The sequence below is a fragment of the Theobroma cacao genome, chromosome 6, assembly GCF_053813885.1.
Source record: "Theobroma cacao isolate CCN51 chromosome 6, ASM5381388v1, whole genome shotgun sequence".
Lineage (NCBI taxonomy): Eukaryota > Viridiplantae > Streptophyta > Magnoliopsida > Malvales > Malvaceae > Theobroma > Theobroma cacao.
The window spans coordinates 17,134,077-17,206,165 of NC_142644.1; the positions used below are offsets into that span (position 1 = coordinate 17,134,077).

A 72,089-nucleotide genomic window follows, 5' to 3' on the forward strand; every position below is an offset into this window, starting at 1 on the left:
AGGCAATGCACCAAGCTATTATCATCTCCAAGATATATGATAAGGGAATGAATTACATATATAAACTGTACACTGAAAGGTTGTCAAAGAATCCTTTAACTCCCCTAACAATTGGGTGGCCATGATGCATTACTAGATGCCAAACTTGGTCTATGAAATTTAATTAGTTAATTTTAAATTGAAAATGATTCATTTAAATTAATTAAGTAATAAAATTATAATTCAATTTCATTGTGAACATATTAGGAGCCTAATGGATCACATACAAAGATTGCAATTTGCATTAAATTAAGAGTGTAATGATTTAAATTAGACTTAAATCAAATTCTAGGTTTTAACTACTAAGGAACTAATTAAATGAGTTTAATTAGGTATTAGTTAAATTTTATAATTGTTATAATATTAGGGACTTATTTTATAAAATTTAATAAGTCTAATAATAAAATTAAGCTTAAATATAAATATCACATTATAGCCACTCTTTTCTAAGGTAAAAAAAATAGTTTTTTTTTCTCTTGAGTGTCGCCACTCTTGAAAGGGTTCTTTTTAGAAAACTTCTCCATTGATTCTTTGTTGGAAATCAAAGAAGAAAAAAAGACAAATCATTGTCCACTTGCTAGCACAAGCCCGTGGCATAAAACTCTCTCCTTGTAAAGGATCCGTTGCAATTGTGTGTGCAACATTGGAGGCCAAGCATTTGAGTGGCGGAGATTCTTTCACACAAAAAGCTGTTCACATTTTTCAGTACCAAAAGGAATCTATTTGATTATGATAACATTTGGAAAGGTAAAGACCTTTTTTTTATTTTCTATGGTATTTAGCTTTGCATTAAACAACCAAAGTGATCCAAAAGTAGGAGGCATGGTTTTATTTTGTTTCAATTTTTTTTATTCCACTATGTTGATACTCTAATCATGGTGTTCCTAGCAGTCACAGGGATATCGAACTCCACTCCTCCTTAAGTCAGATCAACATCTGAAACTCATTCCTTGAACGAAAGACATTTTTCACAATGAAACCATCATGTCTCTACATATCCATATGTCCACAACATAGTGACAATCACATATATCGGTCCTCATTATCAACAGACCTCTTTAAAGTTTTACATGTCTCAATAATCAAGGTTCATTGGCTATGTATTCGTCAACCATTTTCTTTTCAAGGTAACCATGGCCTCTTAGTCATATATATATATGCGTAATGTCACATTAAATCATGCATCAATCTCCCGTCAACCAATGGGCAATCAATTCCCCAATTCCTAATATCACTATCTCATTATTTAATCACACAATATCCAGTAGCCATCTTAATCACGCATCACCTAGATGTCTATCAACTCATGCTTCTCAATGGCATTCACAAGCAAACATATATATATTAATATATATATATATATAAACCATATATTAGCCTAGGTACATCCATCTCAGCAATCACATTCACATACATACATACATACATACATACATATATACATAGTTCTCTAGCCTAGGCATGCTCATCTAGGCCTATAATAATAATATAGTATTAGTCCAGCACATATTCCTATTGGTCCCAATACTATGAGCTAGATGGGGGGTGAATAGCACAATTTGGCTCTTTCAAATATTGTCTCAAAGTCTAGATAAGGGTGAAACAAATGAAGGAAAGAAAATGAAACAAAACAGAGTAAATAAAAGAAACCAGAATTTATAGTGGTTCAGTCCAAGACCTACATCCACTACCTTGATTATTCAACCAAGGATTTTCCCAACAAATCCACTAAGAACCGGTGAAATTCACAAGCTTTCACCAAGCTTTACAATGGCTTTTACCAGGCTCAGCCAAAACCTTTTACACTAGTTTTTCATGGGCTAAACTAAAACCCAACACCTAACTTTTCAAGGCTAAGTTAGAACCTTAACACATTCAAGCAAACCTTGCTTGAAACAAACACTTAGAGTGACTTCCTCACTCTAAGAATACAAGAAGAGAAGTAAAAGAAAGTACCTATGATCACAAGTTGATCTAAATAGTACAAGGTTGAGTGCATAATACAAATACAAAGAATGGGCGTTTAAGTGCAGTAAGGTGCAAGAGAGATTTTCTGGTTTTTCAACTCTTAATAACTCAAATCTCTTCCAAAACCTCCAAAAACTAGTTTCTAACTGTTGGAAGACCCTTTTATACTTGGAGAAACATCTCTTATGGGAGTTTGACAGTTTTCTAGCCGTTGGAGATAGTTGGGAGTCGGTTATAGTCGTTACTCTGTCTTTTAATGCAAATTTCAAACTTACAGGTAGAATGCTCTTAGTCGACTAACCGATATCTTGGTCAACTAAGTCATCTCTGTTTTCTACTCCCTGTGTCTGGTAGTCCTGGCAGTGCACACTTAGTCGACTAACCCATTTCTTGGTTGACTAAATTGGTTCTGTTTCTCAATATTCTTCAGCCCACCATTTCTCCAATTTAAATTTTAGTCAACCAACATTTTTCAATATTTAACCAAAGACTTTCTTTTTAGTTGATCAATCATTTTTCTTCATTGTCATGATTTTTGATATATACATTCAAAAGGTTGATTCATTATTTCCATATGACTTTTTGTCCTGCACACTTAGATAGAAATGTTAGACACAAATGAAATGGAAATGTTTTATTATCATCAAAAACTAATGGAACCAATAATTCCATGCGTTATGCATCACATGCAGTAAATGAATCCCACTCACAGTGACAAATTGGAGGTGTTTCTCAACATAGCTTCAATCCTTAGCCTCCAATTGTGTTTGAACTCGCAAACGTGCTCAATTAACTCAATATTCCCTTAAGCACATTAAAACAATACAAAACCCATTAAGTCCTAGCTTTGAAAAAATGCCAACTTTTCTAAAAATAATCAATTCTTTAGTAAATCTACATATTAGCTCAAATCCCTCAACAATGAACTAAACCTAAACCTTAGAAGTTGGGTTGCATAATTATTTATCCCAAATCTCCAATCAACTCAAGGGAGCTATTTTTTTACCAAAACTGCATTAATTTGAATCTAAGTTATCAACTGTTTACATTGGAAACCAACCAACAAAAACACTTAATCTTTGTAACACCCCGTACCCTTGTATAAAAGCCAATAAGACCTTATCGATAAGACGAAGGGTCAATTGATGTAAATTTAAGTACCAAAGAAAGGTGATGGGTGAGAAGAATACTTTGAAATAAAATATTATTTTATTAATAAAATAATATTAAAATATTAATATTTTATTTATTGTTGAAATTAGTCATGAAGGAGGACTATATGACTACTCTAAGTGAGGGAGAAGAAGTAAGAAAGAATTTTGAAGAAAAACGGTATTAGTGGGGCTCGCGTGCTTTTATTAAATAGAGCAAGAGCGAGTAAGTATATATTTAAATATTATGGTGACACCTCAGTGAAGTGAAAATTTTATATTTTATATGTACAAGTGAAAAGGAAGCAAAATACAAGGAAATTGAGATTAAAGAAATGTTGGAAGGACCAAATTGCAAAGGATGAAAAGTTAGAGGGTCGAATGGTAAATAAGGAAAAATTTGAGGACTTATGTGCAATTTCAACATTTGAAGTTAAATGAAAAATAACTAACCAATGAAAGTTAGATTATGTGCGATAATGAGATGTGCATGTGAATTTACTATTACATGCAAATCATAGCAAGCAAAAAAGAGAAAGTGGGGAACATGTGGGACCCCCACCATGTGAAGAAAAAGGAAGAATAAGACTAAGTTTACTTGCATGTAATGAGATTGTGGCCAAATGAGGAAAGCAAAATGTGGGATGCATGTGACTTGAATAGATTAATGAATGACCAAATAAAATACAAGATAAAGGTTATGCATGAAATGTGATTGGAGAAATAAGGTGGTGCATGAAAGGAAATGCATGTGAAATGAAATGCAAATGAAATAAACCAAAAAGCATACCATGTGAATCAATGCATGGGCAAGATAATTCAACCAAAGGATAAAGGAATGGACAAGGAAACCTTGCATGCATAAGCCACCAATGGAAAATGGCGTTAATAACAAAGTGAGGAATTGAATGGCATGACATGTAGAGAAAAGAAAAATGCCAAAAGTTACCAAGCCTTGGGCAATCTGCCCATGAAAGAAAAGGAAAGGAAAAGAATACTTTCACAAGGCCATTTCAAGTTCATTTCTTGTTATATCCGCCCACACCAGGTAATAGCAAACAAGTGACTTTGCCTTGAGAGATTTGCACCTTTGAGAGAAAAGAAAGAGAATCGACCTTAAAAGCAAAAGGAGGGAAAGAAAGAGAAAGAAGAAAAGAGAAAGGAGAAAGAAGAAAAAGGCTTTGAGGAGGCTTGGTTTTGAAGATGATTGGAGGAAAACTGAAAGGTTTTCTCTTGCATGCCATTGTTAGAGCTTGAAGGAGAAAGTGGAGGTTCGACTTGGTTATTCTAAGGTAAGAAAGGTGAAAGTTATCATTTTGTTTGAATGCATACTTTGTAAATGGAATGTAATGTGAGATTGTGCTTGTGGTAGTAAGGATCTACAAAGATTCAAAGAATCGAGTGCATGCATGTGGCTTGTCCTTAAAAGTATGGTGTAAAACCCGACCCTATAAATACATGTCATGACATACATGCATTGAGTAGCATGTTATTACGCTAGAAAAGCACCTAAGAATAGACGAAACCTGATATTGTACCTAACGGTACACTTAAATTGATTTAACCTCGAACTAGTTCAAATAGGAATTGTAGGATGAAATTTAATATTTTATAGTCCAGGAATGACTAAAAATGATTGTTCGGAGTTCGAGGGTTCATTTGGGGTAAAATTAGAAATTTTGATATTCAAGGGCAAAATCGTCATTTTGCCACCTAAGATAATAATTTGATCATGGAGTGAAATTTTTGACCAAGATTAACTATTTGGAGTATAATTTAATGATAGAAAGTGAAAAAGTTTAATTCTAGTATTTTTGGAGTGTACGGGCAAAATTGTAATTTTGCCACCCACAGACAAAATTTGAGATTTTGAGAGAATTTAGATCAAATTTGACAAATTGGAGAATGGTATGAGTATAAGGGATGAAAAATATATCTATGGGCAATTTTTCAATTTTTGGGGCAAAAATGTAATTTTTGACTTTTATGGGGGTAAAAGTGTAAATTTCAAAAATCACTCCACCGAGACTTTGGATGAGTCTGAGAATTTTATCTAAGCTATGAATATATGAGACAAGTGTATGGTGAAAATTTGGAAACAAATGGATGAAATTTTAAAAATGGGCCAATGGGAAAGTGACACGTGGTATTTTTTAATAAAATAATATTATTTTAATGAAAAGTCAGCCCATTTAAACCCAAATTTTGAGTGCTGGCCGGCCATAAGGAAGAACAAGAGAGGAAATAGAGAGGAAAGGAAGAAAAAAAGAAAAACCAAAGAGAAACAAGAAAATTCAAAGGGAAATTCGCGATTTTCGACCGTTTACGCGTCTAACGGTAAGATTTTTCGATTTTAGCTTTATTTCTACCTTTCCTATGCCTTTATTTCCATTTAGCATGCTTGAGGAGAGAGATCAAAAAGTGATATCAAGAGCTGGACGAAATTCTAGGGGAGAGAAATTGAAATTTTTAGGTTTTGATTTTAGTTAAATTGATAGTTTTAGTTAGTTAAATGTGTTTAGAAATTAAATTGGGCACGAAATCATTAAATTTTCACAATACCCACTCTTGGCTGGATGCTCAATGCTGTACAATGATGATGAATTGATTTTATTCTAAGGAAAATGAAGAGAAATGATGAAAAACGATTAAACGTGATAGAAAAACAAAGTAGAAAATTAACCGAGTTAATGTCCAATTTTTGCCCGAATTTTCCAAGGAAGGGAGTGAGCTGATTTTGTTGTTTTTAGAAGGTTATTGGCTGATATTTAATGGTTAGAAATGTTGGAGAGAGAATGGGATGATTTAGAGCTAAAATGGAGCGCGTTAGCAATTTATCGGGCAAAGTGCCAAAAATAGGTTAATACCGCGTTTAAGCCGGTTTAGGCTATTGCATTTCATACCATGCATTAGTATAGGATTTAAGTTAATTATATAGTGATTTAGCATCAATGTGATGAATTGTGTAAATTTTTATAATGTGTCTAGGAGGAGAGCCTTCCGGAAAAGGCAAAGAAGTCGTACCCGACGAGTAGTGATCGGGGTGCTTAGAAAGCTTTTAGTTTGTACAAACGGTGAGTAAACTTATTATTATTGTAAATTATCTAGAGTTTATTTTAAATGCCCTTTATGTATTTTATGAAATGAGAACGAGATTAAAACGGGATTTTTGATGTTTTAGGACTAAATGTGACAAATAAAAATATATTGTATTGATTATGAAATTGAGTAATTGGAGGCTACAAATTGACTTGAAAAATATATATTTTCCTAGGAATGGCTTATGAGAAATGAGTATATGTGGCTATATTTTGTGAATGCATTGGGAAATTTATGTAAGTTGTTTTACTATGCAGGCTGGATAAATAAATAAAAGCCACGTTATACTGTCGAAATTTTATTAAAATTGGTGGGTTAGTCACTGCAATGACGGGTTTCCGTGGACTGCCTATTAGAGGGGCACGGTAAACCCAGTTATATAGTTACTCCGGTTGTAGAGGCGAGGAGGGTAACTCCCGGAGTAGTATTAGAGCTCACTTCACGTCGAACCCCCACGTGAATGTGTAACTCGGCCAACGCCAAGGAACGGCTGGTTTTAAAAAAAAAATGTGTTTCACGTGTGAATATTTTAACACCCTTGGCAAACTCGGTTAGATACCTCGGCCAAGGTATCCCCGAGGATTAGTTTTGGCTTGAGCCTTGTTTTAATAAAAGACATAAGCCTTAACAATTGTTTTGGTAAAGTACAAATATTTTATGGTTTAAGAAATAAATTGAAAACATTATGAAATGGGTTAAAATTTGTTGTTTAAACTTGCCTCCATTTTACTCGCCTTTAGATATTTATGATAATGTCTGTTTACTCATTGGGATTGCAAAATCTCACCCAACTCCTTTCCACCCATTTCAGGTTCAGTATAGACTGTAGATAGCTGATCTCATCGAGGACTACCATTGGATCTGCATTTTCCAAATCGTAGGTTCACAGTCCTCTTTACTTTTGTTTATTCGGGGGCCCTCTTGTTATTGTAAATTAAATTAAATATTTTGGCTTACTGTATTTCAGTATGTATAAATTTATTTAGCTTTTACGCTATAAAAATTATTCACGTATAACTCTATAAATATTGTTTTATAAGAAAATAGAATATTTTCCTTAATATTTCTTTTATTTTTTTATTATATTCAAATAACCGTAATTTCGTTTTAAATGAAGATTTTAGACTTTTAAACTCATTTTGAATATGAATTATGTGTTTTGTACTTGTATATTACGTTTTAGCCAGTTTCGAAATTTTTGAGAAAAAAATGATCAAAATACCCTTGTGTGGCGAAAATTTTATTTTGATTGTTTTTGATCTAAAATAGTATATATTCTCTAAAAACTCGATATTTAACAATGATTGCTCACAGGAAAGGAAAGAAACTGATATGTAAGCCTTGCGGGGTTCCGGTTGGCATTCCGGATAATGAGTGTCAATCGGGACGTCGCAACGATTGTCATGGGCTCGAGGGGAGTACCGGGTCATGACATATGGTGAGTTAAAGCAAGACAACAAATGGGTAAATGCTTGAAACCTTGAGATCATGGGTGGAAAGAAAAGTAAGATGGATATTGATTACTTGTGCTTGTGGTAGCAATGGTGATCGAAGATGTGATGAATTTGTGAGATATATGTGGAATTCATGATAAAAACTAGAAGGCAAGCATGCAATGTGAGTATATTATGTTATATTGGATTTGGTTGGTTAAAAGTTCATAGATTGCATGTTAGATTATTGTGAATGATGAGGATAAAAGATATGAAATTTGATTAAGATTTGTTTATTAAGGTGCTGATCTTATATGTGTGCAATTAAGTATATTGAGTTTAATTTGTTACTAGGAAATGTATAAGTGAGGAAAGTTTACTATGGTGGAGTACTAGAGGAGTTAACAGGCGATCGGCGAGTAAGATTAGCTAGAGACGCACCTGAACCAATAGCGATATAGTGTCCTGCTATTGTGAGGTGAGTAGGGGGTGTCTATTTCAAAAAGGTTAAATAGTATCTAGAATGTCATTTCGTATACTACTATTATGTGAAAGATTTATAACATTAATTGTAGAAAGCATGAGTTGGTAGAAATCCTAAGCGGTTGTGGATGCCATGACTTTTGAAATTTCTTTCGAACATATATATAAGCTATATATGTAAAGGGTTTTAAAAATCAAGAAACAAGCTCTTTAACACGGTTTATGTCAAAATGTGCCTTATTGTTTGTGTGATGTACATTCATGAATAAATTACATATTCACCATGCTATTTTGATATTTAAACCTCATGCAAAGGTTTTATAATATAAAGTCTTACAAAAAGGGGTTTTATCATGTTACCATGATTGGCATTTTGGAAATGGTTTTGAAATAAGCTTTTGAGAACCCAACTTGATTTTTAAATGATTTTATCAAATTGGAAGATTCGAGAGTAGGTCGAATGTCACATTGGGATAGTGTGATCCTTGTGCACAAGTGAGCTCTAGCTAGAGAACCTTTGGGCCACCGACGGGCTATTAGATGTGGTTAGGCCACGGTCTGTGATATATATACGTGGCTAAGCCGCCAATTGATATACGTGATTATGACCACATGATTTCTTCGATGTCGGCCAACATCGTCGAGATTGCCATGGCTATGGAAATCCGGTGGAAGGGGGCCTCCCGGATGTTATTACGTGGAAGCAGGTCCACGAGTTCTTTATTTCTATCACCTACTCAAGAGTGATATCTCTTTGGGTTTTCAAATACGTATTCTTTCGCATGGTGAGAATTACATGTTTTTCCACAGCTCTCTTATTTATACGATGGAATTGTGTTTAATATCTTGAGGATGAGATCGTTTATAAACTTCTATATAAGCATCGATATTGCTTGATTTTACAGGAGCGCGCGTGCTTATGTTAACCTGATTTTAAGTAAAGGGCAACAAATGATTTCAACGATAGAAGTCTTTTACTTGCACTGGTTTTTTTTTATATTACTTGAAGTGATTATTTCGCAACACAACTTTTGGGTTTACATATAAGGCATAAATGCTTCATTTGATTTTAAATTATTTATATAAATTTGTATGGTTTTAATGTTCAAATTTTCTATCCTTGGCTTGTTTCCCATCTACGCCCTGCTCACGAAGCAGATGATCATTGAGTTTGTGAGACTCACCCTTTATCTTCCCTTTTTGCAGATAAGTGATCAGTTCAAGTGTATCGCCCCAACATTTTGACTCGCTGTGACGTAGGTAATGGCATCTCTTAGACTTCTACTCCGCGTCGCTCCTCTGCATAGGGGTCGTGTTATGTAAAACTATTAGATTTATAACATTATTATTAGTCTTTTGGATATGTATTTGCTAAAAACTTTGAGGTTTTGTATTGGATGCTAAGTGTGATGTTGAAACTATCCTAAAGTTGGTTAAACGTGGATATTGTATCTAGTTGCTACACTTTAATTACAGCTGTTTATTTGCTTTAAGTAAACGATAGCATTAATATTGCAAGTCGATTTTAATTATCCGGAATCTCAACTAAGGCTTGTTTGGGATTTGACGAGTTCATTCACAAGTCTCGGACACCGGTAACGATCGGGGAGAAAGTCGTTACTGTCACGACCCGAAACCTCCCTCGGGCCCATGACAACCGTCGCGACGTCCCGATTTGCACTCATTACCAGGAATGCCAATCGAAACCCCGTAAGGCTTACGTATCAGTTTCTTGCCTTTCCTGTGAGCAATCGTTGTTAAACATTCCGTTTTAAACAATTACCAATCGTTTTCGGTTCAAGTAAATCAAAAGACAAAATATTTTTTAAAAGATTTATAGACAAATATTACTATTCAAAATATTGATTAAAATATAGTATTTTTATATAAAACAATATTTATAGAAACATGTGTAAGTAAAATAAATTAAGACATACAATAATTTATAAAGTTATAATGTACAATAATAATTACAATGACAAGTGGCCCATAAATGCATCAAGTGTTGGTGATAATAACATACTGTCTGTGAGATAGAGGGGTCAACTGGAATCCTCGACAAAATCGGTATCTACAAGCTACCACAGGCCTGAAATATTTGGAAATGAGGTGGGTGAGATTTTGCAATCCCAATGAGTAAACAGACATTATCATAAATATCTAAAGGCGAGTAAAATGGAGGCAAGTTTAAACAACAAATTACAAACCATTTCATAAGGTTTTCAATTTATTTCTTAAACCATAAAATATTTGTAATTTGCCAAAATAGTTGTTAAGGCTTATGACTTTTATTAGAAACAGGGCTCAAGCCAAAAACTAGTCCTCGGGAATACCTTGGCTGAGGCATCTAACCGAGTCCGCCAAGGTTGTTAAGATATTTACATGATAAACACATGTTAGTTTTGAAAAACAAGTCGTTCCTTGGCGTTGGCCGAGTTACACATTCACGTGGGGGTTCGACGTGAAGTGAGCTCTAACACTACCCCGAGAGTTACCCTCATCGCCTCTACAACCGGAGTAACTATATAACCGGGTTTACCGTACCCCTCTAATAGGCAATCCACGAAAACCCGTCACTGTAGTGACTAAACCCACCAATTTTAATAAAATTTTGATAGTATAACGTGGCTTTTATTTATTTACCCAGTCTGCATAGTAAAAGACAGCTTACATAAATTCTCAATGCAATTATAAAATATAGCCACATATACTGATATATCATAAGTCATTCATAGAAAAATATATTTTTCAAGACAATTAGCAGCCTCCCATTTACTCAATTTCATAATCAAAAGTTTCTTATTTCAGATAATCAACACAATATATTTATTTGTCTCATTTATTTCTAAAACATCAAAAGTCTCATTTTAATCTCATTTTCGTTTCATAAAATACATAAAGAGCATTTAAAAATAAACTCTAGATAATTTACAATAATAATAGGTTTACTCACCATTTGTACAAATTAAATGCTTTCTAGGTGCCTCGACCACTGTTCGTCGAGTACGACTTCCTTGCTTTTACCGGAAGGCTATCCTCCTAGACACATTGCAAAAATTACACAATTCACCACATTGATGCTAAATCACTATATAACTTACTTAAATTCTATACTAATGCATGGTATGAAATGCAATAGCCTAAAACGGCTTAAACGCGGTATTAACCTATTTTTGGCACTTTACCCGATAAATTGCTAACGCGCTCCATTTTAGCTCTAAATTGTCCCATTTTCTCTCCAACATTTCTAACCATTAAATATCAGCCAATAACCTTCTAAAATCATCAAAATCAGCTCATTTTCCTCCTTGGAAAATTTGGCATAATGGGTTTCAATGGGAGAAAATTATTTCTCTAGCTTATTTTTGCTATATTACAATATAACCTAACTAAAATCACTTAATTCAATTAAAATCAACCAAAACTCAAGCTCAAAACTCATCCATGGAGGTTTGGACAGCATGGGTGTCCATACCCACTTTCTAATTTTGCATGAAAATGAGAAAAAATGCATGGGTAGTGAAAATCACAAGGAAAATCAATGAAATTTACCTTTTTAATGCTTGATTTCTTGATTTCTCTTGATTTTCCTCAAATTTTTCAGCTAGGGTTCTTATTTCTTCTCCCCCTTTTCTCTCCTGGTTTGGACGGCTTGAAGAAGATGAGAGTTCTGGAATTTTGACCTTTTTAAAGGTTAAAATAATATAATATTATTTTATTCATGTTTTTAATATTTTATTAATTCCTTAAATTCTAGCCATCCATTTGTTTCCAAATTTTCACGATACACTTGTCCCACATATCCATAGCTTAGATAAAATTGTCAGACTCATCCAAAGTCTTGGTGGAGTAATTTTTGAAATTTACACTTTTACCCCCGTAAAAGTCAAAAATTACATTTTTGCCCCAAAAATTGAAAAATTATCCATAGACATATTTTTCATCCCTTATACTCATACCATTCTCCAATTGGTCAAATTTGATCTAAATTCTCTCAAAATCTCAAATTTTGTCCGCAGGTGGTAAAATGATGATTTTGCCCTTACACTCCAGAAATCACCGAAATTAAACTTTTTCACTTCCTATCATTAAATTATACTCCAAATAGTTAATCCTGCTCAAAAATTTCACTCCATGATCAAATTATTATCTTATGTGGTAAAATGACGATTTTGCCCCTGAACATGAAAATTTTCAATTTTTCCCCAAATGAACCCTCAAACTCTAAACAATCATTTTTAGTCATTCCTGGACTATAAAATATTAAATTTCATCCTACGATTCCTATTTGAACTAGTTCGTGGTTAAATCAACTCAAGTGTACCATTAGGTAGAATATCGAGTTTCGTCTATTCTTAGAGACTTTCCTAGGGTAATAACATGCTACTCAGTGCATGTATGTCATGACATGTGTTTATAGGGTCGGATTTTATAATTTTACCCCGCTAAAAATAAAATTTTGACCTCAAAATTTCACTTACCAGATTCGACAAATAGATGCGGGTATTGGTTCCTCATCTAATGCTCTACTTCCCATGTCATTTCCTCCATTCGAGCACTTTTCCACAACACTTTGACCATTGAAATACTCTTGTTCCTCAATATTCGATCCTTTCGATCCAAGATACTCACAAGTTGCACCTCGAACTTCAAATCGTCATGCAACTCGATCAGAGGTGCTTCGAGGATGTGAGAGGGATTTGGTACATATTTCTTAAGCATGGAGACATGAAAAACGTTGTGGATCCGATCTAACTCCGGAGGTAGTTCAACCGATAAGCCACTGGTCCAATTCTCTCAATGATTCAAAATGGTCCAACATACCTCGGGTTAAGCTTTCCCCGCTTCGCAAATCGAATCACACCTTTCCACGGAGAAACCTTAAGAAAAACTCTATCATCGATCTCAAACTCAAAATCTTTTCTCCGTTTATCTACATAGCTCTTCTGCTTACCCTAGGCTACCTTTAGCCTCTCTCGTATAACCTTGATCTTATCATTAGTTAGATCAATCAATTCCACACTAACTAACTTTCTTTCACCCACTTCATCCCAACAAAGTGGAGTACGACATTTCCTTCCATATAAAGCTTCGTACGGTGCCATACCAATGCTAGACTGGAAGCTGTTGTTGTAAGCAAATTCCACTAACGGCAAGTGTCTATCCCAACTCCCAAGAAAATTCATGACACAAGCCCTCAACATTTCCTCCATAGTCTGGATAGTCTTCTTTGACTGACCATCCGTCTGTGGGTGAAAAACAGTGCTAAATTTCAATTTGGTTCCAAGAGCTTCTTGAAATTTTGGCCAAAATTGAGAAGTGAATCGAGGATCTCGGTTTGACACTATAGAAACGGGAACTCCATGTAGCCTCACAATCTCATCAATATAGAGTTGAGCCAACTTTTCAATAGAGTATGTACTATGGACAGTTAAAAAGTGAGCGGACTTAGTCAACCGATCTACGATCACCCAGATCGCATCCTTTCCCCTCTGTGTTGGCGGCAATCCCAAAACAAAATCCATAGTTACATGCTCCCATTTCCACTCGGGAACAGGTAAAGACTGAAGTGTACCTGTTGGCCTCTGATGCTCCGCCTTAACTTGTTGACATACGAGACACTTTGCTACGAATTTTGCTACGTCTCGCTTCATACCTGGCCACCAATAATTCTCCCTGATAGTCCTATACACCTTGGTGCTTCTAGGATGTAATGCATAGGCAGATGAATGGGTTTCTTCCATGATCGCCTGTCTTAGTTGGTTTCCCTCAAGAACACAAACTCGGTCTCTAAACATCAAGATGTTATCCTCTCTGAATCTGAATTCACTAACTCCCTCATCGGTCAATTTTTGAATTTCTTTTCTTAACTCATCATTAGACCTCTGAATGTCCTTGATCTGATTAAGTAATGAAGGTCGCACAATGAAGCTTGCCAATAAGGATTCATCCTCACCATTTCTCAACTGGACCCCAAGAGATTTCATCTCTAGTAATGCTGGAAAATAACAACTCTGAAGTGTTGCTAAAGACGATGAAGACTTACGACTAAAAGCATCAGCTACAACGTTCGCCTTTCCCAGATGATAGTCTATCACTAAGTCATAATCTTTTATCAACTCCAACCATCGCCTTTGCCTCAAATTAAGCTCCTTCTGAGTGAGCAAATATTTTAAACTCTTGTGATCCGTAAATACCCGACAATGCTCACCATACAAGTAATGCCTCCATATTTTTAAAGCAAACACCATTGCTACTAACTCTGAATCATGGGTAGGGTAATTTGCTTCATGCCTCTTTAGCTATCTAGAAGCATAAGCCACAACTTTTTCATCCTGTATTAGTATGCACCCCAACCCCAACTTTGAGGCATCACTATAAACTATAAATCCCTTGCCACTCATAGGAAGTGTTAAAACGAGAGCGGAGGTTAACCGGTTCTTTAGCTCCTGAAATCGATTCTCACAAACATCATCCCACTCAAACTTAACTCCCTTACGAGTTAGACAGGTCAAAGGAGCTGTTATTAAGGAAAACCCCTGAACAAACCTCCGATAATAACTAGCTAATCCGAGGAAACTACGAATCTCCGTCACTATCTTAGGTTGCTCCCATTGTAAAATTGCCTCTATCTTCTTGGGATCAACATATATTCTAGCTCCCGATACTACGTGTCCTAAGAATACCACTTCCTGTAACCAAAACTCACACTTCAAAAACTTTGCATACAACTATCTTTCCCGCAAAATCTGTAATACTATACACAAGTGGGTAGCGTGCTCATCATTATCTCTCGAGTAAACTAGGATGTCATCAATGGACACAATAATAAACTTGTCCAAGTAAGGGTGAAACACCCTGTTCATGAGGTCCATAAAAGCTACCGGTGCGTTAGTTAACCCGAAAGGCATGACTAAGAACTCATAATGACCGTACCGAGTCCTGAACACTGTCTTGGGTACATTTTGTTCTTTAATCCTCAATTGATGATACCCAGACCTCAGATCAACCTTAAAAGACACTGTAGCTCCCTGTAATTGATTGAAAAGATCATCAATCCTCGACAACGGATACTTGTTCTTAATGGTCATTCTGTTAAGCTGTCAGTAATCTATACATAACCGAAGTGTACCGTCTTTCTTTTTCATAAATAAAACCGGTGCTCCCTACGGAGATGTACTAGGGTGTATAAAACCCTTGTCCACTGACTCTTGCAACTGTACTTTCAACTCTTTCAACACTGCTGGAGCCATTCTATATGGAGAAATAGAAATAGGGGTAGTACCCGAAAGTAAGTCAATGGTGAATTCGATCTCACAATCGGGAGGAAGTCTCGGTAATTCATTAGGAAATACATTAGGGAACTCACTTACTACAGGGACATTCTTTAACTTAGGTTCCTCCCTCGATATATCAATCACGTGAGCCAAGTATGCCAGATATCCCTTTCGCACCAATTTCAAAGCTTTGAGGGTTGAGATTACACAAAACGGTAATACTTGACGCTCCCCCGTAATTACAACTTCTGCTCCCTCTAAACTCTGGAGAATCACTTCTTTCTTAAAACAATCCACCTTTGCTCGATGAGTGGACAACCAATCCATACCCAAGATCAAATCAAAGTCCCGAATCTCTAAAGGGATTAAATCACCCATAAATTCTTCTTCCCCAACTTTAATACCACAGTCTCTATAATACGTATTTCTTACTAACCGTTCGCCCATAGAAGTATGCACTATAATTTCTTCCTCTAATAGTGACAGGTTCCTATCTGAGAATGATGCAAATGATATGCTCACGTATGATCTATCGGAGCCCAAATCTATCAAAACATGTGCATCTCTATCAAACATAATCATAGTACCTATCACTATGCTAGGTCGAACCCGGGCTTCATCCTCAGTCACTAAAAAAACCCTGGTCGAAATCTGGGGCTGCGGTCTGGAAGATAGCTGCTCCGGGATATTACTCCCCATGCCTGACCGTATCACTAGGCTTTGTTTGGACTGTGATCCTGAAATGTCTCTCTGCGGTATACTAGAACGAGTTGGAGGAGTAGAAGTAGTTACTGTACCCCATCTCAACTGAGGACAATCTTTCTTGATATGCCCCTGTTGGCCTCATTGAAAACATGTTACAGGCTTTCTACAGGACCCAACATGAAATCCTCCGTAATTACTGCATTTGTCCAATCCTCCTGAAGTCCCCCCTAACTACTCATCACTGGCCGATCAAGTCTAGAAGATCTCTGCTGTGACTGCTGAGATGGAGGTCTAGTGGATGCCACAGACGCTGAGGTATTACTTCCTGCAGTAGATGTCGAATTTCTGCCTCTCTTTGAAGACTGACCTGGGAACATAAGCAGATTCTTTCTCTTTGCAAACTCAGCTCAGATTCGTCTATTCTCAATGGTGAGCTTCTCAGCCCGTAAGGCCATCTGCACAAGTTCCTTTTATGACTCCTTGTCAGTCACTATCATACGCTCCCGTATCTCATTACGGAGTCCCTCCTTAAAGTAGTTTACTTGGTCTTACTCCAATCTCACCAACTCAGGTACATAAAGCATCAGCTCGTTAAAACGAGTTTCATACTCCTCAATGGTCATGTTCCCTTATTTCAAGCTTAGAAATTCTCTCTTTTTCTCTTTTTGATGGAAATAGGTGCAGTATTGACCATCGAATTCTCTGAGGAAATCCGTCCAAGTCAGCGGTATAGGAGAGCGAGACTTCACTGAATTTCACCAGGTACGGGCTCTCTTCTCAAATAACCGTGTAGCCACCTTCAATTTCATCTCATCATCTAATCCCATATCTGTCAGTGTCTCCGATACCTGAATAACCCAATCCCTAGCTACGATCGCATCCAACTCACCAGTAAACGAAACGCAACCTAACTGTCTAGCTTTCTTCAATTTTTTAGAAATGGAGACATCCGGTGTTTGCAGTGGCATAGGAAGTGGTGGTACTAGGGCTGTTATAGGGGAAATAGGGGGTGGAGCTGGACCAGCCTGAACTTGGCCCATAAGAGTAGCGAGAAAAGTCGCTAATACCTGAGCTGCCTCGGGTGACATGGCAGGTACGCCAGGAGTAGCAACAGGTGGTGGAGGAGGTACAGGAATATCAGTAGACTCAGCAGTAGGAACTGTTTTAAAAGAAAACGCAACCGACTCCTCTTCTGTAGAATCCGATCGACTTTGTCTAGGGTGACCTTTTCCCCTACCGGTAGATCTAGTGATAGGTGGTAGCTCACGTCGAGGAGGCATAATGATCTACAAAAGAACGAAATTGGTTTAGACGACTTAAAACTCTATATGCAGCTACATGCAACTAACTAATCTTAACTGGGCCACACTAACATTGTAAATTATTTTAAAATAACTTTAAATTCAAGAACTTTAAAAATCAAAAACTTCTTTCAAAACTATAAGCTTTTAAATCGAAAGCTCTGATACCAACCGAATTATCACGACCCAAAACCTCCCTCGGACCCATGACAACCGTCGCGACGTCTCGATTTACACTCATTACCCAAGATGCCAATCGGAACCCCGCAAGGCTTACGTATCAGTTTCTTGCCTTTCTTGTGAGCAATTGGTTTTAAACATTCCGTTTTAAACAATTACTAGTCATTTTCGGCTCAAGTAAATCAAAAAACAAAATTTTTTTAAAAAGATTTATAGACAAATATTACTATTCAAAATATTGATTAAAATATAGCATTTTTATATAAAACAATATTTATAGAAACACGTGTAAGTAAAATAATTCATACATACAATAATTTACAAAGTTATAATGTACAATAATAATTACAATGACAAGTGGCCCATAAATACATCAAGTGTTGGTGATAGTAACCTACTGTTTGTGAGATAGAGGGGTCAATTGGAATCCTTGATAAAATCGGTATCTACAAGCTACCACAGGCCTAAAATATTTGGAAAGGAGGTGGGTGAGATTTTGCAATCCCAATGAGTAAACAAACATTATCATAAATATCTAAAGGTGAGTAAAATGGAGGCAAGTTTAAATAACAAATTACAAACCATTTCATAAGATTTTCAATTTATTTCTTAAACCATAAAATATTTGTAATTTACCAAAACAGTTGTTAAGGCTTATGACTTTTATTAGAAATAGGGCTCAAGCCAAAAACTAGTCCTCGAGAATACCTTGGCCAAGGCATCTAACTGAGTCCGCCAAGGTTGTTAAGATATTTACATGTTAAACACATGTTAGTTTTGAAAAACAAGTCATTCCTTAGCGTTGGTCGAGTTACACATTCACGTGGGGGTTCGACGTGAAGTGAGCTCTAACACTACCCCGAGAGTTACCCTCATCGCCTCTACAACCGGAGTAACTATATAACCAGGTTTACCGTACCCCTCTAATAGGCAGTCCACGAAAACCCATCACTGCAGTGACTAAACCCACCAATTTTAATAAATTTCGTCAGTATAATGTGGTTTTTATTTATTTACCCAACCTGTATAGTAAAAGATAGCTTACATAAATTCCCAATGCAATTATAAAATATAGCCACATATACTCATATATCATAAGCCATTCATAGGAAAATATATTTTTCAAGACAATTAGCAGTCTCCCATTTACTCAATTTCATAATCAAAAGTTTCTTATTTCAGATAATCAAGACAATATATTTATTTGTCACATTTTATTTCTAAAACATCAAAAGTCCCATTTTAATCTCATTTTCGTTTCATAAAATACATAAAGAGCATTTAAAAATAAACTCTAGATAATTTACAATAATAATAGGTTTACTCACCGTTTGTACAAATTAAATGCTTTCTAGGTGCCTCGATCACTGTTCGTCGGGTACGACTTCCTTGCTTTTACCGGAAGGCTCTCCTCCTAGACACATTGCAAAAATTACACAATTCACCACATTGATGCTAAATCACTATATAACTTACTTAAATCCTATACTAATGCATGGTATGAAATGCAATAGCCTAAAACGGCTTAAACGCGGTATTAACCTATTTTTGGCACTTTACCCGATAAATTGCTAACGCGCTCCATTTTAGCTCTAAATTGTCCCATTTTCTCTTCAACATTTCTAACCATTAAATATCAGCCAATAACCTTCTAAAATCATTAAAATCAGCTCACTTTCCTCCTTGGAAAATTCGGCATAATGGGTTTCAATGGGAGAAAATTATTTCTCTAGCTTATTTTTGCTATATTACAATATAACCTAACTAAAATCACTTAATTCAATTAAAATCAACCAAAACTCAAGCTCAAAACTCATCCATGGAGGTTTGGCCAGCATGGGTGTCCATACCCACTTTCTAATTTTGCATGGAAATGAGAAAAAATGCATGGGTAGTGAAAATCACAAGGAAAATCAATGAAATTTACCTTTTTAATGCTTGATTTCTTGATTTCTCTTGATTTTTCTCAAAATTTTCAGCTAGGGTTCTTATTTCTTTTCCTCCTTTTCTCTCCTGGTTTGGACGGCTTGAAGAAGATGAGAATTCTGGAATTTTGACCTTTTTAAAGGTTAAAATAATATAATATTATTTTATTCATGTTTTTAATGTTTTATTAATTCCTTAAATTCTAGCCTTCCATTTGTTTCCAAATTTTCACCATACACTTGTTCCACATATCCATAGCTTAGATAAAATTCTCAGACTTATCCAAAGTCTTGGTGAAGTAATTTTTAAAATTTACACTTTGCCCCCGTAAAAGTCAAAAATTACATTTTTACCCCAAAAACTGAAAAATTGTCCATAGACATATTTTTCATCCCTTATACTCATACCATTCTCCAATTGGTCAAATTTGATCTAAATTCTCTCAAAATCTCAAATTTTGTCCGTAGGTGGCAAAATTATGATTTTGCCCTTACACTCCAGAAATCACCGGTATTAAACTTTTTCACTTCCTATCATTAAATTATACTCCAAATAGTTAATCTTGATCAAAAATTTCACTCCATGATCAAATTATTATCTTATGTGGCAAAATGATGATTTTGCCCCTAAACATCAAAATTTTCAATTTTTTTCCAAATGAACCCTTGAACTTCGAACAATCATTTTTAGTCATTCCTGAACTGTAAAATATTAAATTTCATCCTACGATTCCTATTTGAACTAGTTTGAGGTTAAATCAACTCAAGTGTACCGTTAGATACAATATCGAGTTTCATTTATTCTTAGGGACTTTCCTAGCGTAATAACATGCTACTCAGTGCATGTATATCATGACATGTGTTTATAGGGTCGGGTTTTACAGTTACAATCTTGCCACTATAAGCATTTCTGAAGCTTCAAATTTACTCTAAACAACTCCAAGTGCCTTAAAAATCCACTCTCGAAAGCTAAGGTTTTAGGTTTAGAGAGACAAAGTAAAAATCACCAAACAAGGTTTTTGGAGTGAAATCTCTCACTTTTAGCACTTCAAATCCAAGATTTAGCATTAGAGTGTGAAGGTTTTAAATGGGGTGAAATTTGAGAGAAATCGGATGAGAGAATGAAGAAATAGGAGAACATGAAGGATTTTTCGATTTTGGGGCTTTTAAGCTTAATTTTTGCTGATTTGGTTCCTCAGGATTGAGTATGGGAGCTAGGTATTCAATCCTGGACTAGATTGTTTACCCCAAATCTCATTTCCTACCCTAGGATCGACTACAAGGGTTCTGTACTCGATCTTGGGCGAATGCTATTATTTACCTTTAATCTTTACTTCGCAGATTCGATCCTACATGCACTAGGATCGAATCCTTAGGTCCAAATTCATAAAAATTGATTATTATGAAGTCTAAACTCTTTCTAAATCTTCTTCACAACCTTCAATCATTCACATTTCACTTAAGATCAACATAAAAGTTCATCATGCACACCAATTTCTCATTCATGCCCTATGTCACATAGTATATCAATTAAACATAGCATAATTTACATAAATATCATACTCAATTTAGTGGCAAACATATGAACTATATCATTCATGTGCCAAGCATATGCACAACATCATTTGAGTTTTTACACACTCATACATTTCATGACCATCTCTTTCTATGGACATACGCATTCCTCAAGTTCATAAACATACACATCGAAGTTCATATCAACTATAAGTTAGTCCAGCATCATGCATGGCTAACATCAAGATCGGGGGTGTTACAACGTGGATAATATAAAATGTCATATGACCATGTTATATGTCACATCAATATACCACATCATCATTAATTATGATATATCAACATGCCATGTGATATTTTTTAATTATAAAAATTTATTTGACTCAAAGTAAAAATATAATAGCTTAATTGAATGTAATGAAAGATTGAAGAATTCTTTAAAATTTTTTAAATATTATGCCTAAACAAGTTTAATTTCAAAATTTATTTGTTATTGCCTTGAACAGAAAATTGTACAACATTCTTACAAGTGGCAGAAATGCGGAAGGCATTTTAACATTTGGAAGATTAAGGCTGTCACTGAGCCAAATGATTAAACCCCTTAAAGCCTCAAAAACCTCAGCTCTTCATTCTTTTTCTCATTTCTCCTTCTGATGTCTAAAACCCTTCTCTCTCGCATCAAACCCCTCCACATCCCAAAACGCAATCCTTCTCCACCGTTTCGCTTCCCTCCCCGCCTCAAAATCCTCATCACTGAAACCATACAAATCCTGAAAACCCACCCACAATGGCCAGATTCCCTCGAAACCCGTTTCTGCGACGAAGAAACCTGCGTTTCGGAGGTTGCCCATTACGTGTTTGATCATATACACGACGTAGAATTAGGCATAAAGTTCTTTGATTGGGTCTCTAAGCAAGAACCTCAGCATTTTCCCCTTAATGAGTTGGCTCATTCTTCTTTCTTGAAGCTCCTAGCAAGGTTTAGACTGTTTTCTGAGATCGAAACCGCATTGGAGAACATGAAAATGGAAGAAATAAAGCCTACACATGAAGCTTTAAGCTTTATTGTTCGCGTTTATGTAGATTCTGGCTTTGTTGATAAAGCTCTTGAGTTGTTTTACTCTGTGGTTAATATTTACAACTCTGTTCCTAATGTGTCTGCTTGTAATTCATTGCTTAATTCACTCGTGGAGTTAAAAAAAGTTGAGATCGCGCATCAAGTGTTTGATGAAATGGTTGAAAGAGAAGGCTGTGTTGACAATTATAGTGTCTGCATAATGGTGAAGGGTTTATGTAAAGTAGGGAAGGTTGAGGAAGGTAAAAAATTGGTTGAGGATAGATGGGGAGAAGGGTGTGTTCCGAATGTTGTTTTTTATAATACATTAATTGATGGGTGTTCCACTAAAAGGGATGTCCAAAGAGCTAAGGACCTTTTCAAGGAGTTGAAAATGAAGGGGTTTTTGCCTACATTGAAGACTTATGGAGCTATGATAAATGGGTTTTGTAAGAAAGGGGATTTCAAGGAAATTGACAAGCTTTTGAAAGAAATGAAAGAAATGGGGTTGGGTGTTAATACTCAGGTTTATAATAATATTATTGATGCTCGATTTAAGCATGGTTTTGAGGTTAAAGTGACAGAGACTATAAAGCAGATGATTGAGAGTGGATGTGAACCAGATATTGTTACGTATAACACTTTGATTATTGGTTTGTGTAAGGATGGGAAGGTTTGGGAAGCTGGTCAACTTCTGAAACAGGCAATGAAGATGGGATTGATACCGAATAAGTTTAGTTATACTCCTTTGATACAAGGATATTGCAGAGTAGGGGAATATTTTGTGGCATTGGATTTGCTCATTGAAATGACAGAGAGTGGACATAAACCTGATTTAGTTGCTTTCGGAGCTCTTGTCCATGGACTTGTTGCAAAGGGAGAGGTGGATGTAGCATTAATGATTAGACACAGGATGGTTGAAAAGGGAGTATTGCCTGATGCTGGTATATATAATGTTTTGATGAATGGACTTTGCAAGAAAGGAAGATTTTCTGCTGCTAAAGTCCTCCTTGCCAAGATGCTTGACCAAAATGTAACCCCTGATGCATTTGTTTATGCGACCCTGGTTGATGGATTCATCAGGAATGGTGATCTCCTTGAGGCAAAGAAACTATTTGAAATCATGATTAAAGAAGGCATGGATCCTGGTACTGTTGGATACAATGCCATGATTAAGGGTTTCTGCAAATTTGGACAGATGAAGGAAGCACTGTTGTGTGTCACTAGAATGATGGAAGTACAGGTCACCCTAGATGAGTACACGTACTCTACAATTATAGATGGTTACATAAAGCACCATGACATGTATGGTGCACTAAGGGTGTTTGGACAGATGGTTAAAAGAAAATGCAAGCCCAATGTGGTGACATATACCTCTCTGATCAATGGATTTTGTCGAAGTGGAGATTTTAATACAGCTGAAAATGCTTTTAAAGAGATGCGATCTTGTGGTTTGGAGCCTAATGTAGTCACATACACTATACTTATTGGGAGCTTTTGCAAGGAAGGTAAACTTGCAAAAGCAGTCTTCTATTTTGAATTGATGCTGTCTAACAAGTGCATGCCTAATGATATTACTTTCCACTATGTAGTAAATGGCTTCTCAAACAGTCCAACTGCAATTCTGGATAATCAGTCTTTGGAGAAGAAATCTCTTTTTATTGAATCCTTTAATATGATGATATCTGATGGATCTGCTCAAAGAGCTGCTGTTTATAACTCTGTCCTCCTCTGCCTTTGCCAAAATGGAATGACTGGAATTGCTTTCCAGTTAAAGGATAAGATAACGAATAAGGGCTTTGTTCCTGACCCTGTTTCTTTTGCTGCCTTTCTACATGGCATTTGCTTGGAAGGAAAATCAAAGGAGTGGAGGAAAATGATCTCCAATGATTTAAATGAACAGGAACTTCAAACTGCTTTGAAGTACTCGCAACTTTTGAACCAATATCTACCTTATGGAATAACTTCGGGGGCATCACCTATTTTGAAGACCTTGATTAAAGACTGCAGCTCCAGAGACCAAAACAATGATCTCATAGTCTCAGTAAAATAGAGGAGGAAAAGTTGAAAGTAAAAGACCTCAGGATTTACTGGAAAGACATATGGAATTAGGTGGCTTCACAGGTAAAAATGAGGTAGGGGTGAGTGATTAACTGCAACTTTCACTAGATTACTCAATGAGTATATGGAGAACTTCTTTTAGGCAGACCCTGACAATTCATTTTAGCTTCAGAACAACAAATAATGATGTGGCGTACGTTATGGTAATGTATAGTCTGCTTCAGTTTCCACTTTTGCTGGAAGCTGAGGATGGCTACAGGCAATTATGGGCTAATCTCACTAGTGGTGCTTGTGCAGGTAGGTCAACTGTAATTTTCATTCTATCAAAGCCATTATGTACAGTGAGAGATTCTGAGGCAGATTTGACTTGGAGGTATGTACCTGGATTTCATTATTGGACACTTAATATGAGTGTAATTGTGAAAGTGTCTATAATTAGTCTCTTACACTGCAGAAACAGTTAAGCAGCAGGATGCTCAATCAATCAATTGTTTAGCACATAATAAAAATCTGACTTTTGAAGTTGTTAATGAGCTCACAGGTAAGTAAAATATGAAACTAAGTTAATTCTGTATACATTCTAAATTAATATGTCGATATTTTTATACTGTGTGGAATTTTGATTGTGAGAGGTCCTGGTTTAGATTTTATATTCATGGTTAAAAATTGTTATAATTGATTTGACTATTCTATTGTAGGGGCAAAAATGTTTTTATCCTATATAGGGTAAGAAAATTCTTACCATATTATACTACTCTAAGATGCATAAATTTAGTTGGCTGCATGACATTGCAACTTGTGTCTGTCATGCAATGTATGACTACATTTTACTTTCAATACATATATATAATTGGCTCCGTATCAACCAATTGTGTTGTTGTGGTTGTTAAGATAGCTCATGTAAAGTGATTTACATGTAAACTATAACTCTGCATTAGGCAGCATGTAAGAGTATTTAACAAAGTAGGTTATGTTTTTAATAGTTTATATCTTTGGAACTGCAAGTCAAGAAGATGCCACTTTTCCACGTGTTAAAATATGAAATTGCTATCAAAGTATTAGCTTGGTTTGTTCTTGTGATAGCTCATGAAGAGATGGGTCTTGAGCAGAACTGTGAACCTAAGAAATGGTTTCATAGTGGTGTATGGAGTTTGATTTTGCTAGGTCTACCCTGGCACACCCCCTGCCCCCACCTGTTTCTTTGTTTTAAGTTATCAGATATCCAAAGATGTAAGGACTTTCGGTTTTTAGATATCAAATATCTGAAAATGTAGAATTTACTAGTATAAAAGCTATTATCAGTGTCCTAAATCAAATGCTCGCTAAAGATCAAATTTTAGGTTAAAAAATTTGAATAATGCAGCACCGATTCCTTCTTTGAACAAGTTTCCTAGAAAAATAGCCCATCATGCATCTTTAGAGTATAAAATAGTACTTGCATTACTTCTAAACAACATCAATATCCTTTTATGTAACAAAGACAACTGCATGTGGTCTCCCATGTGATTTCTGTCCTCTTATGTAACAGACTCAAATAGTTATTGCTAATGTTACTGATATTTCTGCCGATCAGTAAAAGAATTTAGGAACTTGATATTAACTTCTTTATCACACTTCTAATTTGTTCCCTGCATGTATTTTTCTTCTACACAGGCAGAAGCTGGTATTATGATCTGATTGTACTCATGCTGGCTAATTTCTCAAACCCTGCAACAAGTCATCATGGTTAAATCCAGAGACATAAATTTGATATAAGTTGTCTGTGATGTTTTCAATTGAAGGAAACGAAGAAGATAGAAGAGGAAGAATTTTACTGTATATATTCGATATTGATTTTCCTTCCATGTTGATGTGCAATAGCTGCAAAAGCATCCCTGGACAGCATCATTGTAGAGAGGCATGGTGTGACAGGGCAGAAATCCACCACTTTGACATCAATGGTTCTATGCTTACATGGTCTCTGCGGTCCGCTCAGGCATCTTAATCTGTACCGCCTCCCACAAGCAGCTCCATTGTCCCATAATCCCTCACTAACAGCAACAAACAGATTCCCAGGTGGAAACTGTTCTTCTCGATTACCATCGCATTTAGTTGCTTCAAGGGAGAATACATGATATAAAGGTGTAACAAAGATACGATTGTTTGTAATTCAAGTTTTGAATTTCTCTTCCAACAGGAGAGGCGTTTGAATAAAATTCTCAGAAGAGAAAGAGGTGAAGGAGAAAGAAAAGATACTCACGTATGTATGGAGGGTTATAAAATGATGCAGTGCCGATATCCCCATGGACAAAGTAGACTTCTTTGCTTATTGCTGCAGCAATCATAATTGCCAAGACCAGGAGTGCCATTACATGAAGGAAACAGTAACATAAACTATTTGTGGGTTAGTTTTGTTCTTTTCCCCCCCTTTTCTGCTTCTGAAAGAGAGGTTTTACTGCCATGCTAAAGTTGGGAGGGTATATATATCTACGTATCTCATTAGGAAACTTCGTCAAGAATGATAATGTGATGTTGGTATGGAACATTTCAGGTGTCCTGTAACACGGTTAAGATAACCAAACTTGTAAGCGAAAGTCACTCGATTTCGTGTACACCTTTGGTTAGCTTGCGACATGATCACATTCACTAAGCCTTTAACTTTAACACACAACTAAAGTCAATTATGAGAGTTGGTTTCCACAAGGGGTTTTTTTTTCTCTTTAGATGTGTATTCTGGTCTCGGTAAAAGTATTCCGGAAATTATTGAATTATAGCATTTTGTTTAATTTAATTTGTTTAAAAAAAATCTAATTTTAGTTGTTATATTTTGCTATTTGGTGTAATTTGATTGTTAATGAATAATTTTGTCAAAATTTGTCGTAAGAGATGTCTAACTGATTTTAATGTGTCAAAAAGTGTTGACGTAATGCTAGACATGTCAAAAATAAAAAGAAAAATTTTACAGAATTACTTAAAAAGATTAAATTATACTGGAATTAAAGTAGATAATTTATGTTTTAAAAAAGATTAAATTAAACAAAATGTTATAATATATAAAATTTCTCGATACTTTTACTGACCGGTATTGTATTAACTACAAGATCTATCTATAAAATCTTTTGGTTGAGCCTGAAGCGAGGGCTAAGGAGAATAATTTTTTGAAGTGATGTACAAGAGTCGTTTATTTGATGCTTTTTGCATATGTTTCTTGACCATCCATTCCACAATGGAAAGGCACCCATTTTGCACTTGTAAAAGTAGTACATAAACTTGTGGTTCTTGTTTGCTTTGCCTCAAAGGCATGCGAATTTATTGATTGTTTCAAGATACGCGCCACTTCATGCAAAAAGAGCTGTGGTGAAAAGGAAGTACAGTTCATTAATTTCTATCCAACACAAGAGATTGTACGACGTGGATGAATATGAAAGGGGTTTCTTTCTTGTATGGCGTAGAAGAATGCTGATTGGCAATGCTTGAAGAACATGCTACCCATGGATCGCTTGCAAAGTTAAGGCAACTGGTTTAAGCAAAAGAAGATCTCCTTGTGTAAAATGTAAAATTCGAATTTTCTTTTTTTCAAATAAAAAAAAATAAATATCTTGAGACGTAATAGTCTTCTTCCTTCTTATAAAAGTTTTCCATGTAAAGTTTCTCTTTTTATCTAAGGATTGAGCCAGAGTAGCATTATTTCTTCCTACAATTCCAATTCTTTTAGTGCATTTTAATTTCTAGTACACTATTTTCGATTCAAGCTCAAAGGTTTTGGTAGAACTACAGCTCAGAGGAGATAACTAGATCCAATGGCCCAAGCACTTAGGAGACCATGGGCATTGAAACTAGAAAAAACCAAGGGAATTATTAATAGTTTCCACTTTCCAAAGGAAATGCGAAGTGCAAACTTATCCAATCCACCAAGAAATTAGTCTGCAATGAACATGGGATATGGAACAAGACCAGTCCTATTCCCAAGAGCTGCTGAGTGGCTTTAATCAAACATCTTTGAGGATCAAAGGAAGGAACCCTTCTCTTGGAAGAAGCACCTTGAGGCTTGAGGAGCACAGCCTCTGATAAATGCACTTACTTCAGTTTTATATCCAAATTTTACTTAAAGAGCACAGTACCAAAAGAGAAACCAGGTTCTACAATATCAAGAACTGCTTCTTTCACCGGGCAAAAGTAAAAAGTCAGAAAAATATTGCATTGGAGTGGCTAATTGACCATCAAATGTTTTACATTTAAGCCAATTACACTGTACGATTAAAATTTCAAGAATACCCAGTTAAAAGGCTTACAAGTATCCCGCAGAATCATACAAAAAGAATACCTAAAAATTAACAAGGAATTGTCACAAAAAGGAGGAGAAAAAGACTGAAACTATAATTTAAATTCACAAAAGCAGTCAGGCAAAGCAGACCCTCGTCCCATGACAAAATCTTCTTTGTGAACCTTCCATAAGGCTTTCATCAACTGCTTCCCTTCCAACCCTTCAGAAGTAAACTCCGAAAAAGCTCTTCTGCTTAGGAAAAGAGTTTTGTACAATCCTTTAAAAGCTCGCATTGCTGCCACCATCTTGTCCATGTTTCCAAAGTATGTAGCCACGTAAGAATCACTGTTTATAGATACATAATAATCCAAGGCAGCTTTTGTGTTCCCATGCATGCTTTTGAAATCCTCACCACTAAGAAGGGCAGACTTGGTAACTACATTGGTATAAATAGATGTTAAGCCTTCAATCTCCATTAGTCCATCCCCAGCTGCAAGATAAATATTTGTGTTTGTGGGTACAGAAATTGCTTGAAGTATAAAGGCTGTTTCATTAGGTATGAGAGGACATTTCCCCCTTTTCCTCCAAATGCGAGCTGCTTCTCCAGTCCATGGCTTTCTATCGTCTCCACGTGCAGCTTCAATGGCTTCAATGGAGGTAGGAGAAAGGCCTGAGTACTGACATTGGCTATAAGCTACCATGTCTGGTTCAAATCGAAGGTGAAGGGCAAGGAAAGGTTTGGGTATGGCTTCCAGAAGCTCATTAGCCTTCTTCTCCAAGGATTTGGTCAGCCTTAATGCACTGTAACAGCCTTGACAAAGTGCAGCTTTTGCATACTGAGGGTACCTACAAGATGTCATAATAAAACAGAAAAGTACTCTTCATATATGCCATTAAATCTAAGAAACTGAAGTATGGTAAATTCTGAAACACAAATGCAATACCTATCCCTTCTTTGGCTCATTGCTGGTGTGATAGAGATGTAATGATGTTTCAACAAAGATGGAAGAACACTTTCAATGTAATCAAATTGACCTTTCCGCTTACTACAATCTACTCGAAAAGGTTCTTTTGATGATATCTCTGGTGGCAATTCTCTGACGACTTTGACAAAACCACTCATCTGTTTTATGAAGTAATTGACATCAAATACATCTGCAAAGCCACTGTGGTGAAAGCAAAAATCATAAAGATGTTATCTTTATAAAACATCATGACAACATAAACACATTTGGATATCATTAGGCACTCTATCATAGGACAAAATTCAGCTATACACATTTGACAATGAATTAAATGTAATACAACAAAAGAAACAGTTACCAAGCACCATAGTCATGATTGCAGTATTTATGACCAAAAATTACAGTATAATAAAAAATATGTACTGATAACTGTTCATAATTTAAATAGTTGATTGAAAAAAAAGCATATGGGACATATCCTAACAATTTAATTAGCAATCCTTAGGGTATGTGTTGGCGACCTCTATGAAGAAACAATAAAGCTCTAGTCAGCACTCAAATCATTAATCTTATGAATTTAGGACTGAACAGTTGGGAAGAGGTTCAGTTTCCCTAAAAGGAAAACTCAGCTGCTTGATCCAGAACATTTATTGTCTCAAGCTTCAATTAATAAAGCTTAACTAAATTCTTCCCCATTTTAAAAGTTCAGAACTTCAGGAGCTGAAAGTCAAGCAACATGTGAGATTCTACTAAGTTCATCCCTTGACAACCATCTGCAAATTTTCAAAGAAGAATAGCACAAGCATTTATCAACCAAACCACTAGCGTCAAATGTGATAAAAGAAAACGAAATTAAGGGTGACAACAACAATAAGATAGGGCAAGTATCAGTGTCTAGAAGACATAACTAGTACAGTATTCCCTAGACTACCATACTACAGTTAATCAAGTATTGCCTTGGTTTTCATTTACACTCCTTACTATATCTTGCGATCTTAGAACTTTAATAAGTAGATTCATAATTCCCATGGTTCATTATTTTTTGTAGGACCATGGAGTTGTATTCTCTCTTCTCTCTTCCTGTAATGAAATTCTTGATGATTGAGCAAAAAGAAAAAAAAAAAGATTCATAATTATGAGCATTACATAGAAACGGCTATTTCCACTCCAAGCATTATATAATTAGTGACAACTGACAAGTATAACATTACCTAGATCTCTACTGCCTTAACATGTTCGAAATTGTTCGACAAAGAGTCAAAAAATATAGGCCCCTCAACACAAGATAATCTAGTCAGTTCATTTCTAATCAACAACAGCAATGCCAAAAAGACCTATGTGTCAGTTGAGTTATCACAAAAAGCAAATATTGATGAAAATTCCAAGAGATGTTCAGTCATTGATAAAAAAAAGGCCTAGACTACCTTGATTCATTCCAATATGCAGCCACCTCAAACTTTGGCAACACCAGAGTAGCATTTAGCAGACGTGCAATACCAACACCATCACAAAACTGCCAATCACCACAAAAACACCTGATTTTTAGTGCAAATTAAGGTTATTTTAGAAAAGATTAATAAAATTTATAATAGTTATGCACTCACGTCTCTCCTCATCTGATTGAGGCCACCATAGCAATTGACACGAATATACCCATTACTCTTGGCTGGTAGAGCTGCAGGATTTCAATAAAAAAACCAATGCAAATGTCTGCAATGATAGCCAATTAAAAACAAAAATTGACTCAGAATATCAAATTTCAAACAAAAGCCTGTAACCTAATCCAAAAACCATTGTCCACTCTTTAAAAACTCTAATACAATGTCCAAAAGTGTATTCTTTTCCATATACTTATCCCGAATCTATATCAAACATTACCCATATAATATTAGTTTAATCCAAATATTATTTTCGGGCATCAACTAAAACAATGCTTCCTTATCTTTTACATGAAAAACTTCATAACCTCAGTCCCAAATACTAAAATTTACACCTTTTCTCCCTCCATTGGCAGCTAACTGTATTAAATTATTAAAAACAAAACTTTCACAAAAAATATTCTTACCTCTCAATATATCATTAAATTTCCCCAAAATCCAAAAAAAAGAAAAAGAAAAAGAGAAAAAAGTAGGCAATAGAGCTAATGCAAGAAAAATTACAAAAGAACAAAGGCATTTAGTAAATACTAACGAGTTAAGTGGGATTGAAGCCACCACTTGCAAGGTCTCCACTCCACAATTCTCTTTACGCTCCATATATCCGATTTGCCACTGCAATTTTTGCCAAATCGACAAGGATTGATAAAGAAATTCACCGCAACATATTAAGTGAAAAATGAGAACCCACCGAGAGAGAGAACGGATCGGTAACATGTTGAGCGAGTTGACAGATTGTGAAGGCTGCGAAAACGGCCTCGAAGGCGAGAGCAAAACGATGGCCAAGAATAAGGAAAGCGTCGAGATCAATACGAACAATGGCTTCACCGATACCATAATCATTTCATGCAGTTTCTTTTCAATTTTTTTTAGATCAGATTCAATTGGATTTGTTCTTCAAAAGAACAAATCTAATTTTAAGGAGAAAAAAGATTCGGTTTTAGAATTTTTTAGGCAAAAAGTATGATCATGGAGCGCTGGGTTAAGTGATGTGTGTACAGATAGCTTTTTAATGGTTCGGATTGGACCGGAGTTTCGCAACACCGCTCTTTCGTTCTTTTTTTAATCGATGTACCATCAGTTTGTATATTCAAAACTCAAGACTGATAATTTCTGATGAATGATGATTGCCTTTTTGATAAATATTGATAACTTTATCCTGTTGAAAGTCAAAATTAATTAATTAAAAAATAATTATATTTTTACTGATTTTTTTTTTCAATCAAACTTCTTTTCTTTGAAACTCTAAATAAAAATTTTCAGATTTACTGAATGTAGTTTTTTGTGGGCATTTTTGTTGAATTCTAGAAGTATATTGCCATTAATTCTGACAACAACATAACGAGGGCAAAATTATCCTGAAGATAGTTTTAAGGTTAGAAATATACACATCAAAGTATAAAAGTTTTTCAAATTTCATTTTTCATATCATATATAAATAAATGTCACATCTCAATTCTAGAGATATGATCGCGAGAAACTAGATAGATATGACTCAGTAGACCCAACGTAATCTCATACTGATCTTACATAAACTATTCATCTCAACATTCACACACAATTGCACACAATCACATTATATAATTTAAACATATACACGCGTCATCATACAATTGTGAAACGTCTCAACATAAGGTGTGAAAACACCTTCATTCTCATAACAATGTCTATATAAAGTAAGTCTCATGTTTCATATCATATAAACATGCTTATATACCCTCGAGTGTCCATATAGGCTTTCGAGCCATCATATAACATTAATCTGTACATTTTCATAAAATAAAATGCCATATCTTGACTACATCACCATAAAACATGTTCAATCACATATAAGTATAAAAATAAATACCGACTCAATTGTGAAACGTGACTCAACTCTCTAGTTTCAAGTTGACAACTAAATCACCTATTAAGAAAAACCAAGAGGTTATCTTCGTGACAAAAGTAGTAAGATAATTACTAATCTACAAAAAAAAAAAAATTAATGTGTGAGTCACAAAAACTCCGTTTTGTGAGTGAATATGATAAAGGGACAAGTCAAAAGGAAGAGCTTTTGCACAAATCATAATTTTATACAAACATGAATATTGAGATAAGCATAACTTTCTTGTTAAAAACTTGAAACTGATTTATTATAAACCAACTATTTTTCTTAGTTGAAATTGATATTTCATAAACTTATAATCTACGAAGAAAAATTGAATGCTTTTGAAAAATCCTTTGTGAAAAACAAGGAAGCTGTACTATATTTGAAGCATTAAGTACTTTACAAGGGATATTGATACTTAGCTCTTAGAACCAAATTGTAGGTGTTTTACTATAATTTCCATATATTACTTAAATTATTGATGTGAAAATACTCACATAATAGGAGTTTCCTCTAGAATTCAACCATATGGTAACACACAATCAACATTCAATATATGACTCAATCTATGTCTAGAACTTAGTCTGTCCATTGATCTAACGTAACTATTCATAAAATTCTAATTTGAACACCTAATAAAACAATGATACTATGAGTGCTAATCCACCCCAACTCATAGCAGATAGAGTATGATCCCTCTACCTTGGAGTACTAAGTGCACTTATGAGTGGCATCTCGCCTCACTCATACTAGGGGTTGTAGGTCGTCCCAACTCATAATAGATAAGGTATGATCCCCTTATCTTGGATTTCTTTGTAATTCTTTGTAAGTGGCATTCGGCCAACTCCTAGTTATATACATATAACTATACATGTGATACTTGCCCCCCACATTATGGCTTCCATACTTAATTGAAATCTGTTAAGTCTATAATCTATAGCATCATGGCTTGTTTTGATATTGGCTAAACACTCAAATAAGCCCTTGAACTATACCCAAAAAGTCAGTTAAGCCCTCATCTTTCTATTTCATTCAATTAAGCCCTTAAACTTTTATTTTATATCAAATAAACCCTTCTCACTAACAGTTGGTAATTTTATGCCACATCATCTACCATGTGGCATGTTGACGTGTCATTTGATGATATCAATGTCACGTGGCAGATGATGTGGCATTAAATGTTACTGATTAAAATTTGTGTGTTTACCTTTTTGCTCTGCCACATGTGCAAAATGATTGACTTAAGGATTTAAAACAAAAAAACAAAAGAAAAAAAAACCTACTTACTTTCTTCCCTAATCTAATTGAACAAATATTTTATGATTAAACAAACTAAATTATTTGATTTAAGGTTTAAACCCAAGCTTACAAAATCATCTCAAACACCAAAAATTAAATAAATATTTTCAATCGATTAAAACCGTTCTAATCCTTTATTATCCAAAAAATGATTTTACTCTTTCAAAAGAATAATGATTTTCACGTAGAAATCAAAGTCATGTATACTTTAAGTTGATTAAACTAATAACATAAAAAAAAAACCCTAATGAATACTTTTACAGTCGAAAGTTTGTAGCTTAATAACAAATGCCACTGGAAATTGATTGAAAACTCTCTCTTCGTTACCTTTTGCTTCTGTTGTATTAAAGTGATGAACAAATTTTCACCATTGAATTTTAAGGAGCATAACCGGCCGACTAGCATTTTTACTTTTTAAAAATGAACTTTGCAAGCTTTAGATTCAATGGCAGTAAAAATATTCAATTGTAAAAATATTCATTGGGCTTTTATATATTTTTAGTTTTAACCAACTTAAAATAAGGTACCTAAGTGTTCTGCTAAATGGACTTCTTAATTTTTGAAGGCAAAATGCATGTATGATAAAGGCTTCATTCCGTTCAAGGTTAGGTCTCTTTCAAGTGCACAATTCACACAATTTGTAATTTATATTTACATTTTATGTACAAACCAAAATTGAACAATGATTCTATTTCATGCTTAGTATGTTTTATAGAAAAAAACTTAAAATGTACATGAGTTTGATTTTTACCTAAAAATTGTTTTTTGGGCGATAAAGGATTAAAATGACTTTTATTAGTTAGAAAGATTTATTTGATTTTTTATCTTTAAAGTGATCTAGTTAGTTTTGGATTTAAACCCTAAATCAGATGATTTATTTTGTTTAATCTCAAAACATTTATTCTTTCAAATTAGAGAAGAAAGTAATTAGCTCTTTTTTTGTTTGAAATCCTTAAACCAATCATTTTTGGACATGTGACTAGGCAAAGAGGTAAACACATAAATCCTAATAAGTAACATTTAATACCACATCATCTGCCTCATGGCAGTGACATTAGCAAAATGACATGTCAACATGCCACATGGTAGATGACATGGCATAAAATTGTCAATTGTTAGTGAGAAGGGTTTATTTGATTCAAAATAAAAGTTTAAGGGTTCAAGTGAATGCGATAAAAGGATGTGGGCTTAATTGACTTTTTATGTATAGTTCAGTGGCTTATTTGACATGGCATAAAATTGCCAATTGTTAGTGAAAGGGATTTATATAATCAAAATAAAAATTTAGGAGTTTAATTGAATGCAATAAAAGGACGGGGGTGATAACTCTATTATATAGAGTTATTTTGAAACATTTTGAGGGCTTAAGTAACTAGACTTTTGAGATTTTATGTTCGAATTTTATCATTTTAGGTGTTTTTCTAATTTAAGTTTGATTACATATTGAGTATGTAATTTAAGTTATTTGAGTTTAATTTTATGTTATTTTGTTTTAAATTACTTTAAGAGTAGTATTACTAATTTCTCTTATTGCTTTTGTGGGAAATTTGATGAAAAAGACTTATTTGATGAAAATCCATGCAAGTATGGTGATGGCTTCATTCATATATGTTTCGTTCTGATTGGATCATGGTCAAAATATTTGTCTAAATCGGAGCATTGTAGCAGTATGCGTGGATTGAGCATGATGAAATATTTGGACCATATCTTTCAATGCAGAAGTCCAATTGATATGGTTCTTAAGCCATTGGAAAGTTAAGAAATAGGGTTACAACTTTTATGTTTACCACTTTTCCCAATTTAAGGTGAAAATCATATTTAAAGTTGATAGACTGCCACAATGCTAGGAGAACAAGGCTGCAGCGCCAGTGAAAGGAAACGCACCATACACTTTTTCTAGAGCACAACATCGCAGCACTGAAAGAATAGCACCATGGTGCTCCCAAGGCCAAAAATTCAGCGCTGTAGCACCAAGAAATCAAGGCTACGGTGCTGGACGATTTTTCAAAAATAAAAATTTGACGAGATTTTGAAAATTAGGTTATTTGGAGCCTATTTAAGTGACTTTTTTCAGAGGTTTTAAGGGGGAGGCAACAAACAACTATTTTGGAGATTTAGAGCCAAGAACAAAGCAAGAAAATAAGAGAATTTGAGAAAGAATTGAGATTGCAAAGCTTCAATAATTAGTGTCTTTCTTTACTTTTGTGTTTTTCTTATTTTCTTTGACTTGAATTCATGGCTAAATTTCTTTTGATATTATTTTTATTAGATATTACGAGTTAGACTATTTTTTTTAGGATTGTGGTGGATTTCAACTTGTAGTTTGAATACTAGTTTCTCTTTTATTTATCATGAATGGGTTTAGTTTTGCTTATCCAAATCTGTTCTTAATGCTTTTGATTGTCTAGCTAACAATTAACTGATTTGTGAATCTAATTGAGAGTTGAGAAAGAGATTTTAGATTGGACTAAGGTTTGAATAGTGCATGTTCATGTCACTTAGGTGATTTGATTCGCAATTCGGGTAGACATACTCTAATTGCCATACATAGCCATATTAGGACACTTGCTTAATGAACTTAATTTAATTGATTCCTATAGACATATAGTGAACTAATTAAGTTGGATATTTGTACAAGCAACTCGACGAAGACTTGTCCATAGTTTTGGATTCTAGGTTAGTAAAACCAACCATGAAAGATTAATAACAAGAAAAGCTGGTATTAGATGAAATGTTGAATGAACCCGTAATCCTAGCTCTTTAATATACTACTTATCTTAACTTATTTAGTTTGTTAGTTTATTCAGTGTTGATTTATTGTTTTTAATTAGTTTTTCCTCGGATTACTTAATAAGATTAATTTCTTTTATAATTTTAGTACTTAATGAAACATTAGAAACAAATCTCCATGGGAACGATACTCTATTTCATCACTATATTACTCTATTTCATCACTATATTACTTGTTTGATATGTATACTTGCGTGTACAAAATCGACAATAGGGGACTTAATTGATTTTTTAAGTATAGTTCTGTTAGTCCCAAATGGAGTGCTAGAAGGGGGTAGAGAGCACTTTAAAAATATTTTAAAGGCAACTCTTTGAGTTTAAAGACTTTTGGATGAATTAAGATGGAAAACTTGTAAACTTGTTGAGGTTAGTGAACACCAAGTAAATAGAGGATTGAGAGAAGTGGACAAAACAAAATATTTATAGTGGCTCAATCCCTTTGACCGACATCCACTACGTTGATCTTCTTAATCAAGGATTTTCAACACATCGTCATTAAAACTAGTGGAATCAGCAACTTCTACCAAGCTTTTATAATGTGAGCTTCTAACCCAAGCTCTAAACCCTTACAAAAATCCCTAAGCCTTTTAAGCTTGATCTGTCTCTTAGAGTGTTTTGCACAATCAAAGTAAACTAGAAATAAGAATAAGATAGAGTACAATTGATCACCAAGCTGATCAAAGATGTATAAGTTTCAATTCAAACAGTTTTACAAAGAATGAGAGTGTAATACACTTGAAAAGAAAAGTTTTTGACTCATCTAAGCTCAATCAAACTCTTGGGTGCTTCTCTAATGCATTTATGACCATTTAAACCCATTTTATATTTGGAGAGTGAAATTAGACTATTGGAGATAGTTTGAAGCCAATCTACCTATTATTTTATCTTCTAGCTGCTAGGAATTTGAGAATATGGTGCCTTGGAAAGCAAGTATATTCTCATGTTTATTTCTATTCATTTATTTGTTATGAAAGTACATTTTGATAATAAAACGAAGAGCTTTTTTTAAGTAAGCATTTAGTATCTAGTTATAAAGATACTATGATTCTATTTAGATATTAAAATACAATTAAATGAAGAGTCATACATCGGAGACATGTATTTTAACTGAATCTAAAACTTGTTCATAGCCACATAATAAAGTTGGTCACTTTATTGTGTAAAGGCCGTAGTGTCCGAATTACTTCCAATGTGAGGAATGTGATTCACTTCAAGGGAATGATGAATCTCAAATCATTGGAGTAGTTGACTTCAAATAATGACACTATAATTTGAACTAGAATCACATAAGAATCAAGTTTAAGTTTAACCGTTATGTAAACCTTGATCTCACACTTATGCATTCACTTATGGTAGAATCGAAATCTTAATGGATAATGGACTCATGTTTTATCTCCTTATAATCTTTGATGTACTATAGGCATGATCATCACATTACGTTGATCTAGCTCCCATATGTTGGGATTATAATTGAGGTAAGTATCCACAACATATATTCAGAAAGTGAAGTTTATAGCATTAACATCACTTTTAGTGATTTTAGGAAGATTAATGATTAATCTGGACCTAGTAGATTGATGAATTAGCTACTCATCACGTCTTAATACTTAAAAGATTAGATTTAGAGTATTGGATCACCAATTGGATGAAATTTAAGACTAAAGGACAAAATTGACATAAAGAGTAAAACAGTAATTTCACTTTTTATCATTTGATGGTTATGAGGATTTACAACATAAGGTTAGTAATTGGACAACTAATATTAAATATTAATATTGGATCATTTCTTATAATTGTAGTTAATCCAAGAGTACGACCATGAATTTATGGTGGAGTGATTTCATGGTTAATAAACTTGAATTATCTTAATGAGATTAATAGTAATTTTAAGTTCATTGGAGCTTGGAATATTTATGTCCAAATAGATTTCCCACTTAGTTTTATAGAATTTAACTTGCATAAGTTGAAATGCATATATTTTTAATTAATTACAGTAATATTCAAAAATGGCAACTTTACATATTGTCTTAATCAAGACAAAAGTTGTCTTAATTTAGACAAGGTATATATGTTATTTTATTTAAGACAAGAGTTGTCTTAAATTAGACAATAGTATATGTGTTGATTTAAGAGAAGAGCTATCTAAATTATATTATTTTATTTTTGATAAGTCAAAAATAGTCTTAAAGAATAAATATTTTTTTAAGGCAAGAGTTGTCTTAAAATGAAAAAATTTATTAAGATAATTATTGTCTTGAGATAAAATAATATTGGAACATTTTAATTATAATTAAAGAATTAAATAGTTTATTCTTTATTTATAATTAATTTTAATTTCTTGATAAATTATAAGATTCTATGTTTGCCAAGGATTTTTTTATTTTTTTATTAATTCTTTCTAATTAAAGATGGATATTATTAAAATAGAATAATTATTCAATAAGGAATCTTATTTTGACTTGGACAAATAATTATAAATAAATAAATAAATTGTTTACTATTTAATTATAATTTTAATAATTTTTGGAGGAGCATGGAACAACCATAATACTTTTTAGGTGACCAACTTGGACTTTTGATAGGAATTTAATTTTAATTAAATTCTTTAAATGAAAAAAGTCTATGATGGAAAATAATATTCAAGGGTGATCACACCTTTTGAAAAGAAGGTAGACAAACTTTTTTTACACAAGCTTTAGGCTAAACCCTAATTATAAAAATTGTCCTCCAAGAATTCCTCCATAGCCGCTCCTTTCTTAAGTATCTTCTTTCTCTCTAGTTTTGGTACTTTTTCTAGAGACCTTTCACAAGAAAAATAATCAAAATTTCAAAGAAGAAAAAGGTCGAAATTCAATAGTTACCATATTGATTTAGCATTCCAGACCTTGTTCACTCAAGGCTCAAGTTGAAGAAATTCTTGAAGAATAAGTGGTAAGTCAATTTGGTTAAGAAATCATATTTTTGGTGTGGTGGTGAATTTACTACAATTCACTAAGAGACAAGAATCAAGATTCTCATAAAGAAAAGGTATGATTTCTAATCTATTTGATTCTTGAATTTCTAGATATGATGAAATCGATTTACTTGATATATGATGTGTAATTCTGCTTGTGTATTTGGATTACTTGCTTCCATAATTAGAAAAATTTTGAAATCCATAGTTTACACAAACATATGCATGCACAAAGATCCAACTCCAACACTAATAGCATTAAATTCAAATTTGTATGGTATTTTAATCACTTAAAATGGATTTTAGTCAATTAAAGTCTTCTTGTTTGTCTTTTAGTTTCTTTAATTAATACTAGTTTTAATCAATTAAAACCATTCTATATGTCCCCATTACTTTTGTTTAATTGGTTAAACTTGTCTTTGACCAATTAAAAGCTTTCTGTTTCTTCTTTCTGAATTTTGATTGATTAAAATCTCCTTCGATTCAAACTTCTTCACTTGACACCTTTCAACGGTTAACTGAAATTTGAATCCTCAATTTTAGCACTAAAATATCTTCAATTTGACTTTTAATTGATTAAACCATATGGTTAATCAATTAACTTTGTCTGCACCATCTTTTACTACTGTTTTAATTAATTAAATTTTCTGATAATTGATTAAAATCTCTTTGCTTGTCTCAGTGTGTATTCTAGTATTGTTTTAATCGATTAAAACCTCTCTGTCCTTCTCAAAGTCCGTTCTAGTGTCATTTTAATTGATTAAATTATAGATTAATCGATTAAAATCCTTTTGTGATACTTTAAGTCTTTCTTTTTAACTGTTTTGATCGATTAAGATGGAATTATGATCAATTAAACCTCATGAGATGTCTTCCATCTTGCTCGAATCACTTTCTTTCAACTTGGGACTTATCATGGGGAATTTGGGATGTGGGATAGACATTAATATACCCATTTTAGCCCTGCACACTCAAGTAACATAGTTAAATATTAAAGAATGAGGAATTTTTTGTTATCATAAAAAACATATGAAGTAAACAACATCCTTCTTTTTTAATGATGACAAATTACACCTTGATTTAAGAGTGCAATGTCATAACTATTTTTAGCATGAATATTTTAAATTTCTATCGCAAAATAGGGATTGCTCCCTCTTAGTTAATGCATCTGTATTTTCTAAAAAATTACAATTTAATATTCAAAATATTCACAATGATGGTAGAATTTTCAATATCTATAATGACTATCTTCACAAATGTATTCAATATCCACAATTGCATTCAAACAAAATCAATTCATGATAATATTTGCAATGTCTATTGGGTAAAGGCTAGTCATGCATCAAATATAAACAAAATCATGGCAGAAGAAAATAAACAAATAAAATGACCTCACCCTCATAGGATCTCATTCATGTTGTATTGATCACCAAATCAAAATGTAAAATAAAGCCATATGATCATATCATATTACGTAAACAACAAAGGTTGGTGAATTTTTTCTTAAATCACCAAAACAGCCTTGAAAAACTTAACCACTGTTGGCTCCATTAGTTTTTGATGATAATAAAATATTCCCATTCATTTGTGTCTAATATCTCTACTTGAGTGTTCAGGACAAAAATTTTATGCTAAGAATAAATCAATCATTCAAAGGCACATATAAAAAATCATATGAATAAGAAGCCATAACTAATCAACAAAACAGAAGTCTCTTAGTTGGATAATGAAGGGTATTATTTAGCTAAAATTCAAATCAGAAGTTGGCGGGCTTAAGAGTATTGAGAAGTAGAAAAGACTTAGTCGACCAAGAAGTGGGTTAGTCCACTAAGAAGCTACTGCTAGAAATTTGGACTTCAAGACAAAACTAACTTAGTTGACCAAGAAGTAAGTTAGTCGACTAAGTGCTCACTGCCAAAAACTAGGATCAGAAGATAGAGACGACTTAATCGACTAAGAGTGCAGTTAGTCGACTAAGAGCATTCTACCAGAAAATTTGAATTATGCACTAGAAGACAGATTAACGGTCAGAACTGGAACAAAATTATTTCCAACGGTCAAAAATTGCCTAACACCTACCATAGTTGATTTTTCAAGTATTTAAAAGGCTTCCAACGGCTAGAAATGTAATGAAGGCTTCCAAGTCCAAAAGAGCTCAAAAACCAGCAAAAACTCTCTGCATTATTCTGCACTTCACGCCTATTCTTGTAAAAGATTCAAGCACTTCACTTTGTACCACTTAGATCAAGTCAGTGATCACAATTACACATTTATTTCTTTTCTCCTTATATACTTAGAGTGTTCGAGACACTCTAAGGGAATTTATTCAAGCTTGGATTGCTTGATTGGGTGTATAGGTTTTAACTTAGCCGAGAAAAGTTAATTGTTGGGTTTTGGTTGATCCTAGTAAAAACCATTGTTGTAGGTTGTGGTTGAGCCTTTGAAAAACCACTTTGGGTTTTGGTTGATGCCGTGAAAAATCATTGTTGTAGACTGTGGTTAAGCTTTTGAGAAACCAATTTACGTTTTGGTTGAGCCCATGAAAAACCATTGTGAAAGGTTGTGGTTGAGCCTTTGAAAAATCACTTTGGGTTTCGGTGATCCCAGTAAAAACCATTGTGAAAGGTTTTGGCTAAGCTTGGTAAAAGCCATTGTATAGCTTAGTGAAAGCTTGTGAATTTCACTGGTTCATAGTGGATTAATTTGGAAATTCCCTAGTTAACAATCAAGGTAGTGGATGTAGGTCTTGAACCGAACCACTTAAATTGCTACGCATGGTCTCCTCTATTTTTTTTTTAATCTTTCATTCATCCTTTAATTTTCCTTTTATCTTGAATCTATTCTCAACTAAAAGATAGTTTTATTAAGAGCCAAAAAGTGCTATTCACCCCCCTCTAGCACATTTATTTGGGACAACAAGTGGTATCAGAGCCTAACTTGTGTTATTAAGGTTTAACACCCTTGGGAAGATCCAAATCGTTCTTCAGAAATCTATAGTTGCTGAGGGACAGTCCAAAAACAGACCACCTTTGTTTGATGGCTCAAATTACCCATATTGGAGTACAAGAATGTCAACATACATTAAAGTTTTAAATTATGAGATGTGAGATGTCATAACCGATGGTCCCTTCATTCCTTCAACATTAAATGTTGTAACCAATGAGCTAATTCCTAAGCCAAGGTCCGAGTGGACAAAAGCTAAAATAAGGAGAGTACAAATCAACTTTAAGGCCATGCATACTATCATTTGTGCACTTGATTATAGAGAGTATAAGAAAGTGTTCATGTGCACAAGTGCTAAGGAAATTTGGCAAAAATTAGAAGAGTTATATGGAGAAACAAATATGGAAAAAGAATTCGAAGACAACTCTTGCGAGAATCAATGCCTAACAAGCAACATGGCAGATGAAGACAAGGAATCAAGTGAAGATGAATCCTCAAATCGAATTGAATTATGCTTCATGGCTCTTGAAGAGTTAAAGATAAAATTTGAAGACTTATTAAATGAGAAAGTGGAAGAAAGAGCAAACCTGTGTTTGATGGCCAGAGATGATGAATTTGAGGTATCTTTTGTCCACTGTGATACTTCATTTGATGAATTGCAAGAAGAGTATGAATGTCTTTATGATAAGTTTGAAAAACTTGCATCAAAATATAAAACTTTGAAAAGAAAAACTACATCTCTTGAGATTGATTTGCAAAAGGTAAGACATGATTTCACCTCTATTTTTGAGCAAAGAAATTTTCTACAAATTGAACTAGAACATTCAAAAACATATTTTGAAGTTATGAAATTGGAGCTAGACAATAGAACTGAAGCTTTGCAAAAGGCAATAAATGAAAATGTTGTTCTTAAGAATTTAAGTAAAAAATCATAAAAAAAGAGCACAAATTTCAGAAGAAATGCAAATGACTTTTCCCTTAGATGCTATGTCTGTGATAAACTTGGTCATTTATCTTACAATTGCTATAGAAGAAGAAACACACAAAAAACAAAAATGATTTGGGTTCCAAAAGGATCCTACATTGCTACTAACCTTCAAGGACCCATCAAAGTATGGGTACCTATTAAGAAAAACTGAAAATTTGTTTTGTACGTTGAGCTGCACTCAAAAGATACATGTTCAAAAGCTCAGCTAAAGAAGAAGCAGCCTTGGTATATGGACAGTGGTTGCTCAAGGCACATGATAGGAGATGAAATGCTATTTGCTCAGCTGGACAAAAGAAAGGGAGGCACCGTATCCTTTGGTGATGATTCAAAAAGTAGAATTCATGTCATAAGAACAGTTGGTAAGAATTCTCAAGCTCAAATTAGTCAAGTGTTGCTAGTTAAAGGTTTGAAACACAATTTATTGAGCATTAGTCAATTGTGTGATAAAGGTTTGAAAGTACGTTTTGATTCAAATAAGTGTGAAGTGATAGATATAAGCATTAACAAAGTCTCATTTATAGGAAAAAGAATAAAGAATATGTATGTTGTATTTCTTGAGAATCTTGAAATGGATTATGAAACATGTCTTGTAGCAAAAGTTGAAAATGATGGCAAACTATGGCATAGGAGACTTGGACATGTAAGCATGCATACCATGTCAAAGTTAATTAAGAAAAATCTGGTTATAGGATTGCCTAAGCTTAAACTTGAGGATGATCAAATTTGTGATGCATGTCAAGTAGGTAAACAAACTAGAACATCTTTTAAAACTAAGAAAGTTGTCTCCACATCTAGATGTCTTGAATTGCTACACATTGATCTATTTGGTCCAATAAGTACAACTAGTCTAGGAGGAAAATCTTATGGCTTTGTAATAGTTGATGACTACTCTATCTAGGTTCACTTGGGTCTATTTTCTTGCTCATAAGAATAAAGCTCTACCAGCATTTTTAAGTCATTGTAGAAAGGTTAAAAATGAAAAAGGACTAGCTATAGTTAGTATTAGGAGTGATCATGAAAGTGAGTTTGAAGGAGATGAATTTGAGAATTTTTGCAATGGAAAAGGGTTGAATCATAATTTTTCTACACCTAGAACACCCCAGTAAAATGGAGTTGTAGAAAGGAAAAACTGAACCTTGAAAGAAATGGCTAGAACTATGCTGTGTGAAAATAATTTACTAAAATATTTTTGGGCAGAAGTGGTTAACAAAGCAACTTGTATTCTTAATAGAGTGTCTATAAGAGCCATAATATCAAAGACTCCATATGAGCTATACAAAGGTAGAAAACCAAATATCTCTCACCTTATAAGCTTTGGCTGCAAACGCTTTGTGTTGAACAATGAAAAATAGCCTTTAGGAAAGTTTGATGCAAAGAGTGATGAAGCTATATTTCTAGGATATGCATTAAACTTAAAAACCTATAGAGTCTTCAACGAAAGATCTTTAACAGTTGAAGAATCCGTCTATGTAGTTTTTGATGAATCCAATACCTTGCAAAAGGAAATTTCTGATGATGAAAATGATATGGATGTCCTTGAAAAACAAATGGAAGAAATGAGTTTAGATGACAAGAAAAACAGTGAAGAAAACACCCTAGATAGAGACACAGAACCTTCACCCTTAGAAACCTTGCAAAGGACTGAAAATCAACATCATGATCTTTCAAAGAGTTGGAGGTACATTAAGGATCATCCATAAGAGCAAATTATAGGTGACATTTCTCATGGAGTTAAAACTAGGAGAGCAACTAGAGAGACATATGAGTTTTCAGCTTTCATATCTTAAATAGAGCCTAAGAGCTTTGAAGAAGTAGAAAAAGAAGAAAGCTGGATATTAGCCATGCAAGAGGAACTTGATCAATTCAAAAGAAACCGTGTATGGTCATTAGTTTCTAGGCCTTTAAATCATCCCATTGTAGGTACGAAATGGGTGTTTAGAAATAAGGTAAATGAGAAAGGAAATATAGTTAGAAATAAAGCTAGGTTAGTAGCACAAGGATACAACCAAAAGGAAGGAATTGACTATGATGAAACCTTTGCACCAGATGTTAGGATAGAAGCTGTCATGACCTGGAACTCCCATCGGGCCCGTGACAACCGTCGTGACGTCTCGATAGGCACTCATTACCCCGAATGACGATTGAAACCCCGCAAGGCTTAGCATCAGCTTCCGCATCTCCCCGGTGAGCGACAGTTATTAAATCTCGTATTTCAAGAAATCATAAGTCGTTTCCAAATCAAAATAATAAAATATTATTTTCTGGCTCACAAGGGCATTTTTGTCATTTTTCTTCAAAAACATCGAAATCTGCCAAAAACATGGTGTAAAAGATAAATATGTTCATACATACTTTAAATCAGATAACTGAAGTATAAAATTACTTTTATAGTGACACGTGGGCCCCCAACTGACCAAGAAGGTGTAGGGCAACGAACCCTAACTTTCTAGGATGCAACTCCGAGATTAATTCTCGTCTTAATCAACTATCAACAAACTGTCCTGAGCCTGAAAAATGGATAGGAAGAGGGGTGAGATTATGATTACATAATCCCAGTGAGTAAACAGACACCATCTAAACTATCTAAAGGCGAGTAAAGGGAGACAATTAAAAATAATTCATTTCAGCAAATTTTTCGCAACACGAATATTCGTTTCAACCAAATAATCAATATGGCTCGTGAATTTCTCAAAACTTGGCTCATGCCAAATTCTGTACTCGGGGACACCTGGACCAGGGGTATCTAATCGAGTCTGCCAAGGCTGTGAAAAATTTTATATAATCATAAAACTTGTTTTTATTTTGAAAAAAAAAGCAGCCGTTCTTTGGCGTTGACTGAGTCTCACTTCACGTGGTGGTTAACGTGAAGTGCACTCAAAAAGCCCACCTCAGGAGATACCCTATGCGCCTCTACGACCGAGGTGAGAATATAAAGGAGTTTATCATGCCCCTCTAATAGGCTGGTCTACGGAACCCCGCCACTACAGTAGCTAATCTTTATTTTATCTACCACCTGATTTATAAAATCTTTATCTACATGACATGGCAATTTATCGCAATCTAGCCTCTCAAGGCTGAATACATAGTATATATAATTTTGATACAAATACCGATTTTGCCATTCATGCTCACATATTGTTATAAGCCATATAATTTAAAACATAATTTATAACACAAGTAGGTAGTCTCCAATTACTCTATTTTCCAAACCAGTATTCAATTTTCCAGAAAATTTATAAAATCATTTTATAAAATCACAATTTCTCCTAAAACGTAGCAATTTACCATTTAAACCCATTTTCTATAAAATCACACAATTGTATAAAACTACTCTAGATAATTAAGACGATAATAAGTTTACTCATAGTATTAGGAGTAGAAACACTCCTATTTTCAGTCCGCGGGTAAAGTCCTTTACCCGTATCCAATGGCTCACCACCTAACCATAATCCATGACACATATTCCAATTAAATTGTGTATAACAATCAAGATATTTCAAGCTTGATATATATGCATGATATGAAATGAAAAATGCACAAGTAGCTATCTAGACCCAGTATTGGCCTAGGTCAATTTTTCATCTGATAAATTGGCCAATGTGTCCAATTTCACTCCAACTTGCTCCATTTCTTTTCCAATCCCTCAATTCACCAAGCACAACTAATTAACACACAATTAGGCAAAATTTATCTTCACTTTTCTTCTTGGAACTTTCAGCCAACAATGGTACACTAACTTCGTGATTTTTCCTACTTCATTTTCTCTCCATAATTCATTAATTCGTACACCAAAAACTATTATTTCTTAATCAAATCACCTAGAATAACATCCCATTCTTCCTCATTATTCACTTAGAGAATTCGGCTATTGATGGGTTCCAAACCTTTGGTGGTTTTTTTCACTTGTTTTCATGCTACACATCATTAATCAACTAAAAACACTAACATACCTAAAAATCAAACCAATCCAAGATCATTCTCTCTCCATACCCATTTTGACCAGCCATGAATTCATCATGAAAACATGTAATTTAACCATGGAAATTAAGGGAAAATGCATGGGTAAGGTAAATCACTAGCAAAATCAAAGAAATTTTACCTTTGCTTGATCAAATCCTTGAATTCTAACACTTTCTCTTTGATTTTTCCCACCTAGGGTTTGTTCTTCCTTGGTTTCTCTTCTCTTCTAGTTTGGCTGATCACTATGGGAGAAATGGGCTGATTTTTTACCTTTTTATAAAGAAATAATAAAATAATAAAAACATGACACATGGCATTTTCTTATTGGTTCAAATTTTAAATATTTGACTTTTAATTCTTTAATTCTCCACCACACATTTCTCATGTTTATCCATTTCCATGATGAATAAAATCCCTTGGTCTTGACAAGTGTCGGGGGTGAAAATTTACCAATTTACCCCTGAAGTGGAAAAATTACCATTTTGCCCCTATACTCTAAATTATACCGAAATTAAAATTTTTCACTTCTAAACCTCAAATCATACTCCAATACTCAAATCATACTCCAATAAATAATGGGGCCAAAAAATCTTTTCTAAAAATTTTCATTTTGTCCTCAAGTGGCAAATGATCATTTTGCCCCTAGATAGTGAAAATTTCGGTTTGACTCCAAATTGATCCTCGAACTCCAAATTACAATTTTGAGTCATCCTTGAACTGTGAAACTCTTAATTTCACCTTAAAATTTCTATTTGAACTAGTTTGAGGCTTAATCGACTTAATGGTACCATTAGGGGCAATATTGTCTTTTAACTATTCCTTGAACTTCCTAAATATGCAAACATTCTATTGAGCATGTAAATGGCATCGTAATTATTTTATAGAACAGGGTTTGACAGAAGCCATAAGGTTGTTGCTTGCTTTTGCATGATTTATGAATTTTAAACTGTTCCAAATGGATGTAAAAAGTGCTTTTTTAAATGGCTTCATTCAAGAGGAAGTATATGTTGAACAACCTCTTGGATTTGAAGACTTTGAAAAACAAGATCATATTTTCAAACTTCATAAAGCCTTGTATGGATTGAAACAAGCTCTTAGAGCTTGGTATGAGAGGATATCAAAATTTCTGATTGAAAAAGGTTATGTTAAAGGTAGTATTGATACAACATTGTTTATTAAAAGATACTTAAATGATTTAATTGCTGTTCAAATTTATGTGGATGACATTGTGTTTGGTGCAACTATTGAGGCTTTATGCAAGAACTTTGCTAAAGAGATGCAGGGTGAATTTGAGATGAGCATGATGGGCGAGCTGAAGTACTTTTTTGGCCTTCAAATCAAACAAAGTGGAAAAGGAATCTTCATTAACCAAGAAAGATACATTCAAGACATGCTCAAAAGGTTTGATATGCTAAAGTTGAAATCAATTTGCACACCAATGAGTCCATCCACTAGACTTGATGTAGATGAAAAAGAAAAGGATGTTGATCAAAAGCTCTATAGAGGTATGATCGGATCTCTATTCTATTTAACAGCCACTAGACCTGATATCCAATTCAGTGTATGTTTGTGTGCTCGTTTTCAATCTCAACCCAAGGAATCACACCTGACTGCTGTGAAAAGAATTTTTAGATACCTCATAAACACACAAACTTTAGGCATATGGTACTCTAGGGAATCATCCTTTAGTCTAGTTGGATATTCTGATGCAGATTTTGCTGGCAACAAAATAGATAGAAAAAGCACTAGCAGAACCTACTAGTTTCTAGGTAGTATGCTTGTGTCATGGTCAAGCAAAAAGTAGAATTCAGTTGCTCTCTCTATAGCTGAAGTCGAATATGTATCTCTAGGTAGTTGTTGTGCTCAAATTTTTGTAGATCAAACAATAACTAAGAGATTTTAGAATAACAATACATAATGTACCAATATTCTGTGATAACACAAGTGCAATCAATATATCAAAGAGTCTAGTGCAGCACTCTAGGACTAAACATTTTGAGATTAGGCATCATTTTGTTATAGACCATGCAGTGAAAGGTGACATTAAAATTGAGTTTGTTAATACTCTACAACAATTAGCTGACATATTCACAAAGCCTTTGAATGAGGAAAGATTTTGTGAGATTAGGAGAAATTTAGGAATGGTTAGTATGCAGGAGCTTTAAGAAAAATTCTGAAATTTTCTCAAAAGACAGTAGGCACTTAGTTAACTAAGAGAGTCACTTAATCAACTAAGAGCATTCTATCTCTTTAAATAATAAGACTCAGTTAGTTAAAAGAAGGAGGAATAAAATAATGAAAAGAAACTATCTACCGGGTAATAAAACAAAGAAGAAAAACCACCTAGGCAAAAACTAAGTTTAGAGGGAATTTTTCAAATTTTGAACAGGAGAAAAACTGATAACATTTATGGGGGAGACAGATGGTTTTTGAGAAAATTAAACTGCCCCTAACTCATATTCTTTACATTTTCTCTTTTATGAAACTAACCCACCTAAAATTGAAACCATTCCCTCTCAAACTCTTGAAGCCTTGAGTCAAAAATTTCTCAAACCAAATGGTGAAATCATCACAATCTAAAGAGATTCTAGAGAAGAAAAAAGGTAAACGTCCATTGGAAGAGATTTTACAAGCAGAAGTACAAAAGAAGAAGAAGAAGATAGTGTCCACTGCTAAGATTGGAAAAACTAGAAAATCACAGACAAAGAAGGAATACAAAGCTGAGAAGAAGAAAGAGAAAGAAAAATCCTTCAAAAAAAGTAAGACTTCATCCTCAAAATTTAGAAATAAATTTCGTGAGGATAGGTTCAAAAAAATCTAAAATGCCTTTATTAGTTATGGTAAATCTATTGATTGGAGTAGGTTTGATGAGTCACCTGAGCTTCAAGTAGTTCTATCAGATTATTTTGAAGAAATGAAACTAAAGGATTTTAGTACTTTTGAGAATCGATCTTATAGTACTAGTTTGGTGAAAGAATTTTATGCCAGCCTAGCCATAGATAAGGATAAACTTGAGGATTCTGATGATTATATTGATGATGGTCTGAATGTCTATTTAAATGAAAAGGAATTTGTTGTGACTGCTGCTAATTTAGGAAATTTGCTTAAAATTGAAAGTGAAGATGGTGATTATGAGATGCTTGAAAACTATGATCCCACTTCTTTGTGGGAGATCATTACATGGAGGAAAGAAAAATATTCATCAAAGAGTAATGCTGGTATGATTAAAAGTCCACAGATTAAAATTTTGCATTAACTTTATTGCTACGAATATTCATGGAAAAGGTGGTAGTTTTATCTACATTAGTCTTCAAGACTTATGGCTAATGTAGCATGCCTTTCATGATGCTCCACTTAAGCTAGGCAAATTCATGATTGAGAGAATAAGGGGAGCCTGTAGAGTTGACAAGGTAAATTTACCATATGGAAATGTGATCACCTTACTGGTTAGGAAGAAGGGAATATGGAATTCCAAGTATGAAATGGATTTAGTGAAAAACAGGGACCAGGCTATATATCTTGGCAGTCTGCCTAAAATGGGGTATAAGCTTGATAGAGAGAAATATGTTAAAACCCCCAAGGTCACTCCTGAAAAAGAGTCTTCTCTCCTTGCTCAACCAGAAACAGCTTCCTCATAGTTCTCTAATGAAATGGTTTTCAATCTTCTCATGAGAATGGATGGAAAGCTTATTGACTAGGCTATGAGGATGCATAAAATTGAAGAAAAATTGGCAGCACTAGAAAATGTGTTGAAGAAAAAAAGAAAAATGCCTCTTGAACCTGCAGCTACAAACACCTCTGCCACTTCAAGCCCTACACCAACAGGATAGGATGCTGAAGGTTCTGCCTTCCAGGCCAAGGGTCATGAATCTGAAGTTGATCAACCAAGGAAATCCTCCTCACCTGAGCCACGAAAGGAAGCTGAATCAGTACAAGGTATCGAGGTGCTTGGATCACTTGGTGAAATTCCTCCATCCCATCACAAACCTCAACAAGAACAGCCTTCTCCCCCCAATTCAGAGGAAGTTTCAATAATGGATGTTTTCCAGCAAATGGTCAAATAAGAACAAGCTAAAAGGGAAGTAGCCAAAAGGAAAGCACAAACATCAGTATCCTTAAGAGAAAACCCTGAACCAGATCATGCTACAAAAGAACAATTTGAGAAAGGAAAAGAAAAAGCTGCTGCAGCTCCACAAGCCAAGCCTAGACCATATGGCAAAAGTAAAAAAACAATGAAAACTACGACCAAATTCCTCAAGAGAAGGAAATCCTCTAGAATAGCTGAAAAAGCTAATCCATCAGTCATCTATTCTCCTGAAGACCCCCTTGAAATTTCTAATAAATCATCCCTTGAACCCTTACCACAGAAATCACCTCCAGAACTATCTCCTAAACCTCTTAACGTTTTCTATTGCACTAATGAGTCTACCCCTTCACCTTCATCAGAAGATGATTGAGCATCCTTAGGATTTGATGATGACCAAAAATGGGAGAATTATGGTAGAAAGTCTAAGGAAGAACTAGAGGAATATTGACTGTTGTTTTTATTTTTTTGCTATTTTTGCCTTGACAGTTGAACAATTAAATTTGACTTTGTTGATAGATGTTTTTGAATGCTGATAGACATTGCTGTTTATGTTTTTGGATGTTGACAAGTTGATGGTTGAATATTTAAATCTGTTATTAAAGTTTCTGTCATTGAGTTTCTGCTGCTGTATTTGTGCTGATATTGGGCTGTCATGCCGATGATTGATATTTAATATGATAATGTGAATGGAAAATGGCTGTGGATGTATATAGATGCTAATTATACTATAGTTGTTGAATAACAAATGGCATAAATAAAATCTGGTAACAATACACTATTGATAACACTGTTGAAATATTGATGATAATTTGTCAACAGTCACCTACTGTCAGTTACTCTATATATCTGCATATATATATATATTCTGAATGTAGATTGTCATTGTCTGTATGACATGAATAAAAATTTACTGAAATAAATAAGTAAAATAAGCACACACTAAAGGGGAGCACATACTAAGGGGGAGCACACACTTAAGGGGAGGGAAACCTCCATTTTCTGTAGAATAAGAAGGAACCAATAGATATTATGCTGTTAATCAAGGAAAGTTTTATCATCATAAAAAAGGGAGAGATTGTTGGCTCCATTAGTTTTTGATGATAATAAAACATTCCCATTCATTTGTGTCTAATAACTCTACTTAAGTGTGCAGGACAAAAATTGTGTGCCAAGAATAAATCAATCATTCAAAGGCACATATCAAAAATCATATGAATAAGAAGCCACAAATAATCAACAAAATAGAAGCTTCTTAGTTGGATAATGAAGGGTATTAGTTAGCTAAAATTCAAATAAGAAGTTGGCGAGCTTAAGAGTATTGAGAAGCAGAAAAGACTTAGTCGACCAAGAAGTGGGTTAGTCCACTAAGAAGCAAGTGCCAGAAATCTAGACTTCAAGACAGAACTAACTTAGTTGACCAAGAAGTAAGTTAGTCAACTAAGTGTTCACTGTCAGAAACTGAGATCAGAAGACAGAGACGACTTAGTCGACTAAGAGTGCAGTTAGTTGACTAAGAGCATTCTGTAAGAAAATTTGAATTGTGCACTAGAAGATAAATTAATGGCCAAAACTGGAACAAAATTGTTTCCAACAATCAAAAACTGCCTAACATCTATCAGAGCTGATTTTCCAAGTATTTAAGAGGCTTCTAACGACTAGAAATGCAATGAAGGCTTCCAAGTCCAAAAGAGCTCAAAAACTAGTAAAAACTCTTTGCATTCTTCTACACTTCACGCTATTCTTATCAAAGATTCCAACACTTCACTTTGTACCACTTAGATCAAGTTAGTGATCATAGGTACACATTTATTTCTCTTATTCTATTATACTTAGAGTGTGCAAGACACTCTAAGGGAATTTATTCAAGCTTGGATTGCTTGATTGGGTGTATAGGTTCTAACTTAGCCTAAAAAAGTTAGTTGTTGGGTTTTAGTTGATCCCAATAAAAACCATTGTTGTAGGTTGTGGTTGAGCCTTTGAAAAACCACTTTGGGTTTTGGTTAATCCCGTGAAAAACCATTGTTGTAGGTTGTGGTTGAACCTTTGAAAAACCACCTTTGGTTTTGGTTGAGCCTATGAAAAACCATTGTGAAAGGTTGTGGTTGAGCTTTTGAAAAACCATTTTGGGTTTCAGTTGATCTCGATAAAAATCATCGTGAAAGGTTTTAACTAAGCTTGGTAAAAGACATTATAAAGCTTAGTAAAAGCTTGTGAATTTCATCAGTTCATAGTGGATTGATTTGGAAAATTCTTGGTTGAACAATCAAGATAGTGGATGTAGGTTTTGGACCAAACCACTATAAATTGCTGCGCATTGTTTCCTTTATTTTTTTTAATCTTCCATTCATCTTTTAATTTTCCTTTTATCTTGAATCTGTCCCCAACTAGAAGATAATTTTATTAGGAGCCAAAAAGTGTAACTCACCCCCCTCTAGCACATTTATTTGGGACCAATAACCACCTCAGCTCAATTGTTGCAAACCGAAGCTGTCCTAGAAATACTTGTGTAGCCTCTAAAGATTATCCACACCAACGAATCAAAAAATCCTTCTTTAAAGATTGAGAGTGTTATGCCATGTTTATATGCTAGAAAAGATGAGTTTCATAAACTCAAATCCCACATAAATCAACCTTAAGGACAAACACACACAATACTAAGAGAAAGAAAACGATTTTCTCTTCACAAGGGGTGATTAGAGCAAGAGTGTTTTTCAAGTGTGTAGGCTTTATCTTATGTTGGGAGACTATAGCAAACTATTTATACGTTGGATTAATTTAACCCTAATTAGGTCAATTACACAATTTTTATGTAATTTCCAATTAATCCAATAACTTAATTACACTATTCAACCAAGTCTTTAAAAGGCTGATAACTTCTAATTTGATTAAGTCCAACTTAATCACCATCTCCCATTTCATTTTCAATATTCATTTTAAGTGTGCAACTCATTAGACTTGTAACATATTGGCAGTGAACTTAATATATAATTCTTAAGTTAAACTTAGGATTAGATAAATTTATACTACTCTAAATTTATCATTAATCAAATTAACTATTTAAAGTTCATAGACCAAGAACGAGATCTAGCATCTATTATGGCCACCTAAATGTTATAAGAGTCAAGATGGTTTGATTCAAATTTTCAATGATCAGCCTTTTACTGTAATTCATTCCTTTATTATATATCCTAGAGATAATAAAAGCATGATGTAGTGTCTATGCTCATTGATCTCCATATTCATTCTTGTAATTAGATCATTAGCTTTACCCACCAAGAACAATTAAGATATGTCCATTGAATCACTTGGGGTGATGATTCCTATTTTGACCACTCATTTGCCTTTACATGCTTCATGCTATACCCAACAACATCCTGTATTGGCATCCTTAGTAGGACTCATAAGAATGAAATCAAAATATAACACTCTACATATAAGACAACCTGGTGTCTCAAGTTTAGGGAGTACTTATACTGTTGATACAAGAGAAGTATTGCATACACACTAGAGTGAGATACCAAATGCACTTCTTATGGTGTGTCATGTTCATGAACTTGTTCCAAAAACAAGCACCCACATTCTAGTTCCATGTATCTCTATATTTCATCTTATGAGATTACATTCTATGTTCTTTACTTGAGAAGTAAGCAACCAATCTCATAGAATGTACTAGTCTCTAAGCATCATTGATGTTTAGTCTTAATGATACCTCGACCAAGAACATTTAGTGATTAAGCTTTGATGCATAAAGATCTCATAATTGTAACACTTTACAATTTCCTTGCAATGCATATTTATCTCATGGACTTCATCCAATAAACTTATAATCATTGTCTTATTGATGAAGGAAAACCTCTAATCATTTAGCATGAATGATATGATTGCATGATTAGATCTAAGCCTTGACCAATCCAATTGGCTGTAGGTCTCATTTTAACAATGTCCACAATGACTATCTATAATATCAAGAATAACAATGCATAATAACAAAACTATGATATCCAACACATAATGTTCAACAAAACCACATAATTACAAGCTAGCTAAGTATCACACATAAAATTTTAGCGTAAAAATCTAGCTCAATGTAAAGACCCATTAAACTTATAGTTAGTTTTTCCTTTCCCTCTTTTTTAGAATCATCCAAAAAAAGAACTCACCTTGAAAGCTAGACGTAAATGAAACTGCAGGCTAAGGTGTGGATGAAGCTAGTGGGGTAGGATGCCAAGGGAGTTAAAAGATGTCAGGGTTCAGTTGCCATGGTTTCTTTGATCCAATTTCCTCAACTATAGTTTGTTGTCATTTTTCTTCTACTTCAGTGTCTGCTTGCAGAGGTTTAATTTCTTTCTCAACTTCTTCAACTTCTTCTATTGCATGTTCTTCTTCAGTTTCTTGGGGAAAAGGTTCCTTTTTAGCCTCTTATGGTGCAGGTTCCCTTTCAGTTTGTTGTGGTATAAACTCTTTTCTATGATAGCTTACATCTAACAAATAGTCTTCAATTCTATTTACTTTCTCTGAGAGCTTGTTAAGCTGTGCTAACCTATCAGTTAATTTACCATCGATTCTCATCATTAAATTAAATAGAATTTCCATTGAAGGTGTTGCTTGATTGGCTCTAGTAGGAGGAGTGAGGGGGTCGTTGCCTATGTAGTTTTTGTTCTAGAGGATTTTTTTGGAAATTTAACCCATTAAAATTCCTTTTGAGAGTAATTTATTTTCTTGAGGCTACAGAGATAACATGGATCAACCTTTTAAGAAGTCAAGTTACTAAGAATCTGTCACTCCCAATTCTTCTTCTTTAACCATCTTGGTAATGATATTTCCATAAGGCAAGGTGGTTTTGTTTTTCCTAAATGCTTCCTTCATTCATTCAGTCATGAACTTAGTTATATTAAGTGAAGTATTTGTTGGTCCTAAGTAAATGTGCTAGAGGGGGGTGAATAACACTTTTTGACTCTTGCTAAAATTGACTTCTAATTGGGGACAAATGTAAGGTAAAAAAAAGATTTAAAGATGAATGAAAAATTAAAAATAGAGCAAACAATCACACAAAAATTTATAGTGGTTCGGTCAAAGACCTACATTCACTACCTTGATTGTTCAACCAAGGATTTTCAAAATCAACTCACTAAAAACAGTGGAATTCCCAAGCTCCCACCAAGCTTCACAATGACTTTTAGTAGGCTCCGCCACAACCTTTTACAATGGTTTTTCCCGAGATCAGCCAAAACCTAAACTAACTATTCTAGGCTAAGTTAGAACCTATACACTCAATCAAATAATCCAAGCTTGAATAAATTCTCTTAGAGTGTCTCGCACACTCTAAGTATACAAGGAGAAGAGAAATAAAGGTGTACCTATGATCACTGACTTGATCTAAGTGGTACAAAGTGAAGTGCTTGAATCTTTTGCAAAGATAGGAGTGAAGTGCAGAAAGTATGCTAGAGCTTTTTTACAATTTTTGAGCTCTTTTTGGACTTAAAAGCCTTGGATTCATTTTCTAGCTGCTAGGAGCCTCTTAAATACTTGAAAAATTAGCTTTGATAGCTGTTACGCAGTTTTTGACCGTTGGAAACAATTTGGTGGCAATTCTGGCCATTAATTTGTCTTCTAGTGCTCAATTCAAATTTTCTGACAAAATGATCTTAGTTGACTAACTGCGCTCTTAGTTGACTAAGTTGTCTCCGTCTTCTGATCCTAGTTTTTGGTAGTAAGCTCTTAGTCAACTAACACACTTCGTAGTCGATTAAGTGGTCTCTGTTTTGAAGTCCAGATTTTTGGCAATAAGCTCTTAGTTGACTAACCTACTTCTTGGTCGACTAAGTCTTTTCTGTCTCTCAATCCTCTTGAGCCTACCAATTTCTAATTTAAATTTTAGTTGACTAATGCCCTTCATTATCCAACTAAGAGCCTTCTATTTTGTTGATCGATTGTGGCTCCTTATTCATATGATTTTTGATATGTGCCTTTGAATGATTGATTTGTTCTTGGCATACAATTTTTGTCCTGTATAATCAAGTAGAGATATTAGACACAAATGAGTGGGAATGTTTTATTATCATCAAAAACTAATGGAGCCAACAATCTCCCTTTTTTTGATGATGACAAAACATTCCTTGATTAACAGCATAGTGTCTATTTATTCTTTTTAGCTCTGCACAAAATGAGGATTTCCTCCCCTTCAGTGTGTGCTTCCCCTTAGTGTGTGCATATTTTACTATTCATTTTAGCAAGTTTTTATTTATGTCATACAAATAATGACATTATATATTCAAAATATATTATTCAGACACATAGAATAAACAACAATAGGTGACTGGTTGATAGAATATCATTAATATTTCAGCTAACTATCTGTCATCAGTATATTGTTATCAGATTTTATCTATGCCATTAATCATCCAACATATATAGTATAATTAGCATCCATATACATTTTCAACCAAATTCCATTCACAATATCATAACAAGAATTAAAAATCAGCATAACAACCCAATATCAGCACCAAAACTTTAAGCAGCAGTAGTCAAAATACTATAAACATCAAGAATAGATTTAAATGTTTAACCATCAGCAACCAAATAATATAAGCAGCTTAACATCATCCCATTTTCAACACAATAAAATAAACAACAAAGTTCAATTGTCAGCAGAACATTTAAAAACAACAGAAAAACATAGTAGTCAGTGTTCCTAAATTGCCCTTAGATCATTTATTCTTTCTTCCTCCCCTAGGCTTTCTATAATTTCTCCCCCTTTTGTTATCATCAAAACTAAGGGGTGTTCAATCAGTTTTTGAAGAGGCTGAAGGGGTAGACTCATCAATGCCATAGTAAACATTAAGCGGTTCAGGAGAAGATTCAAGTGATGGTCTTTTGGGTGAGGCTTCAAGGAAAGATTGGTCTGAAATTGACAGTGGATCTTCTGCAAAGGAAATGGCTGAGGGTTTGGCTTTTTTTGCTATCCTAGAGGACTTTCTTCTCTTGAGGAATTTCGTTTTTGTGGCCATGGTCTTTTTTCCTTTACCAGGTGGTTTAGGTTGTTCTTGTGTTGGTGCTGCAACTTTTTCTTTATTTTTACTAGGTTGGGCAGTCTGCCCTGCATTGTGCATTGACTTAGGGGATGTTCTGATAGATGCTTGCTTCTGAGCTTTAGCCTTTGCTACCTCTTTCTCTGCTTGTTTTTCTTAAACCATTTGATGAAAAACATCCATGATTGATACTTCGTCAAAGTTAGGAGGTGATGGCTATTCTGGCTAACGTTCATGATGGGATGGAGAATTTTTAAATGAGCCAAGCACTTCATTGCCTTGATCAGATTCATCTTTATTCTGTAGGTCAGGAGTTAGAGATTTCCTTGGTTGATCAACTTCTAGTTCAGGACCCTTGGCTTGAATGACAAGACTTGCAGCCTGAAAAGTGGAACCTTCTGCCTGAAAGGTAGGACCTTCAGCAGCTTATGCTGCTGGTGCTGAGCTTGGAGTAGCAGAGGTGTCTGTAGCAGCAGGTTCAGAAGTCAATTTCCCATTTCCTTTCATCACATTTTCAAGTTCTTCCAACTTTTCTTCAATTTTCTGCTTCCTCACAGCTTGGTCTATGAGCTTTCCATCAATTTGCATAAGCAGATTCAGAACCATTTCATTTGAGATCTGTGAGGAAGCTACCTCCGATTGAGCAAGGAGAAAGGATTCTCCTCCTTGAGTGACCTTGGGGGTTTTAACAAACGTTTCACTATCTAGTTTGTACCCCATCTTTGGTAGACTTACTAGGTAGATTGCTTGGTCTCTACTTTTTACTTGATCCAATTCATACCTAGAACTCCACATCCCCTTCTTCTTTACTAGTAAGGAGATCACATTTCCATATGGCAGATTTATTTTATCAATTTGATAGGTTTTCCTCATCTTCTCAATCATAAATCGGCCTAAGTTGAGTGAAGCTTCTAGGAACTACATGATTAGAGCATCAACGCAGCGAAAAAAAATTGAAATAAAATAAAAACCATGCCTCCTATCTTTGGATCACCTTGGTTGTTTAATGCAAAGTTAAGCACCACATAAAAAAAAAAAGTTTTACCTTTCCAAATGATATCGTAATCAAATGGATTCCTTTTGGTGACAAAATGTGAACACCTTTTGTGTGAAAGAATCCCAACCACTCAATCACTTGGCCTCCAATGATGCACACATGATTGCAATGGATCTTTCTCAAGGAGAGAGCCTTATGCCATGGGCTTGTGCTAGCAAGTGGACAACGATTTATCCTCTTTTCTTCTTTGATTTTCAGCAAAGAATCAAAGGAGAAGTTTTCAAAAGAAAAAAAACTTCTCAAGAGTGGCAGCACTCAAGAGAAAATCCTTTTGTTTTTCTTTGTTTCCTTCTCCTAAAAAAAAAGAGTGGCTATAATGTGACCTTTATATCTAGGTTTAACTTATTGAAATTTGCAAAATAAGTCCTTAATATTATAACAATTATAATATTTAACCAATACCTAATTAAACTATTTTAATTAGGTCTTTAGTAGTTAAAACCTAGAATTTGATTTAAGTCTAACTTAAATCATCACACTCTCAATTTAATCCAAATTGCAACCTTTGTGTGTGACCCATTAAGTTCCTAACATGTTGGCAATGGAATTGAATTATAATATTATTAATTAATTAATTTAAATGTATCATATTCAATTTTAAATTAACTAATTCAATTCCATAGACCATGATTGGCATCTAGCAATGCATCATGGGCACCCAATTGTTAGGAGAGTCAAAGGATTCTTTGACAGCCTTTCAGTGTACAGTTTTTTAGTGTAATTCATTCCCTCATCATATATTGTGAAGATGATAAGAGCTTGATGCAGTGCCTATTCTTATTGATCTCCATATTTGTTCTTACAGTTAGATCATTAGCTTTATGGAGACTTATGAAACTCATTTCATAATCTCCTAATCACCTTGGCCAAGGATTTGATTAAGCTAATATCAACCAAGAACTAATGGGATATTTCCCCTTGAATCACTTGGGGTGATGATTCCTATCTTGATCACTTATTTGCCTTCACATGCTTCAGGCTATACCCAAAAGCATCCTGTTTTGGCATCCTTGGTTGGGCACCCATAGGGATGAAATCAAAGCATAGCACTCCACACATAAGACAACCTGGTGTCTCAAGTCTAGGGAGTATTTACAGAACTGACACATGAGAAGTATTGCATAGACACTTGAGTGAAATACCAAATGCACTTCTCATGGCGGGTCATGTTCAATGAACTCACTCTCCCATGGCAAGCACCCACATGCTAGTTCCAAGTATCTCTATACTTCAACTTATGAAAACGATTGCTTACTTCACAAGAAAGGAACATAACATGTGCCAATCTTTTAACATTATTGATGCCCTGTCTCAATAATACAATGATCAGGAACTTTTAGGAATTATGCTTTAATGCATAAGGATCTCATAATTGTATCCCAATACAATTCCTTTGCAAGGCATATATAGTTCCATGGCCTTAATTTACATAAGTACCAAAAGTAATTAAATCACAAACTTATGGATAAAGAACTACCTTAATGTTATTGTGAATAACAAAATGTCAAACATGAACATCTCAAAATTGCAATTCCCATACAACCACAGATTGGCTTGTAGGGCTTATACTAACAGAAGCACCACTAAAGGCATGCCCCATCAACCACATGTCCTTAAGGATGACATAGTTGAAGCTTCCACTTCTTCCATGAATATTTGCAGCAATGAAATAATGAAGAATTCTAATTAGAGGGCTTTTGATAAGACCGGCACTACTCTTGGATAAGTATCTTTCTTTGTTTCCTGTGATTATCTCCCATAGTGATGAGGGATCATAATTCTCAAGAATTTCATAATCACCCTCCTCACATTCAATTTTATGCAGATTTCCTAAATCTGCAGCAGTCACCACAAACTCTTTTCCATTTAAGATGACATTCAAACCATCATTAATGAAATCATCAGGATCCTCAAGTTCATCCTTATCTAATGCTATACTTGCATAAAATTCTTTTACCAGACTAGTACTATATGTTTGTTCTTAAAAGTGCTAAATTTCTTCACTTTCATTTCCTCAAAGTAGTCTGATGATCCTACTTGAATTTCAGGGGTCTCATCAAAGTTCTCCCAGTCAATAAATTTGCCACAAGTAATTGGAGCATTTTCTATCTTCTTAAACCTATCCTCATGGGCTTTGTTTCTAAACTTTGAGGATGGAATATTACCTTTCTTGGAAGATTTTTCTTTCTTTTTCTTTTTCTCTGATCTGTGTTCCTTCCCTGTCTGCTTTTTCCCAATTTTCTTAACCATAAAGGAGGACACAATCTTCTTATTCTTCTTCTAAATTTCTACTTGTGGACTCTCGTCCATTGACCGTTTGCCCTTATTCTTTTCCAAAATATCTTTAGATAGAGAGGATTTTTCCATTCGGCTTTGAGAGGTTTCTAGTTTAAGGTTTCATGGGTTTGAGAAGGAAGAATTTCAGTTTTCAAAAGGGTCGGTTTCAGATGAGAGAAAATGAAGATAAAATGAGTTAAGAGAGGTTAATCTTTCTCAAAATTGTCTGTCTCCCCCTCTTTAAATATGGTTGGTAAACTCCTCTTTTCAAAATTCAAAAATTTGCCTTTCAATTTTATTTTTTAGTTAGGTGATTTTTCTCTTTTTTTTCTTCACCCGGTAGGCTATTTTTTATTTTATTTTATTCATTCACTCTTTAACTGACTAAGTCTTATTATTTAAAGAGACAAAATATTCTTAGTTGATTAAGTGATTCTCTTAGTCTACTAAATATCTACTGTCCTATGAGAGAAAAACTCAAAAATTTTCCTAAAGCTCCTGTACACTAACCATTCCTAAATTTTTCCTAATTTCATAGAATCTTTCTTCATTTAGGGGCTTGGTGAATATATTTGTCACGACCCGGTACTCCTCTCGAGCCCATGACAACTGCCGTGGTGTCCCGATAGACACTCATTACTCGGAATGCCAACCGGAACCCCGCAAGGCTTTAATATAAGTTTCTCATTTCCTTTGTGAGTAACCGTTGCCAAATATCATGTTCTAATAGATTTTAAGCTATTTCTAACTTAAAACAATAAAAAAATAAAAAATGATTTCTGTCTCACAAGGGCATTTTGGTCATTTTTTCTCCAAAATTTCGAAATCCGCTAAAAATGTAGTATGCAAATACAAAACACATAATTCATAATCAAAAATAAGTTTAAACGTCTAAAACCTTCATTTAAAATGAAATTATGATTATTTGGATATAATAAAAAATAAAAGAAATATTCAATAAAATATTTTATTTTCTTATAAAACAATATTTTTAGAGTTATACGTAAATAATTTTTTGCAACGTAAAAGCAAAATAAATTCATACATATTGTAATACAGTAAGCCAGAGTATTTAATTTAATTTACAATAACCAGTGGGCCCTCGAATAACCAAAAGTAAGGAAGACTGTGAACCCACAGTTTGGAGGATACAAATTCAATGATAGCCTCGATGAAATCAGCTACCTCCAGCCTATTCTGAACCTGAAATGGGTGGAAAGGAGGGTGGTGAAATTATATAATCCCAGTGAGTCAACAAACATCATCCAAAATATCTAAAGTCGAGCAAATGGAGACGATTAAAATATTCCATCTCAATATGTATTTCATAACATAAATATTCATTTCATTTAAATAATCAACATGGCTTATGAGTATCTTAAAAGCTTAGCTCCTGCCAAAATCATTCTCGAGAATACCTTGGTCGAGGAATTTAACCGAGTCCACCAAGGTTGTTAAAAATTTCGTATACACATAAACATATTTTTAGTTTGAAAAACACAGCCGTTCATTGGCGTTAGCGGAGTTCATCATCACGAGGAGCTTCGGCATGACGTGAACTCTAACCATACCTCAGGAGATACCCTACGTGCCTCTCCGATCGAGGTACGTATATAACGGGATTTCGTGCCCCTCTAATAGGCTGGTCCACAGAACCCACCCATTGCATCAAGCTAAACCCACCATATAATAAAATTTGTAATAGCATGACATGACAATTATTTTATTTTACAGCCTCTCAAGGTAAATCAATAGTTCAAACATTTTCAGCACATTTACCAATTCAACCATTCATGCCAATATTGCCATAAGCCAATCAATTAGAACCATAAATTCATAATACATCAAATGGTCTCCAATTACTCTTTTTTCAAAGCCATCGTTCAATTTCAAGACAATTTATAAAATCATTTCATTTAAAAACATTTTGTTTATAAAACCTAAAAATTAACCATTTAACTCATTTTCCATAAAATTCACAAAATTGAATAAAAAGAACACTTTAGGTAATTAAAATGATGATAAGGTTACTCACTATTTTGGGAGTCAAATTTTTAGAGTACTCCGACTATCGATCCTCGGGTACAATTTCTTTGCCTTTATCGGAGGATTCACCACCTAGACGTAATGCACAATCAAGCAATTTACCACATTGGTGCTAAACAGTTATAAAACTCTATGGATGCATGAAATGGAATGCAAATTGTTCGGATTATCATCTAAACACGGTGTTCTATACAAATTCAATTGTGTACCTAAATAAAACGTTATTGGCCTGATTCTATCTATCACTCGATTAATTGGCCAATATGTCTAATTCAACTCCTATTAACTCCATTTTTCTTCCAATTCTCCAAACCATCAAACAGAAGTCAAATAGCATAAAATTTAGCAAAATTATCTTCACATTTTCTCTTGGGAATTTCGGCCATGATGGGTGCATCAACACTATGATTTTTTCTACTTGATTTTCTCACCATAATTCATCATTTCCTAACCAATTCACTTGAAATAAAATCAAATCCACCATCCACACTTTACATGGAAAATTCGGCCAATGATGGGTGATGGGAGAACATGAATTTTTCTTGCTTGATTTTCATGCTATACATCACCAATCAACTTAAAACACTAAAATACATTGAAATCTAACAAAATCAAGCATGAAAACTCCTCCCCCCATGTCTCGCCAGCAAGAGTATCCTCATGCAAACTTGATTCTCAACCATGGAAAATGAAAAAGAATGCATAGGAAAGATAGATCACAAGCTAGAATTGAAAAATCTTGCCTTTTTTCACTTGTTTCCTTGAATTTTCACACTTTTCCTTTGAATTTTTCCACCTAGGGTTTTTGTTCTTTTTTTCTTCCTTTGTTCTTCCTTTGGCCGGCCATAATGAAGAGAAATGGGCTGATTTTTAAGCCAAATAATAAATGGATAAAAATTTGACACATGTCACCATTCCATTGATCCATGTGTCATACTTACCCATTAAGCAATCTCTCTCCACCACTTAAATTTCCTCAATTATCCATCATAATATTGGGTAAAATTCATGTGCTGGACAAGTGTTGGGTGGTGTAAAATTACAATTTTGCCCATAGGGTGGCAAAATGACTAATTTACCCTTATGCTCGAAAAAATGTCAGAATTAAAATTTTTCACTTCTCAAACTCAATTTAGATTCTAAATAGTCAATCTTGATCAAAAACTTCTTCCAACATTCCAATTTTTAACCTTAGGTGGCAAAATGACCATTTTGCCTTTAGGTCATGAAAATTCCAATTTGACTCCAAATCAGTCTTCGAACTTCGAATCATCATTTTAAGTCATTCTAGGGTTTTAAAATTCTTAATATCATCTTAAAATCTCTATTTGGACTAGTTCAAGGCTTAATTCAACTTAATTGCACCACTACGTACACTACCGACTTTTGACGATTTTTCGGGGCTTTCCAAGTATGCAAGCATATTGTCAATCACATGAATGACATGGCAAGTATTTTATAAAGTCGGGCTTGATAGCATTACCCCTCTTAAAATAAAATTTTGACCTCAAAATTTCACTTATCGGATTCGAAAAAAAGATGTGGACATTGGTTTCTCATTTGGTGCTCGACTTCCCACGTCATCTCTTGCATTCAAGCATTCTCCCACAATACTTTCACCATTTGAATGCTCTTGTTCCTTAACACTCGATCCTTGCGATCTAGAATACATACAGGCTGCACCTCGAACTTTAAATCTTCATGCAACTCAATCGGTGGTGTCTCTAGAATGTGGGAGGGATCGGGAACATACTTTTTCAACATCGAGACGTGGAAGACATTATGAATCCGATCTAACTCCGGGGGTAATTCAAGTTTGTAAGCCACTAGCCCAATCTTTTCAATAATACGAAAAGGTCCAATGTATCTCGGATTGAGCTTTTCCCGCTTCGCGAATTGAATCACACCTTTCATTATCCAGTAAATACCACAAATTATCACAATAGTGTAATCAAATAAGATTTAATACTTGAAATTTTCAAATTGTTACCTTTCTAAGGAGAAACCTTAAGAAAAACTTAATCATCCACTTTAAATTCCAGTTTTTCCTTCGTCTATCAGAGTAACTCTTCTGCCTATCTTGAGCTGTCTTTAATCACTCTCGGATAACCTTGACCTTGTCATTTGTCAGATCAATCAATTCCACATTAAACAATTTCCTCTCACCCACTTCATCCCAACAGAGCAGAGTTTGGCACTTCCTTCCATACAGAGCCTCGTATGGCTCCATCCTAATACTAGACTGAAAACTATTATTGTACGCGAACTCCACCAACGACAAGTGTCTGTCCCAACTCCCAATGAAGTCAATGACACAAGCTCATAGCATATCTTCTAGAGTCTGAATAGTCCTTTCAGATTGACCATCAGTCTGTGGATGAAAGGTAGTGCTAAATCTCAAATTAGTTTTGAGAGCTTCTTGAAATTTCTGCCAGAATCGAGAAGTAAACCGAGGGTCTCGATCTGACACAATAGAAACTGAAACTTTATGTAATCTCACAACCTCATCTATATAAAGCTTAGCCAGCTTCTCAATGGAATACGTGCTATGGATAGACAAGAAATGGGCGAACTTAGTCAATCTGTCCACAATCAGCCAAATAGCATCATTCCTACTCTGTGTCCGCGGCAAGCCCAAATCAAAGTCCATAGTCACATGTTCCCACTTCCATTCTGGAATCGGTAAAGCCTGAAGAGTACCTAATGGTTTATGATGTTCCGCCTTAATCTGTTGGCATGTGAGACATTTTGCTACAAACTCTGCTATGTCTCGTTTCCTACCCGACCACCAATAACTTTCTTTAATAGTCCGATACATCTTGGTGCTTCTAGGATGTAAAGCGTAGGCGAAAAAATAAGCTTCTTCCAAAATAGCTTGTCTCAACTGGTCATCTTTAGGAACATAAATCCGGTCTCTAAACATCAAATTACCATCATCACTAAGTCTAAACTCACTATTTCTCCATCTTACAGCTTTTGAACTTCCTGTTTCAACCAATCATCAGATTTCTGTAATTTTTTGATTTGATAAAACAATGAAGGTCTCATAACAAAACTAGCAAGTAGGGTTCCATCCTCACCATTATTCAACTAAATCCCTAGAGACTTCATCTCAAGTAACATCGAAAAATAAGAACTCCGAAGTGTTGCTAACGACGATGAGGATTTGCAACTTAAGGCATTCGCTACAACATTTGCCTTTCCCGAATGATAATCAATCACTAAGTCATAATCCTTGATCAACTCTAGCCACCGTCTTTGTGTCAAATTAAGTTCTTTTTGGGTGAGCAAATATTTCAAACTTTTATGATCAGTAAAAATCCGACAACGCTCACCATATAAATAATGCCTCTAAATCTTCAATGCAAAAACTACTACTGCTAACTCCAAATCATGGGTAGGGTAATTCATCTCATGCTTCTTCAACTGCCGGGAAGCATAAGCTATTACTTTCTCATCTTGCATTAATACACACCCTAATCCCAACTTAGAGGCATCACTGTATACCATAAATTCTTTCCCACCAACTGGAAGTGTCAGAACGGGAGCGGAGGTTAATCGATTCTTTAGCTCCTGAAATCGACTCTCACAAACATCATCCCACTCAAACTTAACTCATTTATGAGTCAGACGAGTCAAAGGAGTAGCTATCAATGAAAATCCCTGAACAAATCTCCGTTAATAACCGGCTAAGCCAAGAAAACTGTGAATCTCAATTACCGTTCTTAGTTGCTCCCATTGTAATATTGCCTCAATCTTCTTGGGATTGACATAAATTCCAGCTTCGGACACCACATGTCCCAAGTAAACCACTTCCTTTAACTAGAACTCACATTTAGAGAACTTGGCATAGAGTTGTTTTTCACGCAAGGTTTGCAACACCATACGCAAATGGGCAGCATGTTCATCATCATTCTTCAAATAAACCAGGATGTCATCTATGAATACTATCACGAACTTATCCAAGTATGGATGGAACACCTTGTTCATAAGATCCATAAAAGCTGTCGAGGCATTAGTTAAACCCAACGACATCACCAAAAACTCATAATGCCCATAACGCGTCCTAAAAGCAGTCTTAGGTACATCCTGCTCTTTAATCTTCAACTGATAATACCCAGACCTCAAATCAATCTTAGAAAACACCATAGCACCTCGTAATTGATCAAAAAGATCATCGATCCATGGTAGAGGGTATTTATTCTTGATGGTCACTCGGTTCAGCTGACGGTAATCGATACACAATCGAAGAGTGCCATCTTTCTTTTTACAAATAGGACTGGTGCTCCCTAAAGAGAAGTGCTGTGGCAAATAAAATCCTTATCCACCAAATCTTGCAGTTGGACTTTTAGTTCCTTCAACCCTACCGGAGCCATTTGATATGGAGGGATAGAAATAGGTGCGGTACCCGGAAGTAAATCAATAGGGAACTTAAGCTCTCACTCAGGAGGTAGTCCCAATAATTCATTAGGAAATTCATCAAGAAACTCACTAACTATTGGGACATCGTCTAATTTAGGTTCCCCTTTTGAAGTATCGATCACGTGTGCTAAATATGCCGGATACCCTTTCTGCACCAGTTTTAAAGCTTTGATGGCCAAGATTACACAGGACGGTAATACTCGACGTTCCCTTGTAAAAACAATCACTGCTCCTCCAAATTTTGAAGAACAACTTCTTTCCTGAAACAATCCACATTCGCTCGATGTGTAGTTAACCAGTCCATACCTATATCAAATCAAAATCTTGGATCTCTTGAGGAATCAAGTCACCCCTAAAGTTTTCCTCACCAACCATTACTCCACAATCTTTATAACAACTGTTTCTAACTAGCTTTTCTCCTAAAGGGGTGTGAACTATAATTTCTTCCTCTAATGGTGACAAGTTTCAATCAGCAATTGATGCAAATGCTATACTCCCATAAGACCTATCTGAGCAAGAATCTATCAAAAAATAAGCATCTTTATCAAATAAAGACATAGTACCTGTCACTGCTCTAGGTCGGACCTGTGCCTCATCTTCCGTCACAGCGAAAACTCTTGTCGAAGTACGAGTCTGTGGTCTCGAAGGTGGATACGCTAGGGTGTTACTCTCTACACCAGATTGTATAGCTACTCCCTGCCTCAGTGGTAACCCAGAAGGATCTCTCCTCTGCATATCCGTATGAGCTGGTGGAGATGAAGCAGTTGTAGTAGCCCGCCCTAGTTGTGGGCACTCACTCCTAATGTGGCTTGGTTGACCACAATGAAAACATCGTACTAGTCCCCTACACGACGCAAAATGATTCTTCCTATACTTCTTGCATCTATCAGAACCTCCGAAACTCTTCCCAGAAGTAGTTATCACAGATCTGCTGAATCTTGGAGGCCTCTGCTGTGTGTGTGAAAATGGAGGTTGAGGAGATGTCACTGAAACAGAGGTAGTACTCCCTGAAGCAGATGAGTTTTTGCCCCTTTTTGATGGCTGATTGGAAGATACACTCGTATTTCTCCGTTTTGCAAACTCAGCTCGTATTCTCCTATTTTCATTTGCAAGCTTCTCAGCCCTTAAAGCCATCTGTACCACATCCTTATGTGGCTCCCTACCAATCACTGTCCTTCACTCTCTAATCTCATTACGGAGCCCTTCCTTGAAATAACTGGCCTGATCCTACTCAGATTTCACCAGATCCGGCACATATAACATCAGCTCATTAAAATGAGCCTCGTACTCCTCTACCGTTAAGTTCCCCTGTTTCAAATTCAAAAATTCTCTTTTCTTTTCTTTTTGATGGAAATAATTGAAATACTGACCATCAAATTCTTTTAGAAAGTCTGACTAGGTCGGAGGAGTAGTGGAACGAGATTTTACTGAATTTCACCATGTACGGGCTCTCTTCTCTAGTAATCTCGTGGCCACCATCAGCTTCAGGTCATCATCCAACCTAATATCCGAAAGTATCTCCAAAACTTGATTAATCCAATCTTTGGCTACGGTTGGGTCCAACTCACCAGCAAAAAAAACACAAACAAGTTGCCTAGCCTCCTTAAGCTTCTTAGAAATAGAGACATCCGGCACTAGCGGTGGAATTGGAGGTAGAGGTGGTGGTATTGAAGGAGCAATTGGTGGTACTATAGGAGGAGCCTGACCAACCTGAGCCTAGCCAGCAATAGCGATAAAAAAGGTTGCCAACGCTTGGACTGACTCAGGAGACATGGCAGGAATATCAGTAGGTGGCGGAGGATGTGGAGGAGTCTTGGTCTACTCAACAGTAAGTGCTACCTGAATGGTGGACGCAGTCGATTCCCCCTCTACTACATCTAGCTGACGATGTTGAGAACGACCTCTTCCCCTCCCAGTCGATCTAGTAAGAGGTGGGTGTTCGCGTCGAGGAGGCATGATAATCTATAAGAGGAAACAAGCAAGTTTAAGCAACCTCAAGCTCTATATGCAGATGCACGCATTCTATTCAACCTAACCTAACTTAACTTGGATCCACACTGACACTGTAAATTTTTAAAACAACTTTAAAACCTAAAAACTCTGATACCACTTTAATTGTCATGACCCGGTACTCCCCTCGAGCTTGTGACAACCTCCGCGGTGTCCGAATAGACACTCATTACCTGGAATACCAACCGATACCCCGCAAGGCTTTAATATCAGTTTCTCATTTTCTCTGTGAGTAACCGTTGCCAAATATCATGCTCTAATAGATTTTAAGCTATTTCCAACTTAAAACAATAAAAAAAATAATAAATGATTTCTGTCTCACAGAGGCATTTTGGTCATTTTTTCTCAAAAAATTTTAAAATCCGCTAAAAATGTAGTATGCGAGTACAAAACATATAATTCATAATCAAAAATAAGTTTAAATGTCCAAAACCTTCATTTAAAATGAAATTATGATTATTTAGATATAATAAAAAATAAAAAAAAAATTCAATAAAATATTTTATTTTCTTATAAAACAATATTTTTAGAGTTATACGTAAATAATTTTTTACAGCATACAAGCAAAAAAAATTCATACATACTGTAATATAGTAAGCCAGAGTATTTAATTTAATTTACAATAACTAGTGGGTCCCCGAATAACCAAAAGTAAGGAAGACTGTGAACCTAAGTTTGGAGGATGCAAATCGAATGATAGCCTCGATGAAATCAGCTATCTACAGCCTATTTTGAGCCGGAAATGGGTGGAAATGAGGGTGGTGAGATTATATAATCCAGTGAGTAAACAAACATCATCCAAAATATCTAAAGTCGAGTAAATGGAGACGATTAAAATATTCCATCTCAATATGTATTTCAGAACATAAATATTCATTTCATTTAAATAATCAACATGGCTTATGAGTATCTTAAAAGCTTGGCTCCTGCCAAAATCATTCTCGAGAATACCTTGGCTGAGGCATTTAACCGAGTCCGCCAAGGCTGTTAAAAATTTCGTATACACATAAACATATTTTTAGTTTGAAAAATACAGCCGTTCCTTGGCGTTAGCGGAGCTCATCATCACGAGGTGGTTCAGCGTGACGTGAACTCTAACCATACCTCAGGAGATACCCTACGCACCTCTCCGACCGAGGTATGTATATAACCAGATTTCGTGCCCCTCTAATAGGCTGGTCCACAGAACCCGCCCACTGCAGCAAGCTAAACCCACCATACAATAAAATTTGCAATAGCATGACATGGCAATTATTTTATTTTATAGCCTCTCAAGGCAAATCAACAGTTCAAACATTTTCAGCA

At 34.7% G+C, this 72,089-nt stretch overlaps 3 protein-coding genes across 14 annotated transcripts; 1 reads left to right on the forward strand and 2 right to left on the reverse strand.

Moving 5' to 3' along the window:
• The first annotated feature begins 21,687 nt into the window (after positions 1–21,687).
• LOC18595722 (Pentatricopeptide repeat (PPR) superfamily protein) lies at positions 21,688–26,713 on the forward strand. Of its 10 annotated transcripts, none has more exons than XM_018123587.2 (4): positions 21,688–24,564; positions 24,646–24,732; positions 24,890–24,917; positions 25,845–26,713. In XM_018123587.2, exon 1 carries the CDS (start codon positions 21,730–21,732, stop codon positions 24,181–24,183), a length of 2,454 nt encoding a protein of 817 aa, XP_017979076.2. In that variant the 5' UTR covers positions 21,688–21,729; the 3' UTR covers positions 24,184–24,564; positions 24,646–24,732; positions 24,890–24,917; positions 25,845–26,713. The 10 variants fall into 10 exon arrangements, with proteins under 10 accessions (XP_017979076.2, XP_088663863.1, XP_017979077.2 ...); XM_088807737.1 differs by having other exon boundaries at positions 24,652–24,732; XM_018123588.2 differs by lacking the exon at positions 24,890–24,917 and having other exon boundaries at positions 21,688–24,265; positions 24,489–24,564.
• Positions 25,541–26,751, reverse strand: LOC18595723 (EG45-like domain containing protein 2). Of its 2 annotated transcripts, XM_018123591.2 has the most exons (3): positions 26,431–26,732; positions 26,006–26,285; positions 25,541–25,898 (listed from the first exon to the last, which is right to left on the reverse strand). In XM_018123591.2, the coding sequence occupies exons 1-3, from the start codon at positions 26,537–26,539 to the stop codon at positions 25,892–25,894; spliced, it is 396 nt and encodes a 131-aa protein (XP_017979080.1). In that variant the 5' UTR covers positions 26,540–26,732; the 3' UTR covers positions 25,541–25,891. The 2 variants fall into 2 exon arrangements, with proteins under 2 accessions (XP_017979080.1, XP_088663867.1); XM_088807741.1 differs by lacking the exon at positions 25,541–25,898 and having other exon boundaries at positions 26,002–26,285; positions 26,431–26,751.
• A 1,596-nt stretch (positions 26,752–28,347) lies between these two features.
• On the reverse strand, positions 28,348–32,158 carry LOC18595724 (O-fucosyltransferase family protein). Of its 2 annotated transcripts, XM_007023800.3 has the most exons (6): positions 31,746–32,158; positions 31,590–31,669; positions 31,004–31,074; positions 30,824–30,912; positions 29,379–29,600; positions 28,348–29,280 (listed from the first exon to the last, which is right to left on the reverse strand). In XM_007023800.3, the coding sequence occupies exons 1-6, from the start codon at positions 31,895–31,897 to the stop codon at positions 28,545–28,547; spliced, it is 1,350 nt and encodes a 449-aa protein (XP_007023862.3). In that variant the 5' UTR covers positions 31,898–32,158; the 3' UTR covers positions 28,348–28,544. The 2 variants fall into 2 exon arrangements, with proteins under 2 accessions (XP_007023862.3, XP_007023863.3); XM_007023801.3 differs by lacking the exon at positions 31,746–32,158 and having other exon boundaries at positions 31,004–31,109.
• Between the last annotated feature and the right edge of the window lie 39,931 nt (positions 32,159–72,089).

Bases quoted from the DNA above. Each gene is read 5' to 3' on its own strand.
- LOC18595723 (XM_018123591.2), bottom strand. From the start codon at position 26,539: ATGGCACTCCTGGTCTTGGCAATTATGATTGCTGCAGCAATAAGCAAA. The intron at 26,286-26,430 runs GTGAGTATCTTT...TCTCCCTTGAAG, and splicing joins TTATAACCCTCCATACATAC to CAACTAAATGCGATGGTAAT.
- LOC18595724 (XM_007023800.3), bottom strand. From the start codon at position 31,897: ATGATTATGGTATCGGTGAAGCCATTGTTCGTATTGATCTCGACGCTT. The intron at 29,601-30,823 runs GTAGTCTAGGCC...CTTTCACCACAG, and splicing joins GCATATTGGAATGAATCAAG to TGGCTTTGCAGATGTATTTG. The intron at 29,281-29,378 runs GTATTGCATTTG...GACATCTTGTAG, and splicing joins ATGAGCCAAAGAAGGGATAG to GTACCCTCAGTATGCAAAAG.
- LOC18595722 (XM_018123587.2), top strand. From the start codon at position 21,730: ATGTCTAAAACCCTTCTCTCTCGCATCAAACCCCTCCACATCCCAAAA.